This window comes from Chionomys nivalis, chromosome 7 (genome assembly GCF_950005125.1).
Source record: "Chionomys nivalis chromosome 7, mChiNiv1.1, whole genome shotgun sequence".
NCBI classification, from domain to species: domain Eukaryota; kingdom Metazoa; phylum Chordata; class Mammalia; order Rodentia; family Cricetidae; genus Chionomys; species Chionomys nivalis.
This window is the reverse complement of record NC_080092.1, coordinates 40592884-40664972: the sequence shown is the minus strand read 5'-3', so window position 1 is coordinate 40664972 and position 72089 is coordinate 40592884. Positions and strand designations below refer to the sequence as shown.

Sequence of the window (72089 nt, the reverse complement as noted above, 5' to 3'; positions counted from 1 at the left end):
AAACAGATTGGATCAAAAATAAAGTCCCCTCTCTACATAATAATCAAAACACAAACATACAGAATGAAAAAGAATAATAAGAGTTGCAAAGGAAAGAGGCCAAGTAACATATAAAGGCAGACCTATCAGAATTACACCTGGTCTCTCAATGGGAACAATGAAAGCCAGAATGTCCTGGTCAAGTGTTGTGCAGACACTAAGAGACCACTGATGCCAGTCCAGACTACTATACCCAGCAACACTTTCAATCACCATAGATAGACAAAACAAGATATCCCATGACAGAACCAGAGTTAACCAATACCTAGACATAAACTCAGACCTACACAAAGTACTAAAAGGAAAACTCCAACCTGAGAAAGTTAGCTAAATCCGCAAAAACGCAGACAATAGATGATCTCACAGCAGCAAATCCCAAAGAAGAAAACACACACACAATAGCATTATGAACAATGAAAACTGAAATAACAGGTACTAGCAATCACTGGTCATTAATATCCCTTAATATAAATGGATTCAACTCTCCTATAAAAAGATACAGGCTAACAGATTAACTATGAAAACAGAGTCCATCCTTCTGCGGCATATAAGAAACACACTTCAACCTCAAAGACATATTGCCTCAGAGTAAAGAATTGGGAAATTTTTCTTCAGTCAAATGAGCCTAAGAAACAAGCTGGTGTAGTTATCCTAATATCTAACAAAATAGACTTCAAACTAAAATCAATCAAAAGAGACAAGGAAGGACACTTCATATTAGTCACAGGAAAAATTCATAGAGGAAATCTCAATACTGAGTATCTATGCCCCAAAGACAAGCCTACCCTTATATATAAAAGAAACACTACTAAAGTTTAAATCACATATTAAACCCCACATACTAATAGTGGGAGACTTCAACACCCCACTCTCACCCATGGACAGGTTTGCCAGACAGAAAATGAACAGAAAAAATAAGGGAACAGATGTTATGACTCAAATGAACTTAACAAACATCTATAGAACATTCTATCCAAATAAAAGAAGATACTTTTTTTCTCAGTACCTAATGGAACCTTGCTGTGGGAACTCCTTCAGCCTTTAAGATACCAACCTACTTGGGCATGGTCTCTTGTTAGTACTATAAGTGCTGATGTAAGGCTTGCACGGCCTCTCTCTGTTGGCTGCTGGATTTGGTTCCTGTTCCCCACTTGTGCAGAGGATTGTGATCTGTGAGTCTACCCCTAAATAAAGAACCCTTTATTATACTTAATTCTAAGCTATTATGGGATTACTTTATAGCATCCATCTATATCTGGTGGCCCATGTGAATCTGAATTCCATACCTACCAAGACTGGCCCAAAAGGCCCAGGTCTTCCTCCTGTCTGGCTTGATTTCACCTACTGAGCATTTCCCTCCCCCCCCCCCAAATTCTACTGCAGCAGATCTACCCCTTTGGTGGGCCTGCCACATGTTGACTTAAATAGACCTATAACTGCTAAAGAAATAGAAACTGTCATCAGAAGTCTCCCAACCAAAAATAGCTCAGGACTAGATGGTTTCAGTGCAGAATTCTACAAGATTTTCAAAGAACTAATACCAATACTTCTCAAATTGTTCCACACAATTGAAACAGAAGGAACATTGTCAAACTCTTTTTATGAGGCTAAGCTACAATTTCCCTGATATCCAAACCACCGAAAGATGTTACTAAAAAAGAAAATTATAGACCAATCTCACTTATGAACATTGATGCAAAAATAATCAATAAAATATTGTCAACCCAAATTCAAGAACATATCAGAAAAATCATTCACCATGATCAATTTGGCTTCACCCCAGAGATAGTTCAACATACAAAAATCTGTAAATGTAATTTACTATATAAACAAACTGAAAAAAGACACATGGATTATCACATTAGATGCTCAAAAAAAAAAAAAAAAACCTTCGACAAAACACAAGATTCCTTTTTGATAAAGGTCTTGTAGAGAGCTGGGATACAAGGAACATACCTAAACATGATAAAGGCAATATATAACAACAGCCAACAGCAAACTGAATGGAGAGAAACTCAAAGTGATCTGACTGAACTTAGAAACAAGACACAGTTATGCAATCTCTACATATCTATTAAATATAATACTTGAGGTCCTATCTAGAACAATAAGACAACTAAAGGAGATCAAGGGGATACAAATTGGAAAAGAATCAAACTCTCACCATTAACTGATGATATGATAGTTTACACTAAGTGACCCCGAAAATTTTATCAAGGAACTTCTACAAATCATGAATACCTTCAGTAATGTAGTGGAATACAAGATTAACTCAAGAAAATCAGTAGCCCTTCTATACACATATGATAATTGAGCTGAAAAAGAAATCAGAGAAACATCATCCTTCACAAATAACATAAAATATCTTGGAGTAACTTTAACCAAATAAGTGAAAGACCTATATGACAAGAACTTTAAATATTTGATGAAAGAAACTGAAGAATACACCAGAAAATGGAAAGTTCCCCCATGCTCTTGGGTAGGTAGAATTAGCTCAGTAAAAACGACAGTCTTACCAAAAGCAGATTCAATGCAATGCCCATCACAATCCTAGCAAAATTCTTCACAGACCTCAAAAGAATAATGTTCAACTTCATATGGAAAAGCAAAAACCCAGGAGAGCCAAAATAATCCTACACAATAAAAGAACTTCTGGAGGCATCACAATCCCTGACTTCAAACTCTACTACAGAGCTACAGTACTGAAAATAGCCTGGTATTGGCATTAGAACAGACAAGAGGACCAATGGAACTGAATAGAAGGCCTGAATATCAATCCACACATCTTCAAACACCTGATTTTTGACAAAGAAGCAAAAAATATCAAATGGAAAAAAGAAAGCATATTTAACAAATTGTGCTGTTATAGCTGGATATCTACATGTAGAAGAATGAAAATAGACTCATATCTATTGCCATGCACAAAACTCAAGTCCAAATGGATCAAAGACCTCAACATAAAGCCAGCCACACTGAAACTTGTTGAAGAGAAAGTGAGGACACTTGAATGCATTGGCCCAGGAGACCATTTCCTAATATAACCCCGCAGCACAAAAGCTGAGAGAAACAACTAATAAATGGGACCTCCTGAAACTGAGAAGCTTTTGTAAAGCAAAGGACATGGTCAATAAAACAAAATGGCAGCCTACAGAATGGAAAAATATCTTCAGCAACTCCACATTGGACAGAAGGGTGATCTTCAAAATATACCGAGAACTCAAGATTCTTGACATCAAAAGAACAAATATTTCAATAAGAAAATGGGATCCAGACCTAAACAGAGAACTCTCAACAGATGAATATAAAATGACTTAAAAACACATAAAGAAACACTAAACATCCTTAGCCATTAAAGAAATACAAGTCAAAACAACTCTGAGATTTTATTTTATACCTGTAAGAATGACCAAGATCAAAAACAGTGATGACAATTTATGCTGGAGAGTATGTAGAGTAAGGGGAACACTCCTCCCTTGCTGGTGGGAGTGCAAACTTGTACAGCTACCTGAGCTCACCAGGACCAGTCACTTCCTTTCAATTAATTCATGTCTTTCTGTTCTAGTCTTATCCAGTCTCTTGCTGGAGTACAGCTCTGATGCTGTAGACCCAAGGGGTCTCACTAGAGGCAACCCTGTTTCTGATTCATTGAACACTGTAGAATAATCAGCATCCATTGCTCATGTCCCTGTTCCCCCCAAAGACATACAACTTAATTTTTAAGGGATGCAATTAAATTATGGGAATATGATAAATGAATTTAGTGCAGGATTTTTTTTAAACATTTGGGCTTGAAAACTTGAGAACAAGACTTCATGATTGAATTTGACCACAAACTCAACAGCTGAGATTTCCATTTTTAATCCTTTTTCTCAAGCACTGCCTTGTATCTCTGTGGTGGTGAATTTGCTGCTACAGAATAAATCATTTGTCTGGATTGTTTGTCTGGATGTGGTCTCTGCTTTGGATTTGCCTGAAGGTGGCTAATACCAGCAGCTAAGGCATGAAGAATTTTGACCTTTGAATTGACTTCATTATAGCCGTATTTCTTCATGTGTTTTCACAGACATTGATTTTGAGCAGGCAAAATCAATGTGAAAATTCTAAATAAACTCAGCCAAGTCACTAGCTGATGTACACACTCCCTTCTGGAAGATCTAAGAATGTTTTGACTTTACTGTGCTACCCCAGCGCTGGAATCCCGTAAGTGGTTTTCCTATAGACACAAGCATGTGTGCCCCGTGCTCCACGCATAGTCAAAGCAGTGCGTAAGACAGTGATGCAGCGAGGGAACATGCAGAGCCATTAGTGGCTGAACTAATGAGGGGAGGCTCTGGAATGGAGGAAAACTTTTTGTAACTGAACTATTTGGACGATAGTCATGGGACTCATTAAGCTAACGAGATGACAGTCTCCTGGAACTGTTTTTCAGAGTCCCTTGGTGAGTCTTGTGACTTGCACTGTAGCCAGACTTCTGACAAAAGCTGGGATCTTTGGGGAAATTAAGAGACTAAAGAGTGAGTGTCACCCGGGGACTGAAAAATATGTATCCCAGAGCTTCTCTAGGAGCAATGCGCCAAGAAAGAAGTGGCCCCAGTGATCTGCTGTCTGTGAGAGGCTAGAGCTAGAATAAGCCAGAAGAACTCTACGACCTCAGCTAGGTGACTCTGCTTGCCTTGCTGTCAGTCACCCTAATCACCTAACATGGAGATAAAAGAGTAGAACTTTTGCTTTAGAAGAATAAATTTGATTGGAAAATTTCTCCTTTAAGACCTGAACAGGCAATTTGTCCCATGCATTGTTCCTCTGCATAGACTTTTCTGCTGGCATTGGTCATTAACCATGTACCAAAGGGGCCATAACCTCATTTTCTCAAGCATTCTCTCAACACATCCTCTGCCCTTATCCTTAACTGGCTACCATAACAGTTCTGTGCTGAAAGTGGACAGGAGGCAGGAAACCTTCATTAAACACTTAACTTTGGCAATTATATATAAATCAGATCTTAAAAAAACATAATTTCTTGGCTACCTACCACAAAAAACACGAAGTAAGCTAAATAAGCCTGACTTGTGTTTTAAGACTTTTGTCAAGCTTATCTATAGATACAACAAAGAGTGAAAACATCAAAACTAAGGTACTTGGAAGTGAGAAAGTAGAGAGTAAGACACAAGCTTGTTAGAGCCCAAAGAAACCAAAAAACTAAGTGGTTTACATAGAAGAGAAGAGAGTTAAGCATTTAAGGAAGAACTAAAAATATTTTAAGATTTAAAAAAAAACAAAACAAAAAAGAGAGAGGATACCAGAAATTATACTACTATCAAGAGATAAGCTTCAGGTTTCTCAGGCATTGGTTGGGTGTCTATATACTACATCTTTCAGGAAGCTGTGTTTGGGTAAAAGCAGGACCTCTGAGTAGCGAGTTATCAGTGATCCTTGGTATTTCTGGAAGATCCTAGGAATCCTTCTGTGTTTTGTTTATCATAAGCATTTTAAAAGGTCTGTCTTTGACAAGCTTTGCCCACTTTAGAATTAAGAAGAGGTCACTGCCCATAAACCTGCTCAATCTAGGGAAGCTGTTTTGGGTTAGATGACCTGAACTAGTCTTTCTCTTTTTCTCAGAATGGTTTTCAACTATTTTAAAATGAGTTTGCCTATATGGGGAAGAAGCCCCATGCAATACATATTTTTTTGAACTAGCCTTTATTATAACATTGTATAGATGAATGAGATTTACTGATATTTTCACATATGTATCTGTCATGAATTGGTCAAGTCTCTACGCCCTTCTACCACCCTTGATTCCTCTGCCACTCCCTTACCATCCTCTCTCGACCGTGGAAGACCCTCTGAACTGGTTTCTGTTCTCTTCTACTTCACACTTCCCCTTCTAGCAATCAGTACTCTAGTGTGTATTTCTGTAAGATTGTCTTATTCTTTCCTATAAGTATGTGAGAATGTGTGGCATTTGTCTGGCTGTGTCCAGCTTGTTTCTTTCAAGTGTGTTCTGGAAATTTCAGAGGTCCTTACTTTAACCTGCAAAACAATGAGACCAACGTGTTGTATATTCTACAAAAATTATCAGATATTAAATGTGACAGATCAAAAGCTCTTAGGAAAAATGGGTGAATACTCCTGACTTCAGGTTTTCTAATGGATTCCTAAATACGACACAGGACAAGCTGAGTTGCAGGATATTAAAAAGGCAGGTTCTAGTCTATTATACTCATGAAGTATATAAAGGAGGATGGTTACTAGATTAAATGATTTATCAAGTAGCCCAAGTAGCTGGAGAAAAGATTCACAGAGCATACATTTGATAATGCTCTGGAGTCTAAATATATAAAGATATTTCTCAACACAAAAATAAAAGCCCTACAGTTTGATATGGGTTGGGATTTGGTATCCGCAGAATAGGAAGCTCCACATGGTCCTGGATCCCACAAAATGGTCCAATTCATCAATTCTCAGACTCAGACCTTCTGTGAGACAAGTCCCATGAAAACCTCACAAAACAGACTGGCACAGTGCTCACTCTACGTGGTGCCACACAACTTGGAGGAAGCACATAGACTCAGCTTCTTCCTACAGAGAGGAAGACAGGGGTGGATCTGGTTCTAATGTTGCTGCCTTTGTGGGGACTTTCTGAATGGGAATACACACATGATGGGTCTGAAGGGCATTATGACCAAAAGAACTGTCTGTTATGACACCAGGTCCAGTGGGCAGAGATTAGGCAGCTCACTATGAAGAACTTCATGGCTAAACTGGAAATTTTTCTTATTACTAAGTGGGCTCTGAGAGTTCAGAATGAACTCCTTAGTTCCCAGAACATAGCTGGAGAGGTCAGGAAGTGTGTGAAGAAAGGTTGATTAGTGAATTTTCAGATGTCTGAGTCCCAAATAAGGTCACAAGAAATATGAAGAGACACTGTGAAACTCTGGAAGATTCAGACTGATATTCACAATCCAACATGAAAGAGGCAGTAGATGCTCTGCTTGCCAGCATAGCTGGCGTACGATGCTTAATGAGACCAGCAAGAAGGCTCTGCAGATAAAGGTACCTGCTACACAAACTTGATGACCCAATTTTGGTCCCCAGAGCCCACATAAATGTGGAAGGAGAAAACTGACTCCACAAATACATGTCATGCACACACAATAATAACAAAATTAAAAGATACAAAGTTTAAGATGTCCAAATGATTTAATAACATCAGGCATGATAAACACAGGGACAACTTGATCAGAGACACATCCAGTGTCCCGGGAGGGCTGGAAGACACAAGCCAAGACAGAGGACAGGCTGCAGGTCATCCAAAGCCGGGCCCAACATTTTCAGAAAAGTGAACTCATGAGTTTAGATATCAGATTCTTTTTCTGAAGAAGTCCTAAAGATTGTAGTAAAATAGTTTTAGTATATTGCTATAAAAATACGTTTAAAAGAGAAACTAAACAGAAGTGAAAATTAAATTACTTCATATAGAAATCAAATTGTAAAAGTCACTTTCAAACATTCTTTGTTATGAGTAACCTGTGTGTCTTAAAACCTCCTGCATTCAAAGACAGGCATTTTTATTTCTATCTATTAAAAGTATAAATTACCAATGCTCTTCAACTTACAATGAGGCCGTATTGAGATGAACATGTCAAAAGTCGGAAACTTTAATTTTTTAACTTAAATGTACAAGTATGTGTCTGTGTGAGTATAAGTGTGTGCATGCCACCTTTGTGTAGGTGCCTGCAGGGGCCAGAAGAGAGCAGTGATTCCTTGATTTCTTTTTTCTTTTTTCTTTTTTTTGATATCTCTTGATTTCTTTCTTTTTTAAAAAAATCATTATTTTATTTTATTACTTTAAAAAATACCAATCCAAATTCCCACTTCCTCCCCTCCTCCCACCCCACCCCCCACTCCCTCCACACATTCTTCTCCCACTCACCTCCAGTCTTAAGAGAGGGTAAGGCACCCTGCCCTGTGGAAAGTCCAAGGCCCTCCCCACTACATCCAGGTTGAGCAAGGTATACATTCAAAGAGAATAGGATCCCAAAATGCCAGTACAGGCAGTAGAGACAAATCCCAGTGGCATTGTCATCGGCCTTTCAGTCTGCACCGACAGCCACATTCAGAGGGACTGGTTTGATCCCATGCTTGTCCATTCCCAGTCCAGTTGGGGTTGGTGAGCTCTCATTAGCTCAGGCACATTGTCTCAGTCGGTGAACCCCTCATGGTCTTGATTTCCTTGCTCATACTCTCCCTTCTCCTGCTCTTCAACTGGACCTTGTGAGCTCAGTCCTGTGCTCCGATGTGGGTTTCTGCCTCTGTTTCTATCTTTGTTGGATGAAGGTTCTATGGTGATATTTAAGATAATCATCAGTCTGACTACAGGGCAAGGTCAGTTCAGACACACCCTCTTCTCTATTGTTTAGGGTCTTAGCTGGGGTCATCCTTGTGGATTCCTGGGAATTTTTCTAGATCCAGGTTTCTTGCTAACCCCCAAATGGCTCCCTCAATCAAGATATCTCTTTCCTTGCTCTCATATCTGTCCTTCCTCCATCTCCACTATCCCATTCCCTCAAACTCTCCCCAATCCTCCCCTTCTCACCTTCTCTTACTCTTTTCCCCTTCCGTCTGCTCCCCACCCCCATGCTCCCAATTTTTTTCAGGCAATCTTGTCTGCTTCCAATTTCCAGATGGATCTATATATGTTTTTCTTTGGGTTCACCTTATTACTTAGCTTCTCTAGGATCATGAACTATAGGCTCAATGTCCTTTGTTTATGGTTAGGATCCACTAATGAGTGAGTACATACCATATTCATATTTTTGGGTCTGGGTTACCTCATTCAGGATAGTGTTTTCTAATTCTATCAATTTGCATGCAAAATACAAGATGTCATTTTTTTTTTCTTACCGCTGAGTAGTACTCTAATGTGTAGATGTGCCCACTTTATCCATTCTTCAATTGAGGGGCATCTAGGTTGTTTCCAGGTTCTGGCTATTACAAATGATGCTGCTATGAACATAGTTGAACAAATGCTTTTGTAGTATGATTGGGCATCTTTTGGGTATATTCCCAAGAGTGGTATTGCTGGATATTAAGGGAGGTTGACTCCCAATTTTCTGAGAAGCTGCCACACTGATTTCTGAAGTGGTTGCACAAGTTTGCATTCCCACCAGCAATGGATAAGTGTTCCTGTTACTCCACATCTTCTCCAGCATAAACTATCATTAATGTTTTTGACTTTAGCTATTCTGAAAGTTGTAAGATGGTATCTCAAGGTTGTTTTAATTTGCATTTCCCTGATAGCTAAGGAAGTTGAACATGTCCTTAAGTATATTTGACCATTTGAAATTCTTATGCTGAGAAATCTCTCTTTAGTTCAGCACACCATTTTAAAATTGGGTTATTTAGAATTTTAATGCCTAATTTCTTGAGTTCTTTATATATTTTGGAGATCAGACCTTTGTCTGATGTGGGGTTGGTGAAGATCTTCTCCCATTCAGTAGGTGGCCTTTTTGTCTTATTGACTGTGTCCTTTGCTTTTCAGAAGCTTCTCAGTTTCAGGAGGTCCCATTTATTCATTGTTGCTCTTATTGTCTGTGCTACTGGGGTTATACTTAGGAAGTGGTCTCCTGTGCCCTTGCATTGAAGGCTACTTCCCAATTTCTCCTCTATCAGGTTCAGTGTGGTCGGGTTTATATTGAGGTCTTTAATCTATTTGAGCTTGAGTTTTGTGCATGGTGATAGATATGGATCTATTTTCATTCTTCTACAGGCTGACATCCAGTTATGCCAGCACTATTTGTTGGAGATGTTTCTTTTTTCCATTGTATAATTTTAGCTTCTTTGTAAAAAATCAGGTGTTCATGGGAGTGTGGTTTAATATCTGGGCCTTCAGATCGATTTCATTGGTCAACGTCTCTGTTTTTATGCCAATACCAAGCTGTTTTCATTACTGTTGCTCTGTAATAAAGCTTGATGTCAGGGATGGTGATGCCTCTGGAAGTTCCTTTATTGTATAGGATTGTTTTGGCTATCCTGGGTTTTTTGTTTTTCCATATGAAGTTGATTATTGTTCTCTCAAGGTCTCTGAAGAATTGTGTTGGGATTTTGATGGGGATTGCATTGAATCTATAGATTGTTTTTGGCAGGATTGCCATTTTTACTATGTTGATCCTTCCTATCCAAGAGCATGGGAGATCTTTCCATTTTCTGGTATCTTTTTCAATTTCTTTCTTCAAAGACTCAAAGTTCTTGTCAAATAGGTCTTACACTTCTTGGTTAGTGTTACCCCAAGATACTTTATGCTATTTGTGGCTATTGTGAAAGGTGATGTTTCTCTGATTTTCCTCTCAGCTTCTTTATCCTTTGTGTATAGGAGGGCTACTGATTTTTTTTTGAGTTGATTTTGTATCCTGCCATATCACTGAAGGTATTTATCAGCTGTAGAAGTTCTCTGGTAGAGATTTTGGGGTCACTTATGCACACTATCATATCATCTGAAAATAATGAAAGTTTGACTTCTTCCTTTCAAATTTGAATCTCTTTGATCTCCTTATGTTGTCTTATTGCTATTGTTAGAACTTCAAGCAATATGTTGAAAAGATAGAGTGGACAGCCTTGTCTTGTTCCTGATTTTAATGGAATCACTTTGAGTTTCTCTCCATTTAATTTAATGTTAGCTGTCGGCTTGCTGTATATTGCTTTTATTATATTTAGATATGATTCTGGTATCCCTAATCTCTCTAATACATTTATTATGAAGTGGTGTTGAATTTTGTCAAATGCTTTTTTGGTACCTAATAAAATGATCATATGGTTTTTTTTCTTTCAGTTTATTTATATGATGGATTGATAGATTTTCATATGTTGAACCAGTCCTGCATCTTTGGGATGAAACCTAGTTGATCATAATGGATGATTTTTTTGATGTGTTCTTTGATTCAGTTTGCCAGTATTTTATTGAGGATTTTTGCATCGATGTTCATGAGAGAGATTGGTCTGTAATTCTCTTTCTTGGTTGAGTCTTTGTGTGGTTTTGGTATCAGGGTAATTGTAGCCTCATAAAAAGAGTTTGGCAATGGCCCTTCTGTTTCTATTACGTGGAGCACTTTGAGGAGTATAGGTATTAGCTCTTCTTGGAAGTTTTGGTAGAATTCTGCACTAAAACCATCTGGCCCTGAGCTTTTTTTGGTTGGGAGGTATTTGATGACAGCTTCTATTTCCATGTAACTTATAGGTCTATTTAAATTTATCACCTGGTCTTAATTTAATTTTGGTATATGGTATCTATCTAAGAAGTTATCTATTTTTTCACATTTTCCAATTTTGCGGAGTACAGATTTTTGTAGTAAGACCTAATGATTCGCTGAATTCCATCAATGTCTGTTATTATGTCCCACTTTTCATTTCATTTTTTTTTTGTTTTTTTTGTTTTTCGAGACAGGGTTTCTCTGTGGTTTTGGAGCCTGTCCTGGAACTAGCTCTTGTAGACCAGGCTGGTCTCGAACTCACAGAGATCCGCCTGCCTCTGCCTCCCAAGTGCTGGGATTAAAGGCGTGTGCCACCACCGCCCGGCCCCTCTTTTCATTTCTGATTTTGTTAATTAGAGTGTTCTCTCTCTGTCTTTTGCTTAGTTTGGATAAGGTTTGTCAATTTTGTTGATTTTCTCAAAGAACCAGCTTTTTGTTTCATTGATTCTTTGTATTGTTTTCTGTGTTTCTATTTTGTTTATTTCAGCCCTCAGTTTGATTATTTCCAGTCTTCTACTCCTCCTGGGTGAGTCTGCTTCTTTTTGTTCTGGAACTTTCTGGTGTGCTGTTAAGTTGCTAATGTGAGCTTTTTCCATTTTCTTTACATGGGCACTTAGTGCTATGAACTTTCCTCTTAGCACTGCTTTCATAGTGTCCCATAGGTTTGGATCTGTTGTGCCTTCATTTCCATTGAATTTAAGGAAGACTTTAATTCCTTTCTTATTTCTTCCTTGACTCAGGGGTGGTTCAGTAGTTGACTGTTCAGATTCCATGAGTTTTTAGGCCGTATGGGGGAAGTATTATTATTAAATTCTAACTTTATTCCATGGTGATCCGATAAGACACAGGTGGTTACTCTAATTTTTTGTATCTGTGAATGTTTGCTTTGTTACCAAGTATGTGATCAATTTTAGAGAAGGTTCCATGAGGCGCTGAGAAGAATGTATATTCTTTTCTGTTTGGGTGGAATGTTCTATAGGTGTCATTAAGTCCAGTTGATTCATTACATCAGTTAGTTCTGTTATTTCTCTGTTAAGTTTCTGTCCATTGACCTGTCCATTGGTGAGAGAGGAGTGTTGAAATCTCTTACTATTAGTGTGTGGGGTTTAATGTGTGATTTAAGTTTTAGTTATGTTTCTTTTATGTATGTGGGTGCTCTTATATTAGGGGCATAGATATTCAGGATTGAGACTTCAATCTTGATGAATTGTTCCTGTCATGAGTATAAAGTGTCCTTCTCGATCTCTTCTGATTGATTTTAGTTTGAAATCAATTTTATTCTATATTAGGACAGGCACACTGCTTGTTTCTTAGGTCCATTTGATTGAGTCTAGTTGCTATGATTCCTCCACAATGGCGAACTATAACTTGAAACTTTAATCTTAAAAAAACCCTTTCTCGGGGGCTGGAGAGATGGCTCAGTGGTTAAGAGCACTGACTGCTCTTCCAGAGGTCCTGAGTTCAATTCCCAACAACCGCATGGTAGGTCACAACCATCTATAATAAGATCTGGCGCCCTCTTCTGGCCTGTAGGCATACATGGAGGCAGAATGCTGTATACATAATAAATAAATCTAAAAAAAAAAAAACAAACCCTTTCTCCTGTATTTTATCACAGTATCAGGAAACAAATCAGGAAAACATTAGTTTGAGAAGAGGGGCCATCGCTGTGATGACCCTGACTATCTAGCTTCTAAGCCCTTGGGACAGTTTTGAGAAGTATTGAAGAATGTGAAAGTTTGGGCTGAAAAAGCCACTGAGAGCTGTAAGCAGAACTTGCAACAAAGAAATGCTGAGAAATGACAGCAGAAACCAGCTCAGGAGATTTCAGAGGGAACAATGACTCAACCAGAAACTGGGATAGGACCATTCCTGTGATAGTTTGGCCAAGAATCTGGCTCTGTTTGGCTTCTTGTCCTGACAACCTGAGTCAGGTTGAGTTGAGAGGCAATGGATTCTTTTGTTTGGTGTGGTAAATTTCAAGGCATGCTGGTGTTCAGGCTGTCATAGAGAGAGCAGCACCATTGTAGAGAAGTTTCCAGTATGGGGAGAATGGAAAAACCATCCCGAGGGAAACCTAATACATTGGAGGGATCATCTAGCTTAATGAGAAAAAGCCTAAGCCATGGGGTTCCTGCTCAATAAAAGCAGCTCCACAGGCCAAAATCTTTCCCCAGGGTGAGCTCACAGAAGCAGTTGGAGCTGGGGCAGAACTTGGCAGAGCTGTTCGTGGCATCTGTATGTACTTGCTCTGAAGGCAAAGATGCAAGATTGACAGGTCACAAGAGCAGTTGGGGCCAGGCACTGTGTCCACCAGAGACAGAGAAGCTTTCGCAGATCTGTCCGAGGGGAATAGAACTGTGCTTTTTTTGTGATATTCTCAGAACTGCAAGAAATACGGAGTTTTCACTAGGGCATCCATACCCACTCCTTCCCACCCAGCTTCTTCAAGTATATCTTTTTTCATTTGATAGGATGCATCTAATAAGCTATATCAGGATTGCAGGTAAGATCAAAGCCACTTCCGTCCCACCTAGAGTAAACCAGTGGTTGCTCTTCCTACAAGCTTTTCCCTTTCCCAAGCTGGGGGCTCATTTGCCTTTTCTAAGGGAAATGCCCACACTGTTCCCTCCCTCCTGCCATCCAGATTCTGGTACAGCACCCAGGCTGTATATAGCCTGTGCCTTCACGGGCCCCCATGTCTGCATTGCTCCCTCCCAGCTAACATGGGGATGATTATGACGTTATCAGCCATATAGTAGGGCAGTCTTTCCCAGGGTTGTGGGGAGTATGTGATGAAAGTGGGAACCTCTGCGCTCCTGCTCAGCACCTGTGGCGGTTGTCTTCTCTGGAGCTGCGGATGAACTAGAACAAGGGCTCAGAAAGCAGTTACTTCCATGGATGTAACATATTCTACTAAACCTAACCAGCAGCCTGCACATTCAAAGTCAGTGAGGTCTTTGTTTTTCTACACACGTGAGCTCACTCACAGCTGAGTCTATTGAGACCTCTGGCTCAGAGCGAGGTTCTCAGGTTGATGTAGGAGGGAGACCACTGATGCTTGCTTTGGTTTATCCATTCACTAATGTTCATTGAGGGCTCATCGTCAGATACTGACCTTCTCTACAGGCAGAGAAAGAGTACAGCATGTTCCTGCATCACACAGACATATAGTTAAAAACACAAGCAGAGGCTAAATAAACAAATCAAGGTCTCTAGGAACAGGATTTATAGAAACCTAGAACTCAAGTGTTTCACATTGCATGTGTTCCTATGCAGAGGACATTTGCCCTGCAGTATTGGTAGAATGATATTCTTGAGCTAAAAATGGGAATTACTACTAAAGAAGGTGTGTGTGTGTGTGTGTGTGTGTGTGAGAGAGAGAGAGAGAGAGAGAGAGAGAGAGAGAGAGAGAGAGAATTGAACCAACAATAGAAAGAAAATGAGGAGAGTCAGAAAATCTATAGGCTCTTAAGAAGGCAATGTGTTAAAATGAGAATAAAATCTAAAAAAAAACCCACTGTCCTTTAAAATAACATTGAAATGTTTATGAGCTGATTTGCTTCATTACATAGAAAGCAAACTCTGGGGACTGCTTCCCACTTGACTCCATGGAGAATTTAAGAGCCGTAGACCTTTGGCAGGAGTGCCCTCTCCCTTTCTCTATTTCCTCCATCTCTCTTCTACTCCCCATTCCTTTTCTCCTCCCTCTCCTCCTTCTGAGATTTTAAATGCCCTTTAGATAAGCTGCTTCGCGGTGATAGTTTTCTGATGGACGCCATGACTCTGTAGACAACATGGAGCTGCACACACACGTCTGAGCCTGCCTCCTCTTGCTGTCCCCTCCCTTAGCTGTGTGTGGCCCCTGCATCTGAACACAATTCGAGCAGACATGTCCAATCACACAAGAGTGACTCACTTCCTCCTCGTGGGCTTCTCAGATACACCGCAGCTGAGATTGGTGGTCATCCCGTTTTTCTTGCTTGTCTACACATTCAGCCTCCTGGGGAACATCTCCATCATCACAGCTGTGATGAGAGACAGGAGGCTCCACTCCCCCATGTACTTCTTCCTGAAGAATTTGTCTTTCCTGGACATGTGCTACACTTCAGCCACCATCCCCAAGGCAGTGGTTATGTCCTTCACAGGCTCGGGGCTCATCTCCTATCTCGACTGTGTAGCACAGCTTTATATGTTTTTCACACTTGCCTGCACTGAATGCTTCCTGCTCACGGCCATGGCTTATGACCGGTTCCTGGCCATCCTCAGACCACTGCTCTATGGAACCATCATGAGCCACAAATGTCGTGTTGAGCTGGTGGTCACTGCCTGGGTGAGTGGGGCCATCTACTCTGCCTTCCACACTTTCAACACCTTCTCCCTCCCCTACTGTGGACCCAATGTTGTTGAACACTTCTTCTGTGACATCCCTCCAGTCATGAGGCTGTCCTGCACTGATTACCACCGCAACGAGGAGGTGGGCTTTCCTGTGAGCAGCTGCATCATCATGAGCGCCTTCGCCCTCACGGTCCTCTCCTATGTGGGCATCGTGTCCACAGTTGTCCGCATCCCCTCAGTGGACGGCAGGTGGAAGGCCTTTTCCACCTGCTCCTCTCACCTGACCACAGTTGTCTTGTTTTATGGAACTGGAAGCTTTGTGTACCTGAGGCCCGCCTCTTGGTACTCCCCGACCCAGGGTCGCCTGGCGTCTATTTTCTACTCTGTCCTCACTCCGTCTTTGAATCCAGTGGTCTATTGTCTGAGGAACAAAGATATGAAGTTTGCTCTGCAGAAACTTTATTGTGCAGGAAAGTACTGAGTTCTCCAAGACTACACTGTGTGGCTCTTAGGGTCTGATGGCTGTTATGGGAGCCAAGCAGTTCATCTTCTTAATCGCCTTTCCCTTCCTGTGATACTTGACATTGCTGATCAGACCAGTTGTGGGACCTGCAGTGTCGCCATCCCTTCAGATACGCTTCACTCTCTCCCAGTGACCTTTGGCTTTAGCAGCTTATAGCTCCTGCCACAGATACGCATACAAGTGACATATCTCTAGAAATATACACTATTCTTGCTTTAAAATTTTTCTTCTAAGCCAGATGTGGTGGCTCAGGCTTGTATCAACTGGGAAGGCAGAGGCAGGAGAATTAGGACTTCAAATCCAATGTCAGCTCTATAGTGAGTTCAAAGCTGGTGTCCTCGTGGAACCCTAGCTCAAAAAGACCAAGGCAGGGGCTGGAGAGATGGCCCAGCTATTAAGAGCACCTGCTGCTGGAACAGAGGACCTGAATTGAGTCCAGCACCATCATGGGAGTATTTCCAGTTCAAGGAAATCCAACTCTCTCATCTGACCTCTATAGGCACAGCACGCATGTGGTGTGTGCTGCATATACGCAGGCAAAACTCTCACATATATATGAAATGAAAAACAAAGCAACGAAGTTCTTTAGCTGATATAGTTGTGGAATTTGTGTTTTCTGAGCTGTGTTCATTACAGTAGACAGGAATCTCAGGTCTTTGCCATCAGCCTGATGCGATGGCCACTAATTTGGATTTTCATTTTTTTCCTTCATTTTTCCTGGCTCTCCCATAAGCAGCGCATTTCGTCACTCTAAGTGTCCCCTCCCTCAGTGTCGAACTGCTTTCCCCTTTTAGGCATTTGGACCTTCCCCTGAGTTTTCCCATGTTGAAGAATTTTAAGCACCCCTTAACTTTTAGTTAAGTGTCAATCTTCACCCTCCACACACTTAACATCTCATTTTACCTGAATTATCCTCTGTTCTTAGTCTAGGATTTCTTTCTGACCCCCCAGACAGCTCTAGCACTGGCTCTGCATGGAAGGTTCCAGAAACAAGACTAATAATTCAAGCTGAGGGACTCTTTATTGACAGAGCACAGGTGCAATCTTGTACATTCTCCTCAAGAAAGCCACGTGGTTTTGAAGGCTCACCTTATTTCTTCTTGCCCTCCAGAAGGCAGCGAAGACTCCAAGAGGCTGTTTGAGCCTTGTTTGGGACACAGAGGCCAGGCACGGATCACACTGATAAGTCATGAAGGTACTCTAAAGCCAGTGTGATACAATCTGCCTGAATGTTTTAAGGGGCTATATAATGATGTAAGCAAACAAGGCTACAACCAGCAAATACAAAACCCTACCTACCTCTACTGCACAGGGACTGGGAATGCAGAGAGAGATGACAGATCTCATCTTTAATAGCTTAGGTATAAGCAAGCACATTTAGGGAAGAAGCTAAGATTGCAACAGAGTATTACCAGACAGGGACTCTACTGCCTGGTAAGGCTTCTGAAAAGTGATCTCATGTGAGCCCATATGAACATTGGGTCGAAAGCTTCTGCAGAGAAGATGCAAAGAATCCTACAGGTCAAGGAGAAAAGCAGCTAATTATGAAGTCATTGGTAGGTGTGGCATTTGGGGAATGGAAACAATGACTACACACTTAACTCTGAAAATACTATCACACGTCAAACATCCTGGGTCATGAATGTATGAATAAGTGAATGACAGAAAGAGCACAAGCTTTAGCATCTGTGTTTAGCTGCTCACCAGAGCCAGGCATGGCTTCTCTCCGTACTGTAGGCTTCTTATGTTTATTTAAAAATAAATCATATTATAGAAGGTGATTGGAGGTTGAACAGGTATAGAAAGAAAGACGGTAGCTGGCCGTGCCGTGGTGGCGCACGCCTTTAATCCCAGCACTCGGGAGGCAGAGGCAGGCGGATCTCTGTGAGTTTGAGACCAGCCTGGTCTACAAGAGCTAGTTCCAGGACAGGCTCCAAAACCACAGAGAAACCGTGTCTCGAAAAACCAAAAAAAAAGAAAAATAAAAGAAAGACGGTGGTTGTCAGGGGATGGGACAGAGGACAGTTGCCTAAGGGGTGAGTTCTGTAGCTGGGTTTCACACTGTGCCCATACTTCTTGCAGCTGGACTGCATACTTGACAGTGGCTGAGATGGGAGATCTTAGAAGATGTGTATTTTACCACAATAATTGAAAGTAGTTTGGTGGTAGAAGAGACCTAGAATCCCAGCAATTTAGGAGGCTGGGGCAGGAGGATTGCAAGTTCAACATCTTCCTGGGCAACTTCAAGAGATTCTGTCTTAAAATAAAAAGGCTGGAGATATAGTCCAGTGGTGGAGCAGCTCTCCTACATGCAGATGCTCTGAGTTCCATTCCTAGTATTGCAAAAAAAAAAAAAATTAGATAAATTATAAAGATGTTGATTTACTTAGATTAGAAAGGGCGGCCTGGGTCTCTGGGCACTGGTCAGAGGACTGACTGCCGGGGCCATGTCAAGGGAGCAGCAGGCGGCAGTTGAGATTCGGAAAAACACTCACTAGGAAGCAAAACTCTCATGAGTGAATCTTGGATGGGCAAGGCCCTGGGAGCCACGGACCCAGAATGCTTCTTGCTACTGCTGTGCCTTTGCATGTCTGCCACTGTCATTTTTCTCTGGCATCTCTGGCATGGTGTGAATGGGCATGAGGAAATCCCCACTGTCCTTAACGTAGTCTTGGAACTATCGTATTCTACTGGTCATTTTTTAACCTGTGGGTTATTGTGAAGCTGATTTCCTCTTAAGCTATACTTTTTAAATGAAGCAATGATTTTATACAATAATAGTGTTAGTTTAAATAGAATTTTGATTGAGGATTTTTAATAAGTATAGTAGATTATGATCGAAGTTAATTTAGTGGAATAATTAACATAGGTAAATGTAGGATGAAAGGTTTCCCCTGCCTCTGATAAAGCAGAGGTTGCAGAGGATAAAAAATGAAAAAGGAAATGTCACATAACTAGTTTCTTTTGAGGAGCCATATAGACTACGGCTTAGGTTAACGATAAAGAAAAACAACTGAGTCTCTGAAGCCTAGCTAGTTTAAATTCTTTAAATGTTGCGAGATACATTCACAGGCTTTAGAGTGCATCAGAGCTGAAAGAGAGCATTGGGAGTGACTTAAGGTTAGACTGAGAAGTTTTTGTCAAATAGCTTTGAGGTAAAAAACCCTAGGAGACAATTTCAAGTTGTGGAGAGGCACGTAGCTGGGTAAGGGACTCGTTAAGATCAGGAAACAAGAACGGAGCGGCCCAGAGATTCGCTGATGTGCCTTTTCTTGCTAGGATTGACCTAACGTGTGACTAATTCCAAGTACTCATTTCTGCCCTCAGCTTCCTGATATGAAAACTGTAGAGGAGTGGGCATGCACCCTGAGGCTTTTAAGTAGAGCTGACTGATTCGTTTCCATGTATAAAAGCTTGGGTGTGTGATTCTCTTAAGAGTTCTTATAAGCCGGGCGGTGGTGGCGCACGCCTTTAATCCCAGCACTCAGGAGTTCGAGGCCAGCCTGGTCTAAAAGAACTAGTTCCGGGACAGACACCAAAGCTACAGAGAAACCCTGTCTTGAACCCCCCCCCCCCAAAAAAAAGAGTTCTTATAAGGTTACCTTTAGCAATGGTAATAAAATGATAGTTTTTCTTTGTAACCGGAAAATGCAGCCTGCCAGCGAAAGAGCTGGCTGAGAAAAATACTTTGCTTGCTTACACTCTGTTAATCTCCAACAAGTTACTTGGGTATGAATGTATGTGGGTTCTTGAGACAACTTGGTTTTCACTTGTAATATTTAAAATGTTTAATTATGTAAGGGAAACGGGAAACATGGCTTTTTATCTATATTCATTATAATCCTTCACTTGAGAACTAGAATGTAACTGCATTGGAGTTTATATATTACTTGAGTGGGCTATGTAAGCTGTAAGGGAAAAATAAAGACAGAACTGAGACCGAAGTTGCTAGGAAGATCCTAAGAGTGCATGTGTGTGTTTTTCCATCTCTCCCAGACCCCAGAGAATGAAGTGTTACTTCCTCAGACGGAAAAGTCAAAGGTCTGCCTCAAACCCTGAACTCTCTCTGCTATCTCTCTCTGTGTGTCAGTGTTTTGTCTTTGCCTTTTCTTTTCTTTTTTTTTTCTGCCTCCTTCTTCTCTTTCCCTCCCTCCCTCCCTCCCTCCCTCCCTCCCTCCCTCCCTCCCTCCCTCTTTCCCTCCCTCTCCCCCTTTCTTCCCCCCCTCTCTTTTTACTTCTAAATTCTGGGCACCTCCTTTCAAACCTATAGTTTTCTGTCTCTTCCTCAAACCGTCTTTAGGAATCGATCACCCATGTTGATGTCCTCCCTTCAGTCTTTTCTTCCTGGGTAAGGGAAAAGACAGTTGCCCTTTCCTAGAGGTGCACAGGAGATGTTGGGTCCGGGTCTGAGGGCGCTGTTGGAGGATCAATGAGACATCAGGAGCCTGAGAGCTTGGAGGGTGGAGTGGACAGAAGCCAGAGAAAGACTGCCAGGGAGTGTGGTGCTGCGGAATCTAGGCGCTGTTGCCTAGAGACAAGGACACTGTTGCCTAAACACAAGGGGAACAGTGTTGCTAGGAGACAGCAGAAGGCAACCTTTCTCTTGGCAAGGAGAAGTCAGATAGCCTGACCTCTCAGAGCAAGGGCAAGGCCATGGCAGGACACATGGGGCAGAAGATGATCCAGGACGAAGTTCATCAGAATCAGATCTTGCGAGAACTATTTCTCAAAGAGCTGCGAGCACAGAAGCTGTACACGCAGTATCACGTGAATCCCCTGCGCAAGGGTGAGCAAGCACAAGAGGGTTTGGAGGAATGGGAGAGCAAGCCTCCCCTGGCTCTATGTTGAGTTTTTTTTTTTTTATTTTTTTTATTTTATTCTTTTTTAATTAAAATTTCCAACTGCTCCCCGTTTCCCATTTCCCTCCCCCTCCTCCCACATATTGCCCCCTCCCCCCACTCCCCTCCCCCATCCCCACTCCTCTTCTCCTCCCCCCAGTCCATTCCCCCTCCCTCTCGATACTGAAGAGCAGTCCAAATTCCCTGCCCTACAGGAAGACCAAGGTCCTCCCACTTCCATCCAGGCCCAGAGTTTTGAGGGGATCTCTCTCGTCTCTCCCCACATCACCCCAGGCATGAGAGGTGCATCCAAATGCATCCGAAATTGAGTATTTTAGATGTAGAATACACATAAATGATTTGGGGTGGGAGTAGTTGTGCTTCTTAAGTAATTGTACAGGGGTTTTATGTCTGCTTTTTGTTAGGTTTTTATGTTTGGTTTCTTTTTAATACACCAAGGGGTTTTGTTCTTGTATGGTTTGTTGTTTTTATTATTATTTTGACTTCTTACCACTGACCTCACTAAGCTCACAAGTGGTAAGCTACCAGGAACAGAGCTTGAAATTCCCCCTCCCCTCACCCCCACTCAGCAAAACCATCCCATGCCCCCGATCTCCCACTGTCTTTCTCCTGTGTGACTCCATTGGGTTCTCTGAAACCACCTCTGGGCCTGAAACAGAACTCCAGACTCATAGGTCCCACCACTTCCCTGAATTCTTCCTTGGAGCAGCTCACCAGCAGCTTTCTGGCTGAATGTTTGCCCCTCCTGGCCTGCTCTGCTTGACTGGCCTAAGCATCCCACTTCACTAGCTAAGGCATTAGCTTCTCACCACTCCACCTCGCTGCACTCTTGATCTTCCCAACCCACAGTTCTCCCAATTAACATCTGCGCAGTTGAGCGAAAGGTCCCAATGCCCATGGCAGCCGCTCTGCCTGATCAGGACATTCGCTCTCTAATAGTGTCTGAGTAGGTCTCTGTGGTCTCCAAACCCCCTAGATTTGTGACAGTCTCAGGGGCTCCAAGTTACTCTCCCTCCAAGCACCAACTTCCTTCCTCCACATTCCTTCCTGCTACCTATGTTAAAAGACCAAACAGACCAGGCCAATCCCTTTGTAAACATTTTGGAGGTCTCCTGCAGTTTCTAAGCTGGTTTGAACCTAGTAGCCTCTAAAGTCTCATTGGACCTGGCTCTGGTTCCTTTCCAGCTTCCTTCCATTCTGACCCCTCCCCCACATTTAATCCCACCTCACTCTTTCCCACCCAAGAGTGTCCAGTAAAGTCACAGTGCTTACTCTGCTCTGGCTCAGCTACTGCTACATACACACACATACCACAAACACACACAGATCACACACACACACACACCACACACACACCACACATACACATACCACACACACCTGACACACATATACCACACCACACACACATACCACACACACACACCACACCACACACATACCACACACACACACCACACACCCACACCACACATACACATACCACACACACACCTGACACACATATACCACACCACACACATACCACACACACCACACCACATACACACACCACAACACACATATACACACCACACCACACACACATACCACACACACACCACACCACACACACATACCACATACACACACCACACACACATACTACACATACATAACACACCCACACACCCACACTACACACACATAACACACACCACACACACACCACACACACACATACCTCACTCTCTCTCTCTCTTTCTCTCTCTCTCTCTCTCTCTCTCTCTCTCTCTCTCTCTCACACACACACACACACACATACACACCCCTTCCTCCCTTCATTCCCGTAGAAACAGATTTCCTAAGTGTTCCAAACCATCTCCCATACCTACATGCTCCTTGTCTCCAACTTCTGTGCTGTGAACTCCAGTCTTGCTGTTTGCAGAAAGTGTGGAGACTTTATTTACCCGTATGTAAGCTAGTTTCTGTCAGGAGACTTGATCACTAAAGTGAGAAGAAAAATTATTCCCCAGTTCTTTTTAAACATTGTCCATTTTACGAATTAAAATGATCCCTGAAGGCCATATGCAGGCTTTCGCAGACAGTGCAGTCTCCTGGCCCAGCCCCTCTGGGTCCATAACTAATGGGGTTCACTGGAATAAAGTGAGACTATACTACAGGGTGTTGGCACTTGCTTTCGCTCACAAAGACTTTGCTAACACACTGGTAACATCTTTGGTGTCTGGGTGTGGCTGGGCTGAGAATAGCTAATAGGGCCCGAGACAAAGAACTTCTTTGAGGGCACAGGCTCCCATCACCTTGCTCATTCCTCCTGTTCTTCAGCAGCTCTCTCCTTCGAATGTGTCTGACTCTGCCAGCTGTCACTCATCTTCTTTCCATGTCTTCTCACACAGTGTACTCACCCCTTCACTCAGGACTCACAGGCACCTCCCGGGGACACTCACCACACATCCACGCCATCACCTCTATGCACATGGCCTGCTCCCAGGTTCCCTCTCGTATGTTATCCCATGTTGGCGTGCTGTCAGTCCCCACACAGAGGGAATACTCAGGAGCTGGGAGCACTTCCCGTCTTGCTCACAGCTCTGTCTGCAGTGCTCCAGTCAACTGGAGCATGTGGATTCAGTTTCTCCAATCAATGGCCTTCTGCATGTCCATCCTGTCTGGTTCTCATGGCCTTCAGCCATGCTTGCTTGTCTGCCAACTTGGCAGCAAAAGTTTCCTCATGCTGGAAACCGGAAGACAGTATCCATGTGGGACACCGGCAGAGTTCTAGTCTTTTAAGGTCAAGTAGACACTCCTGGCTACGGTACTGGAATGACAAGCTTGCTATGAGGTCTTGTTCCTTAGTGTCCTGCACAGTTCCTGGCAGATGCCCGACTCCTTAGTGAATGCTAAACAGAGGCCTTTTCTAAGGTGAATCTTTGGACAATCTTAGGCCCTACTAATATGAATTTTGCTACTTGTTTTTCTCTAGTTCACACGATTGCCAGGAAGCCTATGTCTTGGCATGATAACTTGGAGGAGCCTGCAGATGGTGAGTGCTGGGCTTGAGAACACTAAGGGCCAGGGTACAGAGGGTCAGGCAGGCTGTAGACACCTCTCAGGATTCTGCTACCTTGGGGAAGATATGGGGTCCTCTGAAACTGGTTTTAACCAAGGTCACAGGAGACTGACTTCTTTAGCTACAATGCCACGTTACTACCCACGAAGCCAACAACAATGTTCGTAAGCCTTGTATCCATCCAACCCTCCATCACCCTGAAGTCATAGTGACTGGTTTTAATTTTCAATGCCTCTACCCACTAAGCAAGTGATGGGCAGTGCTCTAGCGTGCTTCTGTTGCTGTGGTCAAACACTCTGACCAAAAGTAGTTTGGGGAGAAAAGGGTTTATTTCTTCTCACATTTCCAGGCCCCTTTTCCCAGAGGAACGTCAGGGCAGGAGCTTGAAGCAGAAGTCATGGAAGAAGGTTGCTGGCTCACTCAGTCTCTGGCTCGTTTGCTGCAGGCCCATGCTTAGCTAGCTTTCTTATACAGCTCAGGACCACCTGTGTAGGAATGGTGCCACCCACAGTGGGCTGAGCCCTCTACATCAATTGTCAATCTTGGCAATCCCCCCACCCCCATGGACATGCCCACCGGTCAATCTGATCTAGGTAATTCCTCAGTCCAGGCTTTCTTCTCAGATGACCCTAGGCTGTGTCAAATGGACACTTTTAAAGCTGGTCAGGGTAACCAGTTGCATTTTTTTTTTGTTTTTAAAACTTCTCTGAAACAGATTTTAGGATGATTGCTAGAACTAGGCAAAATAACGCAGGTGCTTAGGATGGGGTGTGGTGTGTGGTGCTTCGTAAATGTTGGCTATAATTTTCATAATTACCCAGTCCACGGGCTGGGGCTAGGAGGAGGGCCTATTATGAAGGAGCGGGAAGTAGCCTTGTACATACTTGGAGAGGAGTTAGGCAAGGGGATGAGTGGGCCAGCTTCACAGACTGGTGCCTCTGTCGGGCAGTGGCATTCTGGGAAGAGTTCTCAAAGACTCCAGGCTGAGGCAGAGCTTCTCAGGGGAAGCTGTGCAAGGACATTTCACGATCTGTAAACAGGCACTGGAAGGGGAGGCGGCAGCACGGTCTGAGAACTGTGTACAGCCTGGCTCTTGTCCTTGCTGCTGACAGTGGGCTGTCCCTCTGTTTCTTCCCAGGGCTGATTCCTGCTCAGCATCCAGAGTCCCCCTTCTCTCACTAGTTGTGTGACAGTGGGAAATTACTAAACTCTTTGTGACTCGGTTTCTTTGTCATGAAATGGAGGTATTGTAGTACCTGCTCCTTTCTCTAGAGAAGGGAACACACCAGATGGAGGGGAACTAAATAAAGTAATCCCACATTATCTCTGAACCGGGTATAATAAGGGGTTCTTTATTTAAGAGGGGGCTCACAGATCACAACAGGGAACAGAAACACAATCCAGAATTCAGGTGTGAGAGCAGAGAGCGTGCACCCATTGGTACCCAAAGCCATGCCCAACCTGGTCCAGTTTCTCAAAGGCCATTGGCTGAAGGAAGTTCCCTTCCACCTCCCCATTTTGTCTAAATAAGAGAATTCCAAACCCAATACAAAACTATACACAATAAGAACTGATATCAAGTATAAAAATTAGAAGTACAACCAACATAAACAATATTAAGCAAGAAACATATGCTAAATGTTTCAATAGTTATCTTATCCTAAGGAGTCTAAGTCTTATATTAGAAATGGCTTGATTAAGTCATAAGAGTAAAGTAACTATGACTATCTAATCTTCAACCTCATCAAAGACCAGAGAAGGGAGATAACATTACTTGAGTAGGCAGGAAGTACAATCAAGCAGCTTCCAAAATGTGCAACAAATGACAGAGACAACTGGTTAGCTGGGCAATCACCCAAAGTATCATTTGCAATGTTGGAACAACCAAATTTGGCTAAGGCCTAGAGTAACTGATGGGCCATTCATTTTCAGAGGCAGGAAAGTTTTCAAAACCATCTTACACTGTCTTGGCAAGGTTTGGTAGGTGTTTTTTTTTTTGCTTTTGTTTTTTGTATTTTGCTTGTCCAGTCTGGACACTGTGCATTTTGTCAGTAGTTGAGGCATGGACAGTTCTTTGTACAAAGGCATTTTTTTTTTCCCCAAGAAGAAATCAAGCTCTAAGCGAAGTTTCTTTAGTGCTCAACATTCTCTTAGGAATAAATTGGTGCTGCCAGGAGGAATCGTGTTTCACGTCAACAGAACCCTAAGTTATTTAAATGCCATATTCTACAGTTCTTTGAAGTGGTCGAAGATTACAGTACCAGGCATGGTTTCCCTCCTGTTGAGTGATCCTTAAGACCATTTAGAGAGCTGCTGGTTACCACCAAGGTATGCATGCCACTACCACACCCATAGGTTTATCATGCCATGCTGGTTGTTTCTGATTCCTTTTTAATTATGCCTCCTCTCCCAGCCAAATTCCTGAACCTCATTCACCATGCTGCACAGGGTCCAAGGAAGAAATATCCAGAGACACAGACTGAATCCCAAGAAATTGGATGGGATCCAATTCCCTTGGTGAGTATGGCTCCTTCACTTAGTGGTCCCTGGGAGCATACCAGCAGTGCCAGTGATGGGGAGGCATCTCTCCTGGGTTTGAATTCTGGGCCACGTTCCCTAGGTGTGTCACCTTGGACAAATCACTAAGTTATTTTGTATCCACTTTAGCGCCATGCTCTTTCAATACGCCTTCACATCTGTCAGGTAGCCCATGCTAGGCGCTGTCCTCCCCTAGCTTAGCTACGGTAGTAAATATACCACCTCTCCTCTGTGAGCTACTTTCCAGGGGTGGTGAGCTCTGAGGCAAGGCCTCCTTTGGGCAGCAGGGAGGGGCCTACCTCAGCTTTGATAGGTTACTCTCCTTCAGTTTGGAGATTTTCGATGTGAATGCTCACATATATCTGTGTCACAGCTCAAGGGTTAAGGAAAAGCCCTGCTGTCACCGGGCCTTGGGCCTGATACAGATCCAGCTCTACATCATGTAAACCCTAGTCTGCTTCCTCTCTGAAAGACTGACCCTGCCCCCTCCCCTTTAGGTCAACCCAGACCGCCAGGACAACAGGCTGAACCACTTCAAAGTCTACCATGACATCACTCTGTACAAAGCTAAACTGTGGAGTCTGGGGGAGGATGATCACCGGAAGTAGCATTCTCTCGGTAGAGCGAGTCCAAACGCAGAATTCCCACGTTGTGCGCCATCGGGAGAAATAAAGGCTGCTTCTGTTAAAAATCATACAAGACGTATTTTACATGGGTCACCACGTTATGATTTAGAGTGAGGTAGGGTCTGATTGAAAATGCTTCAGGAGGCCTTGCAGCATCACATGGGCAGAGGGAAGAGGAGGCATCCACAGAGAACGGAAGTGAGCTAAAGAAGCAACCTGATTGGTTATAACATGTGCCCATCTTGTCTGTAATGGTTTGAACAGTTACCCTCTGGTCATGGGGACTGAAGCTCAGCTACTTGTTTCGATAGGTCTTTGTAGGGTCCTCAGATGAATCCAAATGACCAGAAGACACCTGATAAGCAATTGAAGAGAGCAGCTTCATTCTCAAGGAAAGACCAGCAAGCTGGGGCCCCCTGAAAATGGCTTTAAGCGGTGGGAGGGAGGTCGGGGGTGGGTGGGCATGTAAGGCAATTCTTTTAAGCCTGCATAGGAGAATTCCAGCTGAGGTTAAGTGTACTTTGAAGTGATTGGGTATAGGTTCTTACTAATACAGGAATCATTTTTTGGTTGGCTCATGACATCTGAACAGCACCTATGATTATGGTGTCAAGAGCCTGTCTGCTGTGTCAGGGGTCTGTGCAACAGAAAATAGCAAGAACAGTTCCTGCATATGGCCGGGTAGAACCCTAATTGACTACCAGATTGGATGTACTTCCTGAGGGTCTGGTTGAAGCCAGAAATGAGTCAGCATAGGATGGGGTAGTAATAAAGGGCAGAGCTCTTCGTAACCTGACTGCTGGGGAAAACAAAACTGGCCCTGGTCCCTTCACTCAAACAAATCAAAGCAAAACAAATAAATAAACAAAATGTTGGGCATGGTGGTGTATGCCTTAAATCCTAGTACATAGAAGTCAGAGGAAGGCAGATCTTTGAGTTTGGGGGCAGCCTGTCTACAGAATGAGTGCCACAACAGTCAGGATTATACAGAAAACCCTGTCTTAAAAAATGAGGGGGAGAGAGAGAGAGAGAGAGAGAGAGAGAGAGAGAGAGAGAGAGAGAGAGAGAATGTCAGTGTTGCACATTGGATTAGGTTACTGCGTTCTAGTTTCATTTCTGTTGCCACGAAAAACAGTCAGACAGAAAGCAGCATGGGGCTGACCCCATCTTCCCCACCTTGAACAGCTATCCCCCACAGTATCAGTAGCCCATATATCATCTTTAAATGCCTTTCATCACCTATCACAGGCGCGTGTCAGGTCTTCCAACTAAACCACCCCAATCCCTAAGCCCTAAACCCCAGTGCACATCCCCTGTTCCTCCCCCTCCAATCTCAGCCCAGCAAGGGAACTGGGCCCTGCCTCCAACTCTGGTGGAACCCCACTGCTGTGGTACAGTCCCCAGTAGCTGGTCAGCAGCTAAGAGACCTACAGACAAGCTGCACCACCACCTCTGCCACCCACTGGACTCTGTTCCCACAAGACCTACTCTGCCACCAAACCACACCTATCCCAACTTCCTCCCTGCATACAATGCTTTCCAGCAACATCAGCAGCCCCTATGGGCACAAACACCACCTATGCATGTTAGAAGAACAGATGGGTAAATGCCAGTGTAAGAATACATCAATAGCGAAAAGGGCAATATGGCACTACCAGAATCCAGTTGTCCTACAACAGCAAGACCTGAACATCCCAACACAGATGACACAGAAGGAAAAACTTAAAAATAACTTATGAAAATAGATGTCTTTAAAGACAAAATGAAAAATCCCCTTAAAGAAATTGAGGAAAAGGCAACCAAAAATTGGAAGAAATCAATAAGGCCCTCAAAGAATGTCAAGAAAACCAAGAAAAAATCAGACAGGTGAAGGAAACAATTCAAGACACGAAAGTTGAAACAGAGGCAATAAAGAAAACACAAACCATGGGAATTCTGGAAATAAAAAATCTGGATAAGTGAACAGGAACTACAGAAGCAAGGATAATCAACAGAATCCAAGAGATGGAAGAGTGAATTTTAGGCATTGAAGATATACAATAGGGGAAATAAATTCATCAGGCAAAGAAAATGTTAAATCCAATAAATTCCTAACACAAAACATCCAGGAAATCTGGAACACCATGAAAGACCAAAACTAAAAATAATAAGGATAGAAGAAGTATAAGAATTCCAGCTCAAAGGCATGTAAAACATATAAAATCATAGAAGGAAACTTTCCCAACTTAAAGAAGGACAAGTCTATAAAGGTAAAAGCAATTACAGAACACCAGACAGACTGGACCAGAACAAAAGTCCCCTCACCACATAATAATAAAGACATTAAATATATAGAATAAATAAAATTAAGATCTGCAAAGGAAAAAGGCCAAGTAACATAAAAGGCAGACCTATCAGAATTACACCTGACTTCTCAATAGAGACTCTAAAAGACAGAAGGTCCTGGACAGATGTTTTTCAGACTAAGAGACTAAGGATGCCAGCCCAGACTATTATACCCAGCAAAACTGTAGATGGAGAAAGCAAGATATTCCATGATAAAACCAGATTTAAACAATACCTATCCACAAATTCAGCTCTACAGAAAGTACTAGAAAAAGTACTTTATTGGTGTCATGTTACTCTTTGTGGTGTTGAGTGTGTTCTTATTTTGTCTACCCATCTTTCCCTCTGATTGGTGTAGTTGGCCTTGTGTCTTTGTTGATCAATCTTTCAGGTGCCAGTGGATCCAAAACTCAGATGGTTGCTCTTTGTGGTGCAATTAGGGCCATGGTTCCAGTTTCCCTGAAGGTCACTCAGTGTTTCTATAGGTTGATCAATGTTCTCAGGGGTCACTCTGAAATACTGGGGGTCGTTTGTGTCTGCTCCCACAGAGGTTGCTTGCTTGGAGCTGTTCCTACTGAGGTCACTGCCTTGGGCCTGCTCTGGCAGTTGTTGCTGGCTCTGGCCTGCACCTGTGGAGAGGTCACTGATTCATGCCCAGTGCCACAGAGGTTTCTGGTTTGGTCCTATCCCCTCAGCAGTGGCTCCCTTGTACTTGCTCCTGTGGAGGTCCTTGCCTTGGACCTGCTCTGGTGGAGGCTACTGGCTCAACCCTGCTCCTGTGTAGGTCACTGCCTAGGTCCTGTCTCAGGCCTGCTCCCTTGGGGGTCTCTCTTTTGTACCTACATCTGTGGAGGTCACTGCCTCAGGCCTGCTCCAGCAGAGTCGTTGACTTGGTCCTGTTCCCATAGATGCCTCTGGCTTGGGCCTGCTCCTGTGGAGGTCCCTGGCTTGGTCCAGATCCTGGCTCAGGCGTACTCCCTCAGTGGTGGCTTCCTTGTACATACTCCCATGGAGGTTGCTGCCTCAGGCCTGCTCCAGCTGAGGTCACTGACTCAGGCCTATTTCTACAGATGCCCCTGGCTCAGGCTCGTTTCCTCGGAGGTCTCGGACTCATGCCCAGTCCCACAGAGGTCTTTGGCTCAGGCCTGTGCCCTCAGTGGTTGCTCCCTTGTACCTGTTCCTGTGGAAGTTGCTGCCTCAGGCCTGCTCTGACTGAGGCAGCTGACTCAGGCCTGCTCCAGTGGAGGTTGCTGGCTCAGGCCTGTTCCCACAGAGGTCCCTGGCTTGGGCCTACTCTCTCAGAGGTCCCTGGCTTGCATCTGATCCCAAAGATGTCACTGGCTCATAAAATGAAGTCTTAATTCTGAACATTTATGCCCCAAATATAAGGGCACCCATATTTGTAAAAGAAACATTACTAAAGATTAAATCACACAGCAAACACCACATATTAATTGTGGAAGACATCAACACCTCACTCTCTCCAATGGACAGGTCCGTCAGACAGTAATTTAAGAGAAAGATAAGGGAACTAACAGAAATTATGACTCAAATGGACTTAACAGACATCTAGAGAGCATTGCATTCACCCAAACACAAAAGAATATACCTTCTTCTTGGCACCTACCTCATGGAATCTTCTCTAACATCAACCACATATGTGATCATAAAGCAAATCTCAACAGAGACAAAAAAAATGGAATAACCCCCTGTATCTTGTTTGATCACCATGGGTTAAAGCTAGAATTCAGCAACAACACTAAATACAGAAAGCCTACAATCTCATGGAAAATGAACAACTCTCAACTGAATTGCCACTGGGTCAAGAAAGAATTAAGAAAGAAATTAAAAACTTTCTAGATTTCAATGAAAATGAATCCACAACATACCCAAAATTATGGGACACTATGAAAGCAGTGTTAACATAAAAGTTCATAGCACTAAGTGCTCACATAAAGAATTTGGAAAAAAATCTCACACTAGTGACTTCATAGCACAACTGAAAGCTCTAGAACAAAAAGAAGTAGACCACCCAGGAGGAATAGATGGTAGGAAATAATCAAACTCAGGGCTGAAATTAACAAAATAGAAACAAAGAATCAGTGAAACAAAGAATTGGTTCTTTTAGAAAGTCGAGCTAGATAAATCCATATTCAAACTAACCAAACGACAGAGAATATCCAAATTAACAAAATCAGAAATTAAAAGGGGACATATCATCACTGATCACTGAGGAAATCCAAAGAATCATTAGGTCATATTTCAAAAACCAAAAGGAATGAACAATTTTCTTTTTTCTTTTCTTTTTTCTTTTCTTTTTTTTTTTTTATTTTCGAGACAGGGTTTCTCCGTAGCTTTTTGGTTCCTGTCCTGGAACTAACTCTTGTAAACCAGGCTGGCCTCGAACTCACAGAGATCTGCCTGCCTCTGCCTCCCGAGTGCTGGGATTAAAGGCGTGTGCCACCACCGCCCGGTAACAATTTTCTTGATAGCTACCACATACTGAAATTAAATCAAGATCTGAAAAACAAATTATATAGACCTATAATCACAAAGGAAATAGAAGCAAACGTTAAAAGTCTCCTAACCAAAAAAAGTCCAGGACAAGATGATTTCAATGCAGAATTCTATCACATTTTCAAAGAAGAGCTAACACTAATACTCCTCAAATTGTTCCACACAATAGAAACAGAAGAAACATTCCCAAACTCTTTTTATGAGGCTACAGTTACCCTGATACCCAAACCACACAAAGATGCAACAAAGAGAATTATAGACCAATCTCCCTCATGAACTGATGGAAAAATATTCAGCCAGTGCCTTAGCACAATATGGCAAGATAGGGATTCTAAGCAGATGATGAGGAGAGAGTAGGTAGAGTTAAAGAGAAGCCATGTAGCTGCCTGCAGAAGATGGACCCCTTCACAGGAACCCACTATGACCTTGATGGTAAGCCACAGCCACGTGGCGATACACAGATTAATAGAATTTGGTTAATTAAAGAAGTGAGTTAGCCATAAATATGTTTACACTATTGGCCAAAGAGTATTGCAATTAATATATATTTCTGTGTGAATTTTTCAGGAGTCTGGGAGGCCAGGAAATGAACAAGCAGCCTTCCCCAATAGCATACAATGAAGCTTTCTTAGACTTATTATTAATTATTATTTTGAGATGGAGTCATACTATGGTTGGACTAGAACTTACATAGACTAGGTGGGTCTTGAATTCACAGAGATCTATCTGCCTCCATCTCCTGAGGCCTGGAGTGGAAGAGGGTATGATGCTGATGAACAAATGGGAATCTAAAATTAATGAAAGCAGTTCTATCTGAAGACCTGTGCTGCACAATAACAAAGGGAGTTGAGGGAGGGAAGGGGTTGCCAAGATGGCTCACCTTCTGCCTAATATGCAGCTGAGATGTTTACCCATGTGTAGATGGAGCGTCGGACTGCGTCCTGCCCCTCGGCTAGCTTTCCCCAAAATAATTACACAGAAACTGTATTCTTTTAAACACTGCTTGACCCATTAGTTCTAGCCTCTTATTGGCTAATTCTCACATCTTGATTTAACCCATATTTAGTAATCTGTGTAGCACCACGTGGTAGTGGCTTACCAGGAAGGATCTTAACCTGCATCCATCTTGGAGAGGAGAGCTATGGCATCTGCCCTCACTGCCTTCTTCCCATCATTCTGTTTGGTCTACTCCACCTATCTAAATTCTGCCCTATCAGGCCAAACAGTTTATTTATTAATTAACCAATGAAAGCAACAGATAGATAGAAGATACTCCTACATCACCCACGTGTGCTTCCTGCTTCAGTCCAGGGTGGGCTCTGCAGAGCATCCCAGAACACTTGGTATCTCTCTACAATGGCCTTTAGTACTTGGCAGGCAGGGGCAGACAAACCAATTCAAATTCAAAACAACGACAAACAATAAGAAAAAACAAGAAACAGACAATAACAAAAAGAAAGGAAAAAAACTCAATGCGCTTTGCTTTAATAAACTGTTTTTATTTTCATAGTGATGATTACCATCAAACCAGGCTAAGCATGTGAAGGGAGAAATCAGATCAGAGTCAAAATGAACAAATGCAGTTCAGAAGGAAGTGCTGAATGAATAATTATTCTGATTGTAAGTTTATTATTTTATGACAAGTTTAAAAGGTCCTATTCCATCCCGGCTAAGGTCACACTAACCTACTGAATGTGTCCTAAAGATAATGCAGAAGCTAAACACTTACTGTGGATATCATTTGATCAAGGTGCACCTGTGTCACATGAACCACCGAATTAACACCACAGACAGGTTGAGCTGCATCATATTTGAGGCATCCCCAGAAGCACTGCAGGACCTGCAGACCCGGATTGCATCACACCTTCTGGTCTCTCTTCTGTAGACTCTGCCTGGGATATTATGCGAGATGTGCAGGGCAACATTTTTGCTGTTATATAAAAGAAAATATTGTGGAGAAGGACTTCAGATGTTTTTCTAAAGCATTATCTAAATGGGGGTGGGAGGAGTAGGGAGGACAGGAGGGGAAGACAAGGTGAGAAGGGGAGATAGGAGAAAAGCTTGAGGGAACAGGATAATTGAGATGAAGGAAGGACAGAGATGAGAGCAAAGAAAGAGATATTTTGATTGAGGGAACCATTATGGGACTAACAAGAAACCTGGTACTAGAGAAATTCCCAGAAATTCACAAGGATGACACCAGCTAAGACCCTAAGCAACAGAAAAGAGGATGCTCGAATTGGCCTCGCCCTGTAGACAGACTGATGAATATCTTAAACATCACCATAGAACCTTCATCCAGCAACTGATGGAAAGAGAAGCAGAGACCTGCATTGAAGCCCTGGGCTGAGCTCCTAAAGTCCAGTTGAAGAGTGGGAGGAATGAGAATATGAGCAAAGAGGTCAAGACCCACTGAAACAGCTTACTTGAGCTAATGGGAGCTCACCAACTCCAGCTGGGCAGGAAAGGATATAGCATAGGACCAAACTTGTCCCTCCGCATGTTGGTGACAGTTGTATGGCTGGGACAGTCTGTGGGGCCACTGTCAAGGTTTGTTGCTTCGAGGAAAGTGAAAGAGGTTGAAAAGGATCCCCAAGTACACACGAAGTGAAAAATTCCAGACACTGCATACAAACATTGTCACGTACAACTTTATTCTAAAATTCCAAACACGCCTTGGATTATCTGAGTGAATCACAACTTGTTTGCTGTGGAAGCAGCAGCATGTTTTGTTTTTATTTTCCAAGACTGAGATACAAAGTTCAAGCTGATACCCAACCTGGCAGTAAGTCTGTAGAAAAACACTCAGCATCAGGAACCACCAGAAAAACACACACAGGATGCAGGATGCTTTTCTTCTTCCTAAGTGGAAAGTGTTGATAAAGCTGGGACAAGGGCACCCTGTGTAAACTGCTTGTGGGAATGTGAAACTAAACAATTTGATAAAGGTTCCTCGTCCATCTACCAAGTGAAGTGAAAACATGTAATGCAATAAAAGTTTGAAGGTCATCCACATTTCCATCACAAGTAGGGAACACGTAGTGGTTTTTAAAACACTAGGGTATTATTATCGATTTAAAAGAACAGCTACTGGATGTTTGAAAATGCAGAGACTCTTCACAAACGCATTACACACACATACAAACACATACACACAGACAGACAAAGACACAAAAATTGAGTCTATTTGGTGTCCAGCAATGAAACAGTATAGGATGGGAATGGAATTCCGTCTAGCCTTGAATTTGTGGGCAGATGTTTGATTAGAAAAGGGCTCAGGGGACCTCTGTTTAGTTTAGGACTTTGCATCTCTTAGTAACAGATACAAAGGCAGAGCTCTAAAGAACTGTCTGGAAGATGAAGCTTGCTGTGCGTACCCCTAGCTAGAAAACCATGCTTCAGTTCCCCAAACTTGAAACCAACTGGCAGTTAATACTCAAGGCTGCTTTCATATCCTGCTGGCATAAAAATTTGTGTGTGGAGAGGCATGAGAACTTTTCACTGAGAATTTGTGATTTTTATGTTTTTTGAGAATTCATTTTGAAATAAGAGAGGCAGCTCCACACTCAACTCCCAGCATGCAGCTTTACCAAAACCTCCGAGTAAAGCAGAAAATATCCAAGTCATGGGCACAGATGCACACACACATACCCCTTACTTGTGGCTTTGCTTTCCACATTCATAGCTTCCTGCAGACAACTGTCATCTTAAAAAGAATGAAAACTTCCATAATTTTTAACTCTTCCACGACAGTGCTGCCTTCTGAGTACCATGTTGAGATGGCTTACAGCTCTGGTACAGTTATGACCAGCATATCCACTCTATGTATGCTACCCATTCATCGGTCACATGGGAGCCACCTCAGTGACTCTATTTCCCCAAAGTGTAAATGCTGTGATACAGCTATGTTAAAGACAAGCTTTCCGGGTGGTGGTGGCACACGACTTTAATCGCAGTGCTCGGGAGGCAGAGACAGGAAGATCTCTGGGTTCTAGGCCAACTTGGTCTACATAGTGAGGTTCTGGACAGCCAGTGCTAAATAGAATAAACCCTGTCTTGAAAAACAAAAACAAACAAACAAAAAGACAAGCTGTAAGGTGCTTATTAAGTTAAACTACCGAAGCTATAGCCTGCAAAGTTTGCTAATGTCCATGAAATTGAGAGGAAGGACAACAGGAACGTAGCCCCAGTTTTGCAGAGACTCCTCAGGTCCCCCCAGTTCCAACCACAGGATAGAAGTGTTGAGTTAAGGTGGAAAAGAAACTCAACAACAGAGCTTGCAATTCTCAGTGGCTTCAGGTATCCACTGGGCATCCTGACATATAACCCCGTGAACGTGCCTACTATATGTCTTTCTTCTTTGTACAGCTGCTAAAGTCCAAGCAAACCAAGGTATCTCTGCTAGTTAGTGCAGCACAACGGGCCACACACTTCCTCAGGCTGCCCTTGACCTCGCTGTTCCTAAGGCTGTAGATGAGGGGGTTCAGCATGGGGGTGGCAATAGTGTATAATGCTGATACAACCTTATCATGGCTAGCCGACCTGGAAGATGTGGGTCTCATGTAGATGAAAATGGCAGCTCCATAGAAGAGGCCCACTACAGCTACGTGAGAGGAGCAAGTGGCAAAGGCCTTCTTGCGGGCTTCTATGGACTGCATTCGGAGGACAGTGGCCAAGATGAGGCCATACGATGTCAGGATGAGGGAAAAGGGGACCAGAAGCATCAACACACAGCAAATGTACATGACAAACTCAAAGGCAGATGTATTACCACAAGCCAGGTGCAGCAACACAGGGGCCTCACAAAAGAAGTGGTCGATTTCGTTCCGGTTGCAAAACTGGAAGCTCAATGTGGCGGCGGCCTGCATGGCTCCATCAGCTGCGCCCAGGAGCCAAGATCCCAAGGTCAGTCTCAAACATAACTGCCAGCTCATGAGAACCGGATAGCGCAGAGGGTGGCATATGGCCACGTAGCGGTCATAGGACATGGCCGCTAAGAGGAAGCACTCGCCACCTCCCAGTGTGAGGAAGAAGAAGATCTGGAAGCCACAGCCAGCCGTGGAGATGGACTTCTTGCCCGTTAAATAACCAGCTGCCATTTGGGGCACTGTGGTGGAGACCAGCATCATGTCCATAAGAGAGAGCTGACTGAGGAGAAAGTACATGGGTGTGTGGAGCCGGCGGTCCTGGTGAATCAGGAGAAGCAGGAGGGCATTGCCTACCACGGAGTTGAGGGCCACAGTCAGAACCAGCACGAAGAGAACCAGATGAGCTCTGGTGTGGTTAAAGAGTCCTAGGAGAATGAACCCGGCTGTGGCATTCCCCATGTCCGTGGTTCACAGCAGGGGCAGCACTGCAAATCGAGGGAGGGAAGAGAGTTTTATTCTGTGACGCTGAGTGAACTACGCATGCCCAGAAAGTTGCCTGTGAGAAATGGTGAAACCCACTTCAAATCCATCTATGCTAGCAAAATGTTCCAACACAGTTACAGCTTAACATAAAACTTTCCTCATTTCCAAGGTTTACCTGACACATGTCACCAGAACAGTGAGTTCAATAATGAATCAACGTTCTTTGTAAGCTGAAGTAACTCCTGATTTTTTATTACACTGTAACAACATAATGATTGAGGACAATTTGCTTATTCATAATTTATATTTTCATATTAATTGTACTTTGCATAATGAAGTCTTAGTTAAGTAAATATCTGTTATATACAACTTAGGGACTGTTAATGTAGGTGACACATTTAATATATCAAAATTTTTATTTATTGACACAAGGTGTCATGTATCCCAGGCTGGCCTTGAATTTTTTAAATAGTAGAAAATGACCTAGGAACTCTGATCTTACAGGCTCTTCCTCTTGAGTGCTGAGTTACAGGCATGTGCTACCATGTCTGGTTTATGTAATGCTGGGGAATGGACACAGAGATTTGTGCATGGCAGGTAAAAATTCTACACACTAAACCACACCCTGGTCCCATCAAACTTTATTGAAAAAAACCAAGTTCATATGATTTTCTCCAACACTGGATAATAAATGTCTCACCAAACAAAAGGGTATTTGCTCTTAGATCTAAAAGTAGGAAAGCCAGACTGTGGACAGAGGCTAGACTCACCCTGGTCTGGGAGTTCACTTGCTTCTGTTTACAGAGGTTGACACTTCAGATATCATAGGATTTCTTGGGTGTTTCTAAGTATGAAGCTGTAATGCTAATGAATGCTTCCATGAACTCTTCCTAAGTATTTTGTCCTCAGTCAGCCCCTCCCTCTTCAGCACCACACAAACTCACTCTTTAGTGGGTAATTCAGAGACCCTAGTGTTTGCCCAGCTGTAGAGAAGACAATGATTCCTGTTTCACTCTCAAGAGACTTTAAATCTTTACTTTCATTATAATCTTTGACTTGCTTTTGTCCAAGATTGGTTGAGCTTATTGAATCAAAAAAATCCACCCTACAAAATGAGGATACTACTTCATCCTCAAGATCATTGTCTAGCACAAATGCCTTGAGGAAGTCTGTGCCTTCTGGGGGTACCTCCCTTGTTTCTTCTCTGGTAAGATCACAGCTATGGCTGGAACAATGACCCCATGACTCACTCAGCCCCTGACCAAGTCCCTGAACATTTTAGTTGGTTGCGTGAAAGTTAAATATTTTGCAGATCATTTTGTCTTTTGAAAGTTACTTTGAAAGTATGTTCTCTTTGCTCGGCTCACAAGTTGCCCATGTGTCCAATTCTCAGATACCCTTTTGCTCCAGAAACTACGTGGAACCATGGCCACGGCTCTCAAGACACCCCATTGCTGAAGAGTCAAACCCTGCCTGACTCAGTTTTCACTGTTCCAAACTCTCAATATTGAAGATAGGGGAGACTTTAAGTTTGCTTTTTTTAGCCACTGGGAGGCAGGGAGCAGCTTCCTTAAATTAATTTCTGCAACGGCAGCCACTATTTTATGTACATAATCACTGTGGTGTTGTTAGGCACCTTCCACACTAGAATCCATCTTCTAAATTCTCTTAATGCCTCCAGATGAGAACTTGGCCCCCATTAAGCAAAACTCCCTCTTCTTTTCTCCCACAGCTGCTGGCAGCCACTATTCTCTCTTCCTCAGTAATATGTGCCCTTGAGAAGCTTTGATGCTGCCATCCCGCAGAACCCACCTATTTGTGACTGCCCTCCCTTCATTTTTCAGGAAGTTAATGGTCCACTGTGTGGGACGTACTGTGATTGCTGCTCACCAGTCTGGGGCCAGTGCCGCAGGCCTTCCCTCCCTTTGGGATACACGTGCACCAGTTTGATAAGATGCTTGACAACAGATGTTGGAGTGTGTATTTTGATAAAGAAATAAAATATCACACTAAACAGCAACGACGAATCTTTGCTTAAAACATGCAAGAGCGGTGCACGTGTTTTCAGAAAACCAGTTCGACAGTTACCCCTACTTCTCTGTTTCTTTAAAAACACACTTACGTTTTGTCCTATGTATACAATACTAGAGACTGGATATAGGGCCTCCTAAAGACTTGCCATGCTCTCTATCACTGAGTTATATTCACAGACCTAGAAAAATACATATTAACAAATTTCTACTTATATTTATAATTTTAAGATTAGAAATGATCTGCTCAACTTTTTAGTGGCAATAGGTGGACACATATCTAAGGTGATAAATGTTTAATAGTGGTCAGTCATTATAAATCTAATTGTGTATTCAGTTTGTTTTATTAAAATTATTGTCTATACCTCTTTATACAAATGAGACAAGTGACTACTAATTAAAATGTTTATAAACCTCCACAGAGTAGACTATAGGGATAAGTTCCTAAAACTGATCATGGAACTGAAACATGGTTGAAATTGGTCCTAAAGAATTAACTCATTTGAGAAACATACTAAATGCATTACTGGGCAATGAGACCTCCAGCTTGACTAGGGCAGGGAATGGGAAAATGTTTACCCTGAAAAATAAGGGCTTCCTTTTGTCCTCCTTGCTTTGTGTCCATCGGGTTGGACATCTCCTTGTCACATTCCTCAGCTCTTCCTTAAAACTACACTCGCACCTTCTGCATTTGAGATCACAGTCATAGACAGATGCCTTTCTTTTCTTCCCGCAAAAACCTTGTGAGAAAGCACAGAAAAGTCAGAATATATAGTTTCCTTTCCACATTTCCCCAAATTCATTGTGAATATGTAATTTTAAAAGTCTATACTTCAGGATGGAGAAATGAAAATGAACCTGCATGTGAAAAAGAAGGTAGTAGAACTAGTTTATATTGATAAAATTATGGGTTTGCTTTAAAAAAAAAATAACCTATTGCCAGCATGTGCTTGCATACATTTTAATTCACTGAGGACTGAGATGTCTAACCGGGAAGACTTTCTGTCAAATGTGGAGTGGTGGGACCGGATTTTTCTATGTAGCCGAGGGCTCCTCGTTTCTCCGGCTTCCACCTCCCAGGTTCTAGGATTTGGAATTGTGTTTACTGGAGTTAAAGTTCACAAATAATCAGACATGAAAAGGTTGGTATGACCTACCTGCAAGAGTCAAAACTGGTGTCCAGCAGGGTTGGATCTGCACCCTCTGTGATGCACCTGGATGGCCCCACCTGGACGGGAGGGGAGGTGTTTAACCTAGCCCTCCAGCTCCCTTATATCAATGCCTGGGCTGATCTATCATGAGGATGGCCCAGTGCCAGCGTGGGCTGCAAACACTATCCCATCAATACCCCAGAGCTGCCGCGGTGATAATTCAGTGGCCAAAAGTGTTTACTGTGTTGAGAAATTAAAAAAAATTCCCAAGAGATTGTGAGTGGTCCACACATCTCATAAAGCTGTGAATCATGGGAATGACAGGGGATGGCTCAGGAGAAAGAAATATAAATAAGTGTCCTTGATAAGGGGTTGCAATTTCAAGTGGATGAACCAGGATATCATGTGATTCTGGTATTCCCTGCACAGACTTCAGCAGATAGGGAGATTAAACTGTCTTCTATTCAGACCAGCTCAATTGTCAAAACAGCAATCAAAATAAAATGAAGCTCGTGGAGGGAATTACCTGTAGTTTATTTTCTTCTTGCACTCAGTTTGAGACAATTAAATTTGCGTCTTATGCACCTGTTTCTGTGCATTTGCAAGAAGCTGTTATATTTTGATTTTATATTTGCATTTTTGAATCTGTGTAGTAAAATAACAACAATAACAAAAACAACATTAGTAATAGTGACAGCATCTTCAGGCTGTATTCATATTAATGAGACTTCTCAGGTTGATGTTTTCCAATGCTGGGTACCCTGGGAACTTGAATGCATGCCTGCAACTTCTGAGTTATCTACTGCTATATAGAGACTCCAGATTCTACAACTGGAAATAGATAAATGGAAACAAAATAAAACAACAATTCTTTATCATGGATTATGTGTTCGGGAAATATACCTGGTTAAAAAATGTAAGACAATTTGGTAAACTGCAATTCCCATTTAATTTTATTTAAAGGAAAGAACAGGTTTTTTTCATTATTTAACATTTATATTACTTATATAAAACTGAGCATCATGTAATTCAGGCTGGCTTAATAGTAAACTATTAAACTAGCTTAGTAGCAGAGGCTGGCCTTGAACCTCTGATCCTCCTACCTCTACCTCCCAACTGCTGGGATTGCCACCACAGTGGGTTTATCTGTTGCTGGAAATGGAAGCACTTACCAACTGAGTCACTCCCTCAGTTCTTTGCTTAGATTTCTTTCATCAAGTTAAAACTTTATCAAACTGGCAAATCCTACTTGGATTTATAATTGTTCAAAGGTGTATAGGTTAAATTCAAGCCCACATTACAAACAGCAAAAACCCCTAGGCTCCAGGTGAGACCAGCCGGGCACCATGGACATTCTGCGCAGAAGCTTTCTACAGGAGGTGACCGTCCTTCCTGAGAAAGCTTATGTCCCTTTCTGTTCTGAGCACTGCTGTGCTGAGGTCTCTAGAGGCTATCAAGAGACGCTGTCCTGTCACAGAATGGATGCTGTTGCATGACTAAATCAAGTCCTGAGAGAGTCTACGGAGTTCAAGGATGAGTAGAGGCATTCAGAGACCGGCGAGAGAAAGAATGGGGCTCAGAAACTCTGGGCAGCCAAGGGTGCACCCCATGTGAGTATCTTGTGTGGGTTCCATAAGGGCTGTATGACTAGGGTGAGTATCAAGGTCACCCATCCTGAGGATGGACTGTATCTGCCAAGTGCATAGCACAGAGGCTTGGGTCAGCCATCTTTCATGAGGGAGGGATTCATACTCTACTGTTGTCTTCTCACTCAGAGAAGGCGCTCCTGGGATTCATGGAGGAGAGACACGCAAGGATGGGGATCCAGGAAGCTGGGAAGTCCTCTCAGGATCGACACCTACAGAAGAATTAAGCAGAATTGAGCAAATGGTGAAAATGAACTCTGATGCCCAGGGTTAAACTCCTGAGAAAGTTAGGGGATAGGCTCTGAGAGTCTCGCAGCAGTCATGCACTTGGGCTTTAGCGTGGCTGCAAGGACACTGGTCATGGTTTGTTCCCAGAAATGGACTGTGACCTTGGTCTTAGCAGTTCTTTCCAACAAGCAAAAACCATGAGAGAGACTTGGCTAAGAACTGGTGGATTACTACATCCTAGGACTTAGCTAAAAACTGGCGGATTACTACATCCTAGGACTTAGCTAAAAACTGGCGGATTACTACATCCTAGGATTTAGCTAAGAACTGGCAGATTACTACATCCTAGGCAACTCCGGGGAGTTGGGACTTAAGTACTGAAGGGGAAAAGATGTGCGTCATGGCAGAAACATATCCCAGCCCAGATACTATTCACAGCCACTTCCTTAAGCCACTTGCTTTGCTGGGGCACAGTGAAAACAGATAATAATGGTTAATAGTTCACCAAAACAGAGGAGTTCCTGGGAGTACCAACACCAGAGAAAGGTTGGAAATGGTTCGGTATTCACACACCAAGAGCATGCTCTCATGGAAAACCCTAAATTTGGTATTCAAATGTTAAAGATGTAGGAGAGGAAGAATTTCCAGTTTGGGGGACAGGTAGGGGCTGTGAAAAGGGGTAGGTCTGTCTGCCTTTATACAGAGTGGCCGCAGGGTCAGCTCAGTCTCTGCTGCCAATGCTTCTCCTGAGATCCAAGGATGTGGCTTGCCCAGTGTGCCTTTGTTTTGCTGAATGGTGTAAGTCTTTGGTAGAAAAACTGGTACACAGCAAGCATACACACAAATTGTGGACCTTCCCTCCAAAAAAATTTGCCTGTCTTTCCTGTGACAAGCTCTGAGGCTGAAAGTTGGCTCAAAGCAGCCAACAGGGTGATGAACTGTGATGTTTGCCTCTGTGGAAGTTTCTATTGTTTGTATCTCTCTTCCTTTCCTTTTGCATCCGATGTGCTATCTAACACACCTGTACTTGGTGTCTCTCTCCATTCTCTGAGGCCATAACAGGATACCATCTCCTGGGTATCAAAGAAGGAATGTTTGTTCTCCAGTGTTCTGCAATGGGGAAAGTCTAAATTCAAGGGTCCTGCATCTGTCAGGGGCCAGATTCTCTATTAGCAGATGGTGGAAGGACAAGAAAAGGCCAGAGGGGGCTGACAATGGAAGAGGGGGCTGTACTTGGAATGGACTGAACTTTGAAGATGGCCTGACTGTTTGGCACGTCAGTGATTGTTCAGGGACTGGAACATTGTGAGTCCAGAACCAAACGATCTTTGGTAAACTTTAGTCTTCACCTGTATGTGACCTAACATATGAATGACTGCTAAGAAAATCCTTAGGGATGTGCAGAGCACTGGCTTCCAACAGACCAAGAACAGAGTCAGATAGCTCGTGAGCCTGTACCCGAGATGTCCTTGTAACCTTCACCGGAACCTGCCTATCTGCTGTTCCCCCAAAAATGTGCTTGAAAGATGTATTGATTTTGAAACTTTTTTATTTTATTACTATAAAAATCTTCACGAAACTGGCACCATGTTGGAACATGGAGCTGGGGATAATCTAAATCTGGAGGGGCCATTGTGACTCATTTTTGGCTCTAGAATAAACTCTCTCTTACTCATTTTGAGGTGAGTTGTGGGTTTTATTTATTTATTTATTTATTTATTTATTTATTTATTTTTTTACTTATTTATTTATTTTTATTCTTTTTTAATTAAAATTGCCACCTGCTCCCCATTTCCCATTTCCCTCCCCTCCTCCCAAATATTGCCCTCCCCCCACTTCCCTCCCCCTATCCCCACTCCTCTTCTCCTCCCCCCACTCCATTCCCCCTCCCTCTCGATACTGAAGAGCAGTCCAAATTCCCTGCCCTGCGGGAAGACCAAGGTCCTTCTATCTACGTCCAGAAAGGTGAGGGTCCAAACAGGCTAAGCTCCCACAAAGCCAGTTCATGTATTAGGATCGAAACCTAGTGCCATTGTCCTTGGCTTCTCATCAGTCTTCATTGACCGCCATGCTCAGAGAGTCCGGAATCAACCCATGCTTATTCAGTCCCAGACCAGCTGGCCTTGGTGGGCTCCCAATAAATCAGTTCCACTGTCACAGTGGGTGGGTGCATCCCTCGTGGTCCTGATTTTTTGCTCATGTTCTCCCTCCTTCTGCTCCTCATTTGGACCTTAAGAGCTCAGACCGTTGCTCCAAATTGAGACTCTGTCTCTACCTCGATCCATCGCCAGATGAAGGTTCTAAGGTGATATGCAAGATATTCATCAGTATAGGATAGGGTCATTTCAGGTTCCCTCTCCTTAGTTGCCCAAGGTACCAGCTGGGGACATATTCCTGGACACCTGCGAACCCCTCAAGAGTCAAGTCTCTTGCCAACCCTAAGATGGCTCCCTTAGATAGGATATATACTTCGCTGCTCCCGTATCCATCCTTCCTATATCCCAACTATCCCAATCCTCCGAGCTCCTCCCATCCTCCCCTTCTCATATTTCTCATCCCATTTCCCCTTTGCCCCATGCCACCTCACCCACAAGTTCCCAGTTTTTGCCCTGGAATCTTGTCTACTTCCCCCTCTCCATGCGGATGACTATATGATTTTCTTTGGGTACAGTTTCTTATTTAGCTTCTATAGGATCACACATTATATGCTTAATGTCTTTTATTTTATGGCTAGAAACCGATTATGAGTGAGTACATCCCATGTTCCTCTTTTTGAGTCTGGGATACCTCACTCAGGATAGTGTTTTCTATTTCCATCCATTTGCACGCAAAATTCGAGAAGTCATTGTTTTTTACTGCTGAGTAGTACTCTAATATGTATATATTCCACACTTTCTTCATCCATTCCTCCATTGAAGGGCATCTAGGTTGTTTCCAGGTTTTGGCTATTACAAACAATGCTGCTATGAACATAGTTGAACAGATACTTTTGTCATTTGATGTGGCATCTCTTGGGTATATTCCCAATAGTGGTATTACTGGATCTTGGGGTAGGTTGATCCCAAATTTCCTGAGAAATCGCCACACTGATTTCCAAAGTGGTTGCACAAGTTTGCATTCCCACCAGCAATGAATGAGTGTGCCTCTTTCTCCACAACCTCTCCAGCAAAGGCTATCATTGGTGTTCTTGATTTTAGCCATTCTGACAGGTGTAAGATGGTATCTCAAAGTTGTTTTAATTTGCATTTCCCTTATCGCTAAGGAGGTTGAGCATGACCTTAGGTGTCTTTTGGCCATTTGAATTTCTTCTGTTGAGAATTCTCTGTTCAGATCAGTGCCCCATTTTTTTATTGGGTTCATTAGCATTTTAAAGTTTAGTTTCTTGAGTTCTTTATATATTTTGGTGATCAGACCTTTGTCTGTTGCAGGGTTGGTGAAGATCTTCTCCCAGTCAGTGGGATGCCTTTTTGTCTTAGTGACAGTGTCCTTTGCTTTACAGAAGCTACTCAGTTTCAGGAGGTCCCATTTATTCAATGTTGCCCTTAATGTCTGTGCTGCTGGGGATAAACGTAGGAAGTGATCTCCTGTACCCATATGTTGTAGAGTACTTCCAACTTTTTCTTCTATCAGGTTCAGTGTGTTCAGACTAATATTGAGGTCTTTAATCCATTTGGACTTGAGTTTTGTGCATGGTGATAGATATGGATCTATTTTCATTCTTCTACACGTTGACAACCAGTTCTGCCAGCACCATTTGTTGAAGATGCTCTCTTTTTTCCATTGAATACTTTTAGCTCCTTTATCAAAAATTAGGTGTTCATAAGTTTGTGGGTTAAAATCAGGGTCTTCTACTCGGTTCCATTGGTCGACTTCTCTGTTTTTATGCCAATACCAAACTGTTTTCAATACTGAGGCTCTGTAATAGAGTTTGAGGTCAGGGATGGTAATGCCTCCAGACGATCCTTTATTATATAAGATTGTTTTGGCTATCCTGGGTTTTTTGTTTCTCCATATAAAGTTGATTATTGTCCTCTCAAGATCTGTGAAGAATTTTGATGGGATTTTAATGGGGATTGCATTGAATCTATAAATTGCCCTTGGTAGAATTGCCATTTTTACTATGTTGATCCTCCCTATCCAAGAGCAAGGGAGATCCTTCCATTTTCTGGTATCCTCCTCAATTTCTTTCTTCATTGACTTAAAGTTCTTGTCAAATAGATCCTTTACTTCCTTGGTTAGGGTTACCCCAAGATATTTTATGCTATTTGTGGCTATCGTGAAGGGTGATGCTTCTCTGATTTCCATCTCTGCTTCCTTATCCTTTGTGTATAGGAGGGCAACTGATTTTTTGGAATTGATCTTGTATCCTGCAACGCTACTAAAGGTGTTTATCAGCTGAAGGAGTTCTTTGCTGGAGTTTTTGGGGTCGCTTATGTACACTATCATATCGTCTGCAAATAATGAAAGTTTAACTTCTTCCTTTCCGATTTGAATCCCTTTGATCCCCTTATGTTGTCTTATTGCTATTGCTAGAATTTCAAGCACTATATTAAAGAGGTATGGAGAGAGTGGACAACCTTGTCGTGTTCCTGATTTTAGTGGAATAGATTTGAGTTTCTCTCCATTTAATTTGATGTTAGCTGACGGCTTGCTATAAATAGCTTTTATTATAGTTAGGAACGACCCTTGTATTCCTAATCTCTCTAAGACCTTTATCATAAAGGGATGTTGAATTTTGTCAAATGCTTTTTCAGCATCTAATGAAATGATCATATGGTTTTTTTCTTTCAGTTTATTTATATGATGGATTACATTGATAGATTTTCGTATGTTGAACCAGCCCTGCATCTCTGGGATGAAGCCTACTTGATCATAATGGATAATTTTTCTGATGTGTTCTTGGATTCGGTTTGCCAGTATTTTATTGAGTATTTTTGCGTCGATGTTCATGAGTGAGATTGGCCTGTAGTTCTCTTTCTTGGTTGTGTCTTTGTGTGGTTTTGGTATCAGAGTAACTTCAGCTTCATAAAAGGAATTTGGCAATGACTTCTCTGTTTCAATATTGTGAAATACATTAAGGAGTATAGGTATTAGGTCTTCTTGGAAGTTCTGGTAGAATTCTGCATTGAAGCCATCTGGACCTGGGCTTTTTTTGGTGGGGAGGTTTTTTATAACAACTTCTAATTCTTCGCGACTAACAGGTCTATTTAGATTGTTCACCTGGTCCTGGTTTAACTTTGGTATATGGTATTTATCTAAAAAAGTGTCCATTTCTATAACATTTTCCAGTTTTGTGGCATACAGATTTTTGTAGTAAGATCTAATGATTCTCTGAATTTCCTCTGAGTCTGTGGTTATGTCTCCCTTTTCGTTTCTGATTTTGTTAATTTGCGTATTCTCTCTCCGCCGTTTGATTAGTTTGGATAGGGGTTTATCAATCTTATTGATTTTCTCCATGAACCAGCTTTTTGTTTCATTGATTCTTTGGATTGTTTTCTGTGTTTCTATTTTGTTGATTTCAGCCCTCAATTTGATTATTTCCAGTCTTCTACTTCTCCTAGGTGAGTCTGCTTCTTTTTTTTCTAAAGCTTTCAGGTGGGCTATTAAGTCTCCAATGTGTGCTTTCTCCATTTTCTTTAAGTGGGCACTTAATGCTATGAATTTTCCTCTTAGCACTGCTTTCATAGTGTCCCATAGGTTTGAGTATGTTGAGTCTTCGTTTTCATTGAATTCAAGAAAGACTTTAATTTCTTTCTTTATTTCTTCCTTGATCCAGGTGAGGTTCAGTAGTTGACTGTCCAGTTTCCATGAGTTCATAGGCTTTCTGGGGATAGCATTGTTGTTGAATTCTAACTTTAATCCATGGTGATCTGATAAGACACAGGTGGTTACCGATATTTTTTTGTAACTGTGTAAGTTTGCTTTGTTACCGAGTATGTGGTCTATTTTCGAGAAGGTTCCATGAGCTGCAGAGAAGAAGGTATATTCTTTCCTATTTGGGTGGAATGTTCTATAGATGTCTGTTAAGTCCATTTGATTCATTACCTCCCTTAATCCTCTTATTTCTCTGTTAGGTTTCTGTTTGATTGACCTGTCCATTGGTGAGAGAGGAGTGTTGAAATCTCCTACTATTAGTGTGTGTGGTTTGATGACTGCCTTGAGTTTTAGTAACGTTTCTTTTACATAAGTGGGTGCTTTTATATTAGGGGCATATATATTCAGGATTGAGATTTCATCCTGGTGAATTGTTCCTGTTATGAGTAAAAAATGTCCATCTCCATCTCTTTTGATTGATTTTAGTTTGAAGTCAACTTTCTTAGAAATTAGTATGGCCACACCTGCTTGTTTCTTAGGTCCGTTTGCTTGATAAACCTTTTCCCAGCCCTTTACTCTGAGTAGATGTCTGTCTTTGTGGTTGAGGTGTGTTTCTTGTAAGCAGCAGAATGTTGGATCCTGTTTTCGTATCCAATCTCTTAGCCTGTGCCTCTTTATAGGTGAGTTGAGTCCATTGATATTAAGTGATATTAATGACCAGTGGTTGTTAACTCCGGTCATTTTTACTTTCTTTCTTTCTTTTCTTTGGTAGTAGAGTTTGTGTGTTTCCCTTCTTCAAGTTGTGCTGGTGAAGGGTCTTTAGATGTCTGAGTTATTGTGGGCATTGTTGGACTCCTTGGTTTGTGATTTTCCTTCAATTACTTTCTGAAGGGCTGGATTTGTGGCTACGTATTGTTTAAATTTGTTTTTATCCTGGAAAACTTTGTTTTCTCCATTTATAGTGAACGAAAGCTTGGCTGGGTATAGTAGTCTGGGCTTGCATCCATGGTCTCGTAGTTTCTGCAGTATATCTATCCAGGACCTTCTGGCTTTCATGGTTTCCATAGAGAAATCAGGTGTAAGTCTGATAGGTTTACCTTTATAGGTAACTTGACCTTTTTCCTTTGCAGCTCTTAATATTCTTTCTTTATTCTGTATGTTTTGTGTTTTGATTATTATATGACGAGGAGATGTTTTTTTTTGATCCAGTCGATTTGGTGTTCTGTATGCTTCTTGGACCTTCAAAGGAATATCTTTCTTAAGGTTGGGAAAGTTTTCTTCTATAATTTTATTAAATATATTTTCTGGACCATTGAGCTGTACTTCTTCTCCTTCTTCTATCCCTATTATTCTTAGGTTTGGTCTTTTTATTGTGTCCCAGATTTCCTGAATGTTTTGTGATGAGAATTTGTTGGTTATGCTGTTTTCTTTGATGAGAGTGTTTATTTTCTCTATGGTATCTTCAGTGTCTGAGATTCTTTCTTCTATCTCTTGTAATCTGTTGGTGGTACTTGTCTCTGTAGTTCCTGTTCGTTTATTCAAATTTTCCATCTCCATCCTTCCCTCGGTTTGTGTTTTCTTTATTACTTCCACTTCGTTCTTCAAGTCTTGAACCGTTTCCCTTACCTGTTTGATTACTTTTTCTTGTTTCTCTTGGTTTTCTTGGGTATCTTTGAGAGATTTATTCATTTCCTCTACCTTTTTGTTTGTAATCTCTAATTGGTTGTGGCAGTTTTTCACCTCCTGTTTAAGGTCCTCTATTATTTTCATAAAATTCACTTTTGAGTCGAATTCTTCTAATTCTTCTGTATTAGGGTTTAGACTTCTCATTTCGGGATTCCTGGATCCTGGTGATGTCACGTTGCCTTTCAAGTTGTTGGGGGAATTCTTGCATTGGCGCCTGCCCATCTTTTCCTTCAAATGGAGCCAGGAGAGGCCTGATGTCTTGGACCAGTCTTTGCTGTGACTAACTCTCTAGGTGTATCTCCTCAGTGTAGGGGCAGGAACCGTTCCCTTCCAGGTGAACTCCTCAACACCAAAACATGGATGCGTGGTATTCTAATGACCCGCGTAAAGAAGGCCGAATGCAAGGGGTCGGGCGGGGTCCAGTAGAACACAGGCGACACTGCAGTACAAGCTGGAGGTGCCTGCGCTCCCTTTCGGGGGTTGCTGAGGCCTGCCTGCTGCTCTGGTTGGGTAGCCTTAGTGTAGGGGCGTTTGTGCTCTCTACCGGGACCGTCCGCCCCAGGATAGTACACACTCACCCGTCCCGATGAAACTTCTTGGCACCTACACAGGAACTCCTGGATGCCCCAATGAGCCAGGGACTAAGGGAAGTAGGGCGCAGGCAGAGCAGGTCCAGCAGATCACAGCAGAGACTGCAGCCCCAGCAGCAGGGGCCCGCTTTCCCTGGCGGGGACCTTGAGGCCTGCCCTCTGGTCAGGGTCTCACTGCTCTGGGTTGGTAGCCTTAGTGAAATGGCAGGAAACTGTTCCACAGCTAAGGACCTTGCAGACAAGGCAGGTTTGGGGGTGGGGGTGGGGGCGGGTGTGTAGGAGAGCAAGCCCTGCAGCAGGAGCTGGGGGAGGGGTGTTTGTGCTCTCTACCGGGACAGTCCGCCCCAGGATAGCACACACTCACCCGTCCTGATGAAACTTCTCGGCACCTACACAGGAACTCCTGGATGCCCCAATGAGCCAGGGACTAAGGGAAGTAGGGCGCAGGCAGAGCAGGTCCAGCAGATCACAGCAGAGACTGCAGCCCCAGCAGCAGGGGCCCGCTTTCCCTGGCGGGGACCTTGAGGCCTGCCCTCTAGTCAGGGACTCACTGCTCTGGGTTGGTAGCCTTAGTGAAATGGCAGGAAACTGTTCCACAGCTAAGGACCTTGCAGACAAGGCAGGTTTGGGGGTGGGGGTGGGGGCGGGTGTGTAGGAGAGCAAGCCCTGCAGCAGGAGCTGGGGGAGGGGTGTTTGTGCTCTCTACCTGGACAGTCTGCCCCAGGATAGCACACACTCACCCGTCCCGATGAAACTTCTCGGCACCTACACAGGAACTCCTGGATGCCCCAATGAGCCAGGGACTAAGGGAAGTAGGGCGCAGGCAGAGCAGGTCCAGGAGATCACAGCAGAGACTGCAGCCCCAGCAGCGGGGGCCCGCTTTCCCTGGCGGGGACCTTGAGGCCTGCCCTCTAGTCAGGTCCTCACTGCTCTGGGTTGGTAGCCTTAGTGAAAGGGCAGGAAACTGTTCCACAGTAAAGGACCTTGCAGACAAGGCAGGCTTGGGGCTATTTATTTATTTTTTGGTATGGAAATGGCCAAACTCACTATTATTTTGTTTTATTACTTGAGACAGGGTCTTATGTAATCCACCTGCCCTAGAACTTACAGTTCTTCTGTATGGCTGGTTTTGTTGCCATACTGAGCAAACTAACACTTTAATAATGGCACAAATGCTCTTCCATCATGACAGTGGAGCCCTGAGGCCTAACCACTTCTTAAAGATTTCATCTTTAAACACTCTTAAAATAGAGATTTGGAAATCTCATAATGATTCCTAATTTTTTGGTTAGTGATATTTATTTTGTTGTTAAAGATGTTAAATATAGATACAATTTTAAAGCCATAAGCCCTACATGCCCATCTCCTTTTTAAGAATTCTTTAAATTATAAATAATTTTTGAAAATTCCCCTGAAACATTTTGACATATGTTTTATGCAATTATGTTTATGTTTAATAATTATTATGGTTATGTATTTCATTACAATTTACTTTATAATAGCAATCAATTAGGCACTACATTTTTAAAAGTTATTGTCTATTTATTCCTTTTCCTCTTACATTTTACATCACATAACAGAAACTGAGTTATATGATTAAAGTCTAGCTAACAGACCTGTGTCACTGGCTCTCATCTCTAAGATCTTACTTTAAAAGAAACAGAGTAGCTAGCCCAAGGGACACCAGCAGGGCAAGTTGATTATACATTCATTTTCCAAACACTTGGTAAAATTTAGAATATAAAATAACAAATGAGAGTCAGATAAATTAATACGACACTAAAGAGTGAGCTCAATGCAATAGGTCAGCTGAGCTAGTGAATGAGGTGTACCTAAGCTGAGTAGGGCTGTTTTGGTGACCTTCCCTCTGCACATTTATCACACTGTCTTCTGCAGCCACTTCCTCAGTGCTCCCTTGACCTCCTTGTTCCTCACACTGTATATGAGGGGGTTCAGGACCGGCGTAAAGATGGTGTAGAAGGCAGACACCACTTTGTCGTGCTCTCCCGGCTGATGGGACTTAGGCCTCATGTAGATGAGCATGATGGCCCCGTAGAATAGCCCCACCACAGCCAGGTGAGAAGAGCAGGTGGCAAAGGCCTTCTTCTGGGCTGCGGAGGATCGCATGCGGAGTACTGCAACCAGGATGAGGGAGTAGGAAGCCAGGATGAGGCACAGAGGGATCAGGAGCATAAGGATGCAGCAAATGTACATGAAGAACTCAAAGACTTTGGTGTCGGCACAGGCGAGGCGCACCAGAGAGGGCGCCTCACAGAAGAAGTGGTTGATGGTTCGAGAGTGGCAAAAGGGGAAACTCAAGATGGTGCCCGCTTGCATCAACCCATCAGCGGCTCCCAGGAACCAAGATCCCAAGGTCAGATGCGTGCACAGCTTGGAGCTCATGAGGACATGGTAGCGCAGGGGCTGACATACAGCCACGTAGCGGTCATAGGACATGGCTGCCAGGAGGAAGCACTCGCCCCCTGCTAGGGTAAGGAACAGGAAGATCTGGGAGCCACAGCCTGCAGCGGAGATGGACCTCATGCTCATCAAGTAGTTGGCTGCCATCTTGGGGATGATGGTGGAGACGAGCATCATGTCCATGAGGGAGAGTTGGCTGAGGAGGAAGTACATGGGCGTGTGGAGCCTGGGGTCCCTGCAGATGAGCAGGATCATGAGGGCGTTTCCCATCAGGGAGGCGGTGAAGATTACTAACACAACAGAAAACAGGAACAGGTGGACTTGTGTGTGGCTGAAGAGCCCAAGAAGAATGAACTCCAATGCTGTGGTGTTGCTGGGAGGCTCCATGACTCTGGTCAAACCTGGAAGACAGGAGGATGCTTTTTTTTTTTTTTTTTTTTGAGATAGGCTGTCATGGAACTAACTCTGTAGACCAGGCTGGCCCCAAACTCAGAGATCTGCCTGCCTCTGCCTCCCCCAGTGCTGGGATTAAAGGCACATGCTGCCATGCCTGGTCTGAAAATGACTTTTTTTTTTTTAAAGTGACTTCCAATATCCTTAAAATCTTTGTTCAAGTGTCAGAATATTTCAATTTAGTGAAATAATATTTTTTTTTTCTGCAACCTGATGCTGAGGTATGGATCAGTGGGTAAGAACACTTGCTACACAAGCCTGAAGATACGAGTTTGGATTTCAGAGCTCACATAGAAAGCTAGGTGTGGTCCTCATGTGTCTGTAGCTTAGCTCTGAAGGGCACAGACCAAAGGATTTCTAGTTGTCTCTGGCTCCAACCTAGAAGTTGCCTCAAAGAAGTAAGGCAGAGACTGATACAGGAGGACATCAACACCCTCCTCTGGCCTGCCCGTGAACCCACACACATGAGTGTGTATTACACACACATGCACACAAACACAGAGTGCCATACACACCACACCCCCACCACACCATAACACACACACACACAGTGCCACACACACCAAACTCCTACCACACCATAACACATACACACACATACACACAGTGTCACACACACCACACCCCTACCACACCATAACACACACACACAGTGCCACACACACCAAACCCCTACCACACCATAACACATACACACACCACACACATATACACAGTGTCACACACACCACACCCCTACCACACCATAACACACACACAGTGCCACACACACCAAACTCCTACCACATCATAACACACACACACACACAGTGCCACACACACCAAACCCCTACCACACCATAACACATACACACACCACACACATACACACAGTGTCACACACACCACACCCCTACCACACCATAACACACACACAGTGCCACACACACCAAACTCCTACCACATCATAACACACACACACACACAGTGCCACACACACCAAACCCCTACCACACCATAACACATACACACACATACACACAGTATCACACACACCACATCCCTACCACACCATAACACACACACAGTGCCACACACACCAAACCCCTACCACACCATAACACATACACACACCACACACATACACACAGTGTCACACACACCACACCCCTACCACACCATAACACACACACAGTGCCACACACACCAAACTCCTACCACACCATAACACACACACACAGTGTCACACACACGACACCCCCACCACACCATAACACACACACATACACACACTTCTGCATTATCCACATTTATTTCACCATATTTTAACTTTCAACTGAATTAAATGAAACATACAGAATGCAAGTCTACTGCCCATGTGTTTTAGCCCTATACTTATATCAATCATGGCATAAAGAAGCATTGTTGCATGATTTCAATTTCCTACAGTTTAGTATTTGTCAGTTGGGAGAATCCTAAATTCTTGCACATTTGTGAATGCTGCCGTGACCCGACTCATGACCTTTGCACCTTTCTTACATATCTATTCAAGGAGCTCCATATGAGAGTAAGGAGGAACTCTTTGCCCTAAAGGAAACACAGCTGAGTTTCTCTATTGCATGTGTGAGGCCCTGTTGTCCTATAGCATATGTAATGATGACCACAGATGACGACAGATGCTTCATGCCCCAGGACCACGCCTCACACTATCAACACTTCCCTGATGAGAAGAGCCATTGGTCCTTCTCTCTCTCCCTCTTTCGCTTTTCGACAGGGTTTCTCTGTGTAACAGTCCTGACTGTTCTGGAACTTGCTTTGTTGACCAAGTCTCAGGCTTATAACTCACTGAGATCTGCCTGTCTCTGCCTCTCCAGTGCTGGGATTAAAGGTGTATGCAAGCACATTAAAGGTGTGTTTTCATCTTCTTATTTTGACGGTTAAGTGTCAGGTGTAACAATAGATATCATTCATGGAGCTGCCAGAGTGTTAGTAGTTAGACATAACATATGTCTTGATGCTGAGGCAGAAAAACTCTGGCCCCCTTAACCTTTGGGCTAACCTGAAAAACTGCATGTGAAATTTTGTTCTCACTGGGTGCTTTGGTTCACGCCTTTTATTCCAGCACCTAGGAGACAGAGGCAAGTGGATCTCTCTGAGTTCCAGGGTGGACTAGAAAGTGAGTTCCAGGACAGCCAAGGGCACACAGTGAGATTCTATTAAAAAAAGAAGAAAATCTTTTTAAACTAAAAATTTATTTATTTATTAAAGATTTCTGCCTCCTTCCCGCCACCGCCTCCCATTTCCCCCCTCCCCCAATCAACTCCCCCTCCCTCAGCAGTCCAAAGAGCAGTCAGGGTTCCCTGCCTTGTGGGAAGTCCAAGGATCTCCCACCTCCTTCCAGGTCTAGTAAGGTGAGCATCCAAACAGCCTAGGCTCCCACAAAGCCAGTACATGCAGTAGGATCAAAACCCAGTGCCATTGTTCTTGACTTCTCAGCAGCCCTCATTGTCCGCTATGTTCAGCGAGTCCGGTTTTATCCCATGCTTTTTCAGACCCAGTCCAGCTGGCCTTGGTGAGTTCCCGATATTTCTTATATATTTTATGACATGTACAGTGACCTAATATATTTATACATAATCCATATATCTTCAACCTATTTCACACATTTCAAGTTATTATAATGCACCATTTTAAACACATGTCATCTGTTTGGAATGCTAGCACATTAATTACCATTTCTTAGATGTTGGATTGTGTTTCACTAGTGCAATCCTGGGAAGGCTAGTAGTTATTTGTACATGAATGGCATCTATGATCATTGTAAATTTGATATTACTCTGTGCTAGCATTGCAAACATACTGTGACACCTATAGGACCCCCCTTCTAGACAGACATAGGCAAATACACACAGACATATACACACATAGACACAGACACACACATAGACACATGCACATACGCACATAAACACAGGCACAAAAACAGACATATGAGAGAGGGAGGGAGGGAGGGAGGAAGAGAGAGAGGGATTATAAAATAAGTTTAAATGAGAGTATTTTTCTAGGGCCAGTCATGCAACTCCGTGGTGGAGTTTTTATCTTCCATGTGTGAAACCTCAAATTTGATTCCCATAACCACAAAAATTACTACAGTAATCTGAAAATATATGTGTCATATTCAAATATCTTTAAGAAAAAGATGTATCTCAGAATTAACTTACAATAGAATTTTTCTATGTTTTAATAAAATAAAAATGTTTCCAATGTCTCCTTGTACTCTCATATCATTCATGTTTTATGGATTTCTTTTGACTACAGAGTTATCATACATTACTGTAGTTAAGAAAAAGTCACTCTGATGTTTGAACACTTAGTGTTCATGAGAGTTTCTCTATGCTTTCACTAAAGTAGTAGCTTCTAAAAGTCAATAAAATGTTTATATTGTCACAGAACTAACATTTATGCTTCAAATTTTAAGTTATTTTAAGTTTAGAAATAATCAGATAACAAACAAAATCTTATAATGTGCCATTTATGACAAAGTTATTTACTCAGGCGAATATAATAATGCGATTTCAAAGACTAAAATGCAAGCTAAATTTGGAGATCAAAAGAATTGTGATTTTTTTTTGTACCCTGTTACCCTGTATGCTGAAAACAAAATAAATTTCTGCTCTTATTCATTGTCCCAATCAAAAAGGAAACATAATCAACAGTAGGCTCTTGAATGCCCAGGCTAGACGGAATAATCAACATTCAAGTAATTGATAAATTGAATTCAACTAGGTTATACGCTCTACCACATAGAACTTCAAGTGATGACTGTTTTGCTACCAAAAATATCCGTTTGCAAAATGACAGAAAGGAATAATTGACTTTAGCAATTTGTTTTGTGACAAAGTCTCACTATGGAGCCCAGACTGACCTGGAACTTGCCGCTCTCCTGCCTCAGCTTCCCGAGTGCTGGAATGAGACGTATGTTGTCAGAGCAGCACTTCTGTGGACTCAACAATGATGAAAACTATACAAAATTATTATAGTTGTGCTGCTCTGACCAAGGAAAACCATCATACTTTTGCTGTTTAAATGACAGGAAAGCCCAGTTGGTATATAACATACTGTCAGGAGTCAGTGTGGATTAATGGTCTTGCTCGCCTACCTGCACGCTCCGCATCTGGAGTGTATCCATGTGATTACTGTGCTTTGAAGTCAAACACATTTCTTAGACCAGCTGTTCTCGACCTCTTTAGGGGTCACATATCAGATATTTGCATTATGATTCATACATAACAGTAGCAAATTACAGTTATGAGGCAGCAATGAAATAATTTTATGGCTAGGGTCACCACAACATGAGGAACTGAATTAAAGGGTGTCAGCATTTGGGAGGTTGAGAACTATTGTCTTAGGCCAAAAAAGTTCCCAGTCAATTTTTTTTTTAAAATAGGGACTTAATTTGTCTTACAGATTTGTTTTAATAAAACATAGTAGTTTAAATGGAGTACTTAACCAATTACTGTTCTTAAGGAAACTACTGGAAATACATGGCTGGAGCCAGCAAAATGGCTCAGTGGGCAAAGCACATCCTACGAAGGCCTGAGGACTTGCATCTGATACCTAGGCCATTTGTAAAAGTGAGAGAACAGACTCCACAACACGGTCCTCTCTCTTGTGTTAGTGTGTGTGCATGGACGCACACACACATACAATAATAACAATAAACACAATTCAATGACGGAACTGTCACTAGCCCTAGAGGGGAGTGCATGAAGTATTAATACAATGAAATAGAATGTACTCATCCATCTCAGACTTGGACTATGCCTCACTCTCAAGTCTCCTGAAAACTTCTTTGGTCCTGTCTGAATACCTTCCACACGGTAATGAAAAACTATATATAATCAAAAGTTTATAAATACTATAAGGTTTCAATTAAGTCTTGAAAATACATAGTCTCAGTGGACATGAAGTTCACGGTTAAGAGAATTGTCATGCCTGTGCACTAAATACAGGACTGAGCTTTTCTCCGTGTTTCACATTCTAAGTTGGATTGTACTGAAGTCAATCTCAATACACAAGTGAAACGAAACAAAACTACTGTAACCCATCATCAACTGGGGCTGGAAACACAGAGCTTCTCTGTTTCTTCTCAATACGTCTCTCCCTGGGAAGTATTGAGATTGGTCCTCAATTTGATTCTAAGAAATGCTTAAAGAAAGGGGGGAAAACTTAAATTCACAAAAGTTTTTTTTTTTTTTAACATTTATCTAATGTGTAGCGAGGAAAGCCGTGTGCTGCTGCAGTGGAACAACATATGACCCCCCCCCCCCCAGTGACCTTCAGATCACGTTCATCAGCAGAGACCGATGCCTCGCTTTTGTGCATTTTACCAAAGGTTGTGGCAGAGAGTTAAGAGACCATGCTTGTGAGCTTATGGGGCAAGGTATGGATACATTGGCTTCTCTATTCTAAAAATGCTATGAATTAAGGCAGAGTCCCTAAAATTGTAGAAATGAAATATATTGTAACAGAATCTTGAGAGAGCACCACCTGCGGTTGTAAGCACTCCATCTCACGGACGGAGAACTCACCCGTGTCGGGAGCAGCTGCTGTGCAGGACGATCCTGAATCTGTGGCTCAGGTCCCAGGACTCATCACTGAGAGCTCTGTGCCACTCCTGGCCCTTGCTCTATACGAAACTCGCCGGCTCATGGTCCAGGTCATCCTACAGTCAGGCTTCAGAGTCCTCAGTGAGAGCACCCCTCGTGAAATCCAGCTGAAAATACCTTCTCTGTTTATTAGCTCCCTAAAATTAGTTTTCAAATCCCAGGATATTTGATCCCTGACGTAACTGACCCATACTGGTAACATCAGGGTACAGCCAGGTTGAAGAAGATCCATCTTTTAATATCATTACCTGTGATAGTAAACCCCTGATTCCCCCCCCCCCCCGGGATCATATCAGTCATGTTAGCCTGTGCTTTAGTGAAAACCCATGTGTTGAGAACGATCTGAAAGTTAGATGAAGATGGACACAGGATGTGAGGAAAACGTTGCCTATAAAGTTACTGTTTGAAAATGGGGATGGCTCAACTGAAGTAGTGAAGTTTGTAGCTATACCACTTGGCAGTCACCTGAATGCCTTGACTCTCAAGCTGATCATCCATAAAAAGGGCTAAGATATCTGTCCCCATATGGTTTATTTACAGTGAGTGGCAAGCTCCAGGTTTACCCCCAAAGTATCTGCTCCCACCTGGCCTTCTGATTTATGTATAGTTAAGGGGAGGTGGGTGTTTGTCTAATGCCTTAACTGGTTAAAAAAATATAAATTAAATCTGTGTTATTCTACTTAACTGAGTTGCAACTGATTGGTTGCACACCACTGGGTGTGAACTGCTGAGAAGTGAGAAGCATGCTTGAGTTGTGTTCTACACAGTTATACAAGGATTCTTGAAGCCAGTATATTGAGCTGATTGAATTTTATATTTAAATAGATTGACACCTATAGGCATAGAGAGATGAATTAAACAGTTCTTGCTGGTATTCTGTTACAGAGTAAGGTAGCTGGTATTAATAAAAACAGACTATTCTGTTCAAAGAAACCTGGAACAGAGGACTCTGAATAATTTTTAACTACAAAGAAATGATAAATGTTTATGGTAATAGACATGAAATGATCATCATCCATTATATACATGGGTCACGTTATATGCCATAAACAAAAAACAATTATTTTGTTCTTATTGTATAAAAAGTTTAACATGTAATTAATTAAGACATTCATAGACTGATAATTGCATTTTATTTTCAATCTCAAATCAAGAAAACAATGTTTTATTTTTTGGTATTTATTTGATTTTTAAGTGTGTGTGTGAGTGTGTATACGTGTGCGTCTGTGCATCTTTGTGGAGGCATGTGCGCCTGAGTGAAATGCCTGCAGATGCCAGAGGTGGCCTTGGATCCTCTGCAGCTCAAGTTACAGTCAGTTCTGAGTCGCCTGATGGGTGCTGGCAATTAAACTCAGGTCACCTGCACTCAACTGTTGAGTCGTATCTTAAGCTACAGGACAATGTCTACTATTGACAACAGAAGTTAAAATACTGTTTATGGATTTCAAATATAAATCCAGAAAATATACTCTTTCTTTTGCTATCACTTGAGATCTTTCAGTATTATTAGTTGATGGATTATATTATATTTAATATTAAGTCTTAGTTTAGCAATATCAGAAAACTTCTGACTTACGATTGACATTTAGGCGTGAAGAAGAAGTTCTTGTATTTATTGGCATATAAGACATTAAGACTTGATTGGTCATAGGAGATGGCCAGTTCAGGTTACATATCTGCTACTGTTAGGAGTCTTAGCAGGGTCCCCTTAAATCTGACCCGGAATGCCCCTTTCCCAGCCTTCTCTTGTTGTTCTCTCTCCCCTTGACTCCCTCCCAACCTGATTGCTCGTGTTCTCATCCCCACCTGCCCACATCCCACTCAGGAAATCTATTTCTCCTTTGCAGGGAGATTCAGGTTTCCCCCTTGAACCTCCTTGCTACTTTGTCTCTCTGGGTCTATGGATTATAGCATAGTTATCCCTTATATCCACTTATGAATAAGTACATGTCATATTTGTCTTTATGGATCTGGGTTACCTCACTCAGGATGATTTTTTTTCTAGTTCCATTCATTTGCCTGCAAATTTCCTGATTTATAGGTCTTATTTCAAAATATGACCTATAAATAAGTGTTATAAACTTTAGAACTGAAGAACAATCTTTCTGAAAATTAGAACTAGCCACTCTGTATAAAATTACAGCTGTGAAACCAGACTGGCCAAAAGAAAGCAGAGTTACAAGTAATTAAATTATTTCTAATATTCTATTCATAAAATAGAATGATTCATAGGTACAATAACTAAAGGGCAGAGAGGAAACATACAGGCACCCGGATGAGAGACGATTCCATTCTTGTCTAGTAAGAAAGTGGTGGGTATGGGAGGAGAAGGGGAAAAAAACAGCTGAAAATAGCTATAATTTTTAGGGGGTGGGGGGAGTGAGGGTGATTATCAGGAATGGGCAGGTTATTCAGAAACAGTCATCCTGAATGCTTTAGAGGAACTGTAAAACTCTGCCACCTAAGGAACAATGATCCGTGGTCAAAAGTTACTGCAGAAAGGGCAGCTACTGATTAATGTGATGCAGTGTCAATTAGATGGACATTCCTGAGGTCCTTTGTCTGCTGTAGTTTTGTCTTTCCTTTTTCAGTACATCAGGTATATTGCCCTGTAAATTGCAGTAATGGTACCAGGAATAAAAAGATAAGGAATTTTAAACTTCTAAAAAGGATTAATCAATCCAGCTGCGAGCCTAGTTCTCTAGATGTGGAATTCAGGATTCAAGCTGTTTTCACTGAAAAATTCCAGCTGGAACCATTAGCCACTCTCCACCTTCACATCTCAGCTTCTGCTGTAGGAGGATCTTCTTTCTATGTGTTGCTTTCATTGGTTGAATAAAGAAAACTGCCTTGGCTTTTGATAGGGCAGCCCTTAGATGGACATGGTAGACAGAACAGAATTCTGGGAGGAAGAAGACAGTGTGGCAGACGCCATGGCTCTCCTCTCCTAGATGGACATTGGTTAGACTCATGCCAGTAAGCCACAGTCAAGTGGCGATATACATTAATGGAGATGGGTTAAACAAATATGTAAGAGTTAGCCAATAAGAGGTTAGAACTAATGGGCCAGGCAATGTTGAAATGAATACAATTTGTGTGTTGTTATTTTGGGATATAAGCTAGTCAGGTGGCCAGGAGCTGGGTGGGATGAAAAGCAGGCCCGCTTCTCATTACTACAAGCTTCCAGCATTCTTGCCTTCTCTAATCATCTATGGACTCTTTTTTTTCCAAAATGGATTTATTTATTTGTGAATGTTTAGCTCACATATATGTCTGTACACCATGCATATATCCCTGGTACCCTTGGAGGGAGGTCAGAAGAGGTTATTGAACCTCCTAGAACTGGAGTTAAGGATGGTTGTAAGTCACTAGGTGACTGCTAGGAATCAAACCCTGGTCCTCTGCAAGAACAAGTGCTCTTAACTGCTGAGCTATGTCTCCAGACCTCTCTACTGCACACTCAGATTTGTGTGTGTGTGTGTGTTCAAGTCTAAACCACCTTCTTAAATGGGCTTATAGAAAATAATAATAATTATTAATAATAATAATAAGAAAAATAGGAGGAAGGAAGAGGACTCTATTTGAGAAGCCCTAGCCAAATGGTGTATGCATGTTGTGATAGGTGGTTATTTATAGTACAATGACTAAACATCTCATCGCCCACAGCTGAACACACAGAGAAAGTGGAATTGGGTCTCTTCTGTGTTATTCTAGGTTTCTTGTATTCACCTTTGTTACTTCCTGTACCCTTTCATAAAGCTGATTTTGCATGTCATAGTACACGTCATATTGAAACCTTTAAAGACTGAAGTGAAAAAACCTTGAAACACAGAGAAATGAAGGTTATGGTACTGTTACTATTTCAGCATAGGAATAAGAAATAGGCAAAGACACAAAGTGATCAAAATTGGGTTCAAGGCTCATGGAAAAATGAGAGCCAAGAAGAGTGCAGAAATGATAACTGAAAGGAATAAAAATATTCACTATTCACAGAAACCGCATAAAGCATATTTAGGCACTGTAAAAACTAAATGCATAGAGTTGTTGCTATTACTTTGACCCTTCATTGTGTCCTGTGTTATTTTTATCATATACTGTGTCCTGTGTCTGATTTGACCTGAATAATTCTTTGAAATGTATATCATATATGTGTGTGTCTATGAATTAGATGTGTTCTGCTGACATAAACAAAGTTGGCAGAACTACTTTTATAACACAGTCTCCAACAGACTTATTTCTGTCTGCCTGTGATAGGCTGTACCTCCTACAGTAGGAATAAATTACATTTATTTAAAAAAAAATTCTAAAAAGGAAAGAAAGAAACCTGTTTTGCTCATTTGGTACTTATACTTTCTGAGGCTACACTGTGCTCTTGACAATTTAACCTCCGATACAACATTCCTGGTAACATGTCACATGGAAATTCTGTGACAGACACAGAGAGTGGGGGCAAATCAGATCAGAATGGCTGCACCTGCTACCTCTCTGTCCTAACGACTGCTACCCTAACTGTCTAGACTCCTAGGAATGAGCTTCCTCACCACAGGCACAAAACACTTGGACTCTTTCTGCAGTAGATGTGCCATTTGGCCAACGGGGACACCACGCTGAAGTTCCCAGAGGACACAGCCATACACATGTCAAAGATTATGTACCTGGCCAACTGATTAGATCTCCCATGATCATGAAGCATTGGAACATTATGGATACAAAGCAATTTACCAAGCCCATCTATAGCACCCTTTGGAGTCTTTTATTGCCAGCTTTGGTTTCTGAGCCAGCATCCCCGTGACTATCAGATGAAACATTTTGGAAAATAGAGCCTTATTCGAATGCTAGCTTTCCCCAAACTAAAGACTTTCTTTCTCAACAGACAGCATCTGAGAACCATGGCAGAGATTTTCCCACTTTGCTACAACCTAAACCCTTGATGTCTCCACGGCATAGTTGAAAAATGCCTTGAGTTATAACACATGACTTGTTTGTGCTCTGGAAAGTCCCACAAAACTCCAGAACATATCATTGGGGGTAACCTGAGTCCATGTTCCTGGGCCATGGTCACTCACATTAGGCTCAAGAATAAGCTGTACCCCATTCCCTTGAAGTGAGAGCTGTGTTTGGTTTTGAGAGATACATGAGTGCATTTATGTGCAAATACAGTTACACTGACAATTTGAAACCATCCTGGACACTTGTACTACCTAGATTTAAATATCTTTTAAACCATTATTATTAATATATCATAATACAGGAGCTGAAAGGATGAAACTATATGTTGCTTTTTATTTTCTTTAATTTCAAATATGCATAAATTATCAAGAAATTAACATAATTAATTCAATATGCTGTTTCTCTTGATTCACCTCTTCTCAACGTTGTTAGCCACTTTGCTTCCAATTCACTCATCTTTCATCAGTTGAACACCTCATGACCATTTATGCCTCAATATGACATAATTTTGAAGGATGAGAATATTGCCCCACAAGATTTAAAAGCCACTATCAATGTCATAAAGATATAACATTGGCAGGATACAAATAAAGATTTTGAATGTGCAAGAAGTACGCTAATGAAAATTTCAGAGTAGAGAAATAAGTCTTCCAAAGGGATGACTGTGCGATGAGACATGATGGATGAGGAATAACATCAGCATGAGAGCTGTAACAACAGATGTGTTGGAGACAAAGGAAATAAACTATTCGTTCCTAATTACTTGCTTTATTGTTCCTAGAAGGAGGGGTTGACACCCAACAATTTCTTCAGAGCCTCTGTGACATTCTTATTCCTCAGACTGTAGATTAGTGGATTCAACAGAGGGGTGAGTATTGTGTAAAACACAGACACCACCATGTCCTTCCCCGGGGTGTGGAAGGAGGCAGGGAACACGTAATTATAGACAGCAGCACCATAGAAGAGGATGACCACGGTCATGTGGGAGGAGCAGGTGGCGAGGGCCTTCTTCCTGCCCTCCGCTGAGTTCATCCTGAGAACTGTGAGGAGGATGGATGAATAGGAGCTTGAGATGACTGTCACAGGGATGAGAAGCATGAGCACACAGCACAGGTACATGAAGGTCTCATAGAGCCAGGTGTCTGAACAGGAGAGTTTTGTCACAGCAGGGGCCTCACAGAAGTAGTGATGGATCTCCCGGGATCCACAGAATGGGAAGGTCAGGATGACAGGGGCGAATACGAAACCATCCAAAGATCCCAGGAACCAGCAGGCAAACATCAGGAGGAGACACACCCTGCGGTTCATGAGGACAGGGTAATGGAGTGGATGGCAGATGGCCACATAGCGGTCATAAGACATCGCAGCCAGAAGGAAAAATTCTGAACCTCCCAGTGTCAGGTATAGAAACATCTGCATCCCACAGGCAGCAGCTGAGATCCTGTGGCTCCCCAGGACCTGGTCCATGAGCATCTTGGGCACAGTGACAGAAATGTACATCATGTCCATGAGGGACAACTGGCTGATGAAAAAGTACATGGGTGTGTGGAGCCGGGTGTCAGAGAGTACCAGAAGGATCAGGAGGGCATTGCCAGACAAGGCCACCAGGAAAACCACAAATATGACCACAGCAAGAAGAGATGGGTGTTTGATTTGATTGAAGAATCCCACCAGGATGAAATCTGACTGTCTAGTGTAGTTGCTCATCCAGGTGATGATGTTCATTGGTGTCTCCTAGGCAACCAAGAATGCCTTGGGGTTAGTGACTGCAAACTCATATGTGCACAAGACTAGTGTGCTGAGAATCAAGTTCCCTGGGCCTTTAGTTCTGAAAATGATTATCTAAGTAATAGTTAAGGATTTTAGAAGAGCAGGAATTCACCTCTGTGGTTAGATCATCACAACCCAGAGTAGATCGACCACGGTTCATGATGACTCATAGTGACCTCTATTAGGAAGTCTTGAAAACCGCAGGATTATCCACCAAAAGACACACAAAACAAATGAAAGACAAATTCAAATAAGCACACAAATGTTAGACACATTTTTAAGAATGTCAATGAGTAAAGGTACTCTTATGAACCATTGTAGAGTTGCTTATAATATTAATACATTATGATATACACTCTCCATTTTCATATTCATTGAAGAATATGGTTTTTTTAATTATATGGTAAAATATCTTAATTGAAAATGCATTTAGTCCATGTAAAATTGAATTTGAAGTTTCTTATGTATGTTTTTGATAGATAAATTCTCTTTAAGTATAAGTCATATAAACATAGTCATATGAAAATATAGATACAACAATGCATAGAACATGCTTGCTTATCTAACTCTGTTTAGACGAAGATAATGAGAAGTCTCACTCTTCTCTGTTCTCTGCTTCTCCAAGTTCGTCTCCTCTCAGGGCTCAACACTGGCTCAAAGCCTCAGCGGAGGAAGAGGATTTAGCAGTCCCTGCTGGTGCCCAGGTCAGGGTGTGTCAGCAGCATCTCTAAGGACAGTCAGCTACTTCTTCATGGACTCCGAGAAGCAGGGAGAACACACCCATGAGAAGTCCCTGAACGTGGATCACCAATCCCTCTGCTGCACACTCACAGCCTGCCTCTGTGTTAGGTGCTAAAAAAAAAATCAAGGACAAATTAACCTTGATTGTATTAAACAACTTTAGTGCTCATCTGTGTGGAAACATAGTATATGAATGGGAATTAAAATGAAGGTTTAAGTAGGTGCACCATAGTGAGAAACAGCAGCAGACACAATGCACCCAGCCTTTCTGTTAAGGTTCAGTGAACGCCTCTTCCACATGTACTTCTCAAAGACAGGAGATTTTTTAGTTTTATTTCTGAACTAGTTGATACTGCATTTTGATAGCTCCTCTTTCTGAGATGTTAGGAATACTTACAAGGGAGGAGCTGCTGAGATACCAATCACAGGTCTCAGGAACATTTTACATTTATGTCAAGATTCTAAAAACAAAACACAAAAACCCACCTGAAGCCACAAGACATACCTGAAATTGAAGTCCTTCATGTTCTGCCAAGCTGCTCTCTGCCTCAGAGCAAAGAACATGGCCAGGTCCTTAAGGCTTTCATATAAATATCAGAAAGCCTGAGACTTGTGGGAGGAGATGGACAGAGATACACACAGACAAACAGACTGAGAGGTATGGAGAAATGATAGATTTCCAATCTTAAAAGGCTTCTTTGTGAAAGAAAACATACCTGTTCTAAACTTAAGCTTCCTAGTGAGCACACCTTAAGGTTCCTGCTGACTGAATTTGCATTCGTGGACACAGTGGATGAGGACTGGGGAAGGAGCCACAGTCTATGAGAATCCCTGAACAGTGGAGGTCAGGTGGCAGGGGAGGCACAGGAGATGTGCTGGAAAAGCAGTGCACTCTGTTAAGCTGGGGGCACTCTAAACAGGGCAGCCAGAGACCATGAGACAGGAAAGTGCTATCGGCACATGGCACAGGACCAGTAGCTGTAGCCAGTCCTTACACCTGCTGTGCTGTTTGATTTCATGTGAACAGCTCGGTGCATTGTTAACACTGGGTGTTACTAACGGTGAAGGCAGAGAAATAACAAAGCTTCATCCCAAGCCAGCAGCATCCCTGATCCACCCTGCGCTTCAATAGCAGTCACCGTGTTTCTTCCCTTACAGTGGAGAAGCTCAGGGTCTCAGCATCTGCCTCACATCACACTATAGCACACAGTGTCAGTACTTAACTGATGGGTAGGCACAGAGTGGTACCTATCTGGTTCTATGGGAAACACCATGTGCCCAGGAACTTATAGTTTCTGTTTAGATTACCCACAGTCTGCTTTATATGATGAACATAAATAATATTGAGATAATTATTTGGAATTCTTGTAACCTTCAAATATTGCCCACAACTGAAGTTAAATAAACTGTAAAATAGACAGTTTTGGAAAACTAGTGGATTGTAATATGAACACTAACAAAACATGAGGAAGAGTAGGTTTGTTGGCCGATGCCTACTACAGTCTTGTCACTTGCGAGACGCATGCAGGGGGTTACCAATGAGATCAAGGCAAGTCTGCTGTGTGTGTGTGACTCATATTGTTTCATTCATAACTTAAATAAAAATCTCAGTACGGAAGTGCTAACAGGAAGCATTAGGTAGAAGCTGGGTGTGGTGTACACCCCTTCAATCCCAGCACTGGGAAGGCAGAGGCACGTAGATTCCCCAGTTAAAGGCCAGTCTGATATACAGAGCAAGTACCAGACAGCCAGGGCTGCACAGAGAAACCCTGTCTCAAAACACCAAAAAAGAGGGAAAAGAAGTCAGAATTTTATTCCTCCATATACAAGTAGAAATTAAATGATAATCAAACCCCTTGAAGAAGGAACAGTCTGTGCAGCGTCCACCCTGTGCCGTGCATTCTCTCCTGTCGGGTGGACTCACCATCAGATGCAGCTGCAGCCTGGCTCATATGAGCCAAGGGACAGCGGCTGGTTAAGTGCAGAAGGCACAGGAGCAAGTGACGTCATCCTGGCTGAACCCTGCTTATTCCTGAATAAAAAATCATTAATAACTCCCCTGTGGGTCTTTAAAGAAGGATGTAACTAAGCGAGCCGGGAATGGTGATTGAACCTCAGCCACAGCCTCATCTACCGTTCAGTTTGTTAAAGAGCAAAGCCATAGCCAGTGTCAGCCATAGCCTGGAAATCACCATCATGTGTTGTGGATTATGTGTTTAACTAGGCAAAGATGTGTTATATTTGTTTATGCTGCATTTGTTTAACTATGTAAAGATATGGTGTATTTGCATTAATTAATTAAAATTAACCTGGGCTCAGAGAGGTGGGGTTAGCAACTAGTTGACAGGAAGTAGCAGGGAGTAGCTTACGCTGGGATTTTTTAGTTGGTGTGGTGTGGAAGGAGAGAAGTTCCAGGGATGCCAGCTAAGAGAGAAAGTTAGCCAGCTGCTACTTTAACTCTCTGAGCTCTCAGGTTTTCACGCCAGCCTTAGAATCTTGAGCTTTATTAGAATGATAGAGATTAAGTTCAAGCTACCTTTAGCAGGAGCAGAGCCATTCTCGGGGGCACAAAATTCTCCCCAGGCTGCGACCTTAATACCCTGGCTGCTAGCACTTTAAATCACAGCCACTGTGGCGAAAGTGAAATAGCAATCAAAAAAAATCTGGTCCACACGAGTCAGTTACTGTATTTCCAGGTCCTTGTACACTCTACAGCGTGCGGTTCCCTCCCCATCCCCCTGCCCGCTGTGTGCGAGTGTTCACATAAACTTTCAGTAGTTTTCATGACATGTTATCTTTCATAGGCATGGAGTCCAAACCTAGGGGTTCAGTTCCCCACACGAGAAGGTTGCGGACTGACCCTGAGGCCCCATTCCTCATGTGTCATCGTGCCCTCTCACCAGCACACCACCCCTGGGTTCTGCTGTCAGTCAGAAGCCGTGTTCATTAGAAATGCATTCAATTAAAATGTTTATTTCATTTTAATAGTGACCTGAAAATTAGAATGATCTACAAGTACAACTGGTTCAGATGAAAATGCAAATATTTATTTTACCATCAGCTGGACAAAAGCCACAGCTTCAGAAAGTCACACCAGCCTTACACTGCAGACATCTGTGGAGGAAAGGAGAGAAAGGTCTTAGGGAAGAGGGGAGAGTAGCATATGGCGGCACAAAGGACAGAAGAGTGATGGGGAAGGACTTTGAAGTAGGGAAAGGGATGAGAGTGAGGATGGAGAGAGAACAACTAATTCTAAGGCCATAGTGAAAAGGTTTGCTATTCTTCTTTAGGTATTCATATGGATGTACTTGCTCCACACAGGAGACATGGCTCCCAGAAATCATGGACGGCCAGTGCCAGGTGTGGGATGTCTTTTGTTGGCTTGTTTCTCAGGCCTGTCCTGCAGATTCTCAAAACTGCACAGGCTGTGGCCATTGCTCTTGGTTACCTCCTCAAACTTGATGGTAAGACCTTAATGCAGAAGGAACCACAGAGACTGTTCACAGGTCATGGAAAAATCAAGTTAGTAATGACAGGAAGTGTCCCCTGCTGGCTAGCTTCCACAGTTTCAGGAGCTGCCTTGTAGATGGCTGCTGACTTTTCTGCCCCCGAAGCCTACATGGCACCTCATGTACAAGGAAAGCCAGTACCAGGGAGGATGGTGAGTACAGCTTCGTTTCTCCATATCCTGTGAGCAGAATGTGTGGTGTCTTAAGACTATCGATTTTGTCCCAGTGACTGTAATATAAATATCCATGTTTTCTCTGAAGTCATTTGTACTCATAGATTGTTCTGTAATTCTCATGTCACTATTTACAGTGAAACAAGCATTCAGACTGAATGCAATTCTAAAGAACATGGCTTGTGATTGACAGCAGAGAACAAGGATGATTTCACAGGGAGAGGGCAAGACAGCAGATGATGGATGGAGCCTCTGGGTCAGTCTGTTAGACATTAGTAAGGGGCAATGACTGCGAATAAGAAGCTGAACTCCAAACTTTGGAGTCTACACCTGTGAAAAATACTGAAAGTTTTTACAAACACACACACACACACACACACACACATGAGAGGGAGAGAAAGATAGATGAAGAGAGGCAGAGACACAGAGAGAAAACAAACTCCGAGAAGTGCCTCAGCTATGGCCATGCATTACCTGACTTATGTATCTCATGTTTAATATTTATCTACAATGTTCAAATTTCAGATCATTGTTAATTCTGGTTACAATTACACTTTTACAAATCTGGGAGGTTAAAGGCATAAGGAACTTCTGGAGGCATCACCATTACTGACATCAAGCTCTATTATAGAGCTACAGTAATTAAAACAGCTTGGTATTGGCATAAAAACTGATATGTGGACCAATGGAATTGAATTGAAGATGCTGATATTAATTCACACACCTATGAACATCTAATTTTTGACAAAGAAGCTAAAACTATACATTGGTAAATAGAAAGCATCTTCAACAAATGGTGCTGGCATCAACATGTAAAAAATGCAAATAGATTCATATCTATCCCCATGGATCAAAGATCTCAATATAAATCCAGCCACACTGAACCTTATGGGAGAGAGAGTGGGAAGTAGCCTTGAACGCATTCATACAGGAGACCACTTCCTAAATATAGCCCCAGTAATACAGACACGGAGAGCAGCAATAAATAAATGAGACCTCTTGAAACAGAAGATTCTGTAAGGCAAAGGACACAGTCAATAAGACAAAATGGCAGCCATCTCTAAAAGATTTTCACAAACCCCACACTGGACAGAGGATTTACTTCCACCAGATTTCTTTTTTTTACAACAAATACAGGAGAATTCCAAAGACTGGTTGGTTCTTCAATATGGTGAGCATCTAGTTGCTCTTGTACCAGCTGTTCTAAACCCTGCAACTTATCTTTACCGCTTTACCATATTGATTTCTCACTTACTTTCTTTCTTCCTCTTTCTTACTTCCTCTTTACTGCCTCCTCTTCCTCTTTCTCTTTACTTCCTCCTCTTCCTCTTTCTCTTTACTTCCTCCTCTTCCTCTTTACTTCCTCTTTTACTTTCTCTTTACTCCCTCCTCTTCCTCTTTCTTACTTTCTTTTTACTTCCTATTACTTTCTCTTTCTTACTTCTTCTTTCTTCCTCCTTCTTACTTCATCTTTACTTCCTCCTCCTTTTCTTTCTTTCTCTTTACTTCTTCTTTCTTACTTCCTCCTTCTTACTTCCTCCTCTTCCTCTTTCTTACTTCCACCTTACTTCCTCTTTCTTACTTCCTCCTCTTCCTCTTTCTTACTTCCTCTTTACTTCCTCTTTCTTACTTCCTCCTCTTCCTCTTTACTTCCTCTTTCTTACTTTCTCTTTACTCCCTCCTTTTCCTCTTTCTTACTTCCTCCTCTTCCTTCCTCTTTATTTACTCCTCTTCCTCTTTCTTACTTCCTCTTTACTTTCTCTTACTTCCTCTTACTTACTTCCTCCTCTTCCTCTTACTTCCTCTTTACTCCCTCCTCTTTGTCACTTTTTCTTACCTTTACTTCC

The 72089-nt window shown here is 42.4% G+C and overlaps 5 protein-coding genes across 6 annotated transcripts; 2 read left to right on the top strand and 3 right to left on the bottom strand.

The window, feature by feature from the left end:
- Nucleotides 1-15180: 15180 nt before the first annotated feature.
- LOC130878619 (olfactory receptor 1019-like) lies at nt 15181-16107 on the top strand. Its single transcript, XM_057776651.1, has one exon. It carries the CDS (start codon nt 15181-15183, stop codon nt 16105-16107), a length of 927 nt encoding a protein of 308 aa, XP_057632634.1.
- A 4695-nt stretch (nt 16108-20802) lies between these two features.
- On the top strand, nt 20803-27221 carry Cfap144 (cilia and flagella associated protein 144). 2 transcript variants are annotated; one of them, XM_057776725.1, is made up of 4 exons: nt 20803-20935; nt 23989-24048; nt 26489-26592; nt 27111-27221. In XM_057776725.1, the coding sequence occupies exons 1-4, from the start codon at nt 20803-20805 to the stop codon at nt 27219-27221; spliced, it is 408 nt and encodes a 135-aa protein (XP_057632708.1). The 2 variants fall into 2 exon arrangements, with proteins under 2 accessions (XP_057632708.1, XP_057632709.1); XM_057776726.1 differs by lacking the exon at nt 23989-24048.
- A 9203-nt stretch (nt 27222-36424) lies between these two features.
- Nucleotides 36425-37408, bottom strand: LOC130877006 (olfactory receptor 2T8-like). Its single transcript, XM_057773928.1, has one exon. It carries the CDS (start codon nt 37406-37408, stop codon nt 36425-36427), a length of 984 nt encoding a protein of 327 aa, XP_057629911.1.
- A 15047-nt stretch (nt 37409-52455) lies between these two features.
- LOC130878340 (olfactory receptor 2T33-like) lies at nt 52456-53385 on the bottom strand. The gene has a single exon (XM_057776258.1). It carries the CDS (start codon nt 53383-53385, stop codon nt 52456-52458), a length of 930 nt encoding a protein of 309 aa, XP_057632241.1.
- Nucleotides 53386-64826: 11441 nt separating this feature from the next.
- LOC130877889 (olfactory receptor 2T4-like) lies at nt 64827-65774 on the bottom strand. The gene has a single exon (XM_057775528.1). It carries the CDS (start codon nt 65772-65774, stop codon nt 64827-64829), a length of 948 nt encoding a protein of 315 aa, XP_057631511.1.
- Between the last annotated feature and the right edge of the window lie 6315 nt (nt 65775-72089).

Excerpts from the sequence above, each read along its gene's own strand:
- LOC130878619 (XM_057776651.1), top strand. The coding sequence starts at position 15,181 with ATGTCCAATCACACAAGAGTGACTCACTTCCTCCTCGTGGGCTTCTCA.
- Cfap144 (XM_057776725.1), top strand. The coding sequence starts at position 20,803 with ATGGCAGGACACATGGGGCAGAAGATGATCCAGGACGAAGTTCATCAG. Across the intron at positions 20,936-23,988 it reads CGTGAATCCCCTGCGCAAGG|TTCACACGATTGCCAGGAAG; the intron begins GTGAGCAAGCAC and ends GTTTTTCTCTAG. Across the intron at positions 24,049-26,488 it reads CTTGGAGGAGCCTGCAGATG|CCAAATTCCTGAACCTCATT; the intron begins GTGAGTGCTGGG and ends CTCCTCTCCCAG.
- LOC130877006 (XM_057773928.1), bottom strand. The coding sequence starts at position 37,408 with ATGGGGAATGCCACAGCCGGGTTCATTCTCCTAGGACTCTTTAACCAC.
- LOC130878340 (XM_057776258.1), bottom strand. The coding sequence starts at position 53,385 with ATGGAGCCTCCCAGCAACACCACAGCATTGGAGTTCATTCTTCTTGGG.
- LOC130877889 (XM_057775528.1), bottom strand. The coding sequence starts at position 65,774 with ATGAACATCATCACCTGGATGAGCAACTACACTAGACAGTCAGATTTC.